At 46.6% G+C, this 60,948-nt stretch overlaps 2 protein-coding genes across 2 annotated transcripts; one reads left to right on the top strand and one right to left on the bottom strand.

Moving 5' to 3' along the window:
- The first annotated feature begins 352 nt into the window (after positions 1-352).
- Positions 353-24,041, top strand: APMAP (adipocyte plasma membrane associated protein). The gene is made up of 9 exons (XM_006278362.4): positions 353-478; positions 5,642-5,758; positions 10,846-10,961; positions 13,088-13,180; positions 15,168-15,284; positions 17,589-17,763; positions 19,253-19,387; positions 21,897-22,089; positions 23,034-24,041. Exons 1-9 carry the CDS (start codon positions 387-389, stop codon positions 23,241-23,243), a joined length of 1,248 nt encoding a protein of 415 aa, XP_006278424.2. The 5' UTR covers positions 353-386; the 3' UTR covers positions 23,244-24,041.
- A 6,437-nt stretch (positions 24,042-30,478) lies between these two features.
- On the bottom strand, positions 30,479-42,061 carry CST7 (cystatin F). Its single transcript, XM_006278361.4, has 4 exons — positions 41,939-42,061; positions 33,487-33,659; positions 32,606-32,722; positions 30,479-31,114 (listed from the first exon to the last, which is right to left on the bottom strand). Exons 1-4 carry the CDS (start codon positions 42,006-42,008, stop codon positions 31,037-31,039), a joined length of 438 nt encoding a protein of 145 aa, XP_006278423.1. The 5' UTR covers positions 42,009-42,061; the 3' UTR covers positions 30,479-31,036.
- Between the last annotated feature and the right edge of the window lie 18,887 nt (positions 42,062-60,948).

The raw sequence follows: 60,948 nt of genomic DNA, 5'->3' as shown, positions 1-60,948 counted from the left end.
CCCCTGCCGCCTGGCCATTGTCACCGCCCGGCGCCGGCCCCGCTAGGCCCCATGACTCTGTCACTTTAAGCAGGCTGCGTAACGCGCTTCAAGCTGCAGCGAGTTGGAACGTATGTGCGCGCAGGCAACGCAGAGCAGCGCAGCGCAGCGCCCAGAGCCGGGGCGGGCAGTAAGCTGCATCCCGCACTACGCGCCGGGCCCGGCCTCGGGAGAGCGGGCATTGCGTCATCACCCCGCGCCCAAGGCTGTTCATCGTCATCTGTGCGAGCCGGGCGGGGCTGGCGATTCCGGGGGGGAGAGGGAGGAAGCGGATTGGCGCGCGGCGGGGCGGGCGCGTTCGGAGGGGCGTGCCCTGCGGGCGGGGCGTGCCGGGCGCTGTAGGCAGCATGAATGAGGCCGAGGGGCTGCGGCAGCGCCGCCCGCTCCGCTCGCAGGTCGTCACTGAGGACACCGCGGCCCAGGCCGCCAAGGATGGCAGGTGGGTGGTGGGGTGCGGCCCCGGCCTCCTGTTGCCGCCTCCGCTTGGGAATTGCGGGTGTGTGAGGAGCAGGGAAATACGGTCACGGCTACTTCTGCAGCGGCAGCCTGGGGAGGGGGCACAAGGGGCCAGCTGCGCCTTCCAGGCTCCCTCGTGCCTGCCCCTCCGTTACTTCCTGCTCCAGCTTCCTGATTCGACCTTTCCTTTCTTTGAAAAGCAAGGTGCGTCTCATCTTGGGGGGTGTTTGTGTACAAGGAAAGGTGCAAGCCTCCCCCTCTCTCCTGCAACGGCCCTCTCCAACGCTAGCATTTTTGAATAGCCTGGAAAATTTGTGGCTGTGTGCTGCTCGCTCCCCAGGAGGGAGGATGACAGTTGTTACAGTGTTGCTGCCTGTTCCTTTCATAGTTTCATAGTTGGTAGGGTCGGAAGGGACCCGAGCAGATCATCAAGTCCGACCCCCTGCCATGGCAGGAAAGAGTACTGGGGTCAAACGACCCTGGCAAGATGTTCATCTAACCTCCTCTTAAAGACCCCCAGGGTAAGAGCCAGCACCACTTCTTTTGGAAGTTGGTTCCAGATCCTAGCCACCCTGACAGTGAAATAGCACTTCCTAATGTCTAGCCTGAAACTGCCCTCCGCTAGTTTATGTCCGTTGTTTCTTGTAACTCCCAGGATTGCTCAGGGGAACAGGGACTCTCCCAATGCCTGCTGGTCCCCCTTGACTGGTTTGTAGACTGCCACTAGATCCCCCCTCAGCCCTCTCTTGTGGAGGCTGAACAGGTTCAGGTCCCTTAGCCTCTGCTTGTAGGGCCTGCCCTGCTGACCCCTGATCATGTGGGTGGCCCTCCTCTGGGCCCTTTCCATGTTGTCCACATACCTCCTGAAGCGCGGCGCCCAGAACTGGACTCAGTACTCCAGCTGCAGCCTGATTAGTGTTGCACAGAGGGGGAGGATCACCTCTTTGGACCTGCTCGTGATGCATCTATGGATGCATGACAAGGTATGGTTGGCCTTCCTGACTGCATCCCCACTTTGTCGGCCCATGTTCATTGTGGCATCAATGATGACTCCAAAATCCTTTTCTGTCTCAACACTGGCGAGAAGGGAGTTCCCCAGCCTGTAGATGTGTCACTGGTTCTTCCTCCCCAGGTGCATTACCCGGCACTTGTCAGTGTTGAACCCCATCCTGTTTTCTTCGGCCCACCCCTCTAACCTGTCTAGATCTGCTTGCAGCCTGTTCCTTCCTACTAACATACCCACTTCACCCCACATCTTAGTGTCATCTGCGAACTTGAACAGGGTGCTTTCTACCCCCTCACCCAAGTCACTGATGAAGATGTTGAATAGTGTGGGCCCAAGGACCGAGCCCTGGGGAACCCCACTGCCCACATCCCTCCAGGTTGAATAAGACCCGTCCACCACCACCCTCTGGTCCTTTGTCCTCCTTTATCCCACAAGGTGATCATGGGGCTAAATTAGAGAACTTTCCTATCTGTTGACTCTTATGTGAAATCCTATGAAATATGAATTTTCATTTCTACTCAGGAGAACTCTTACAGTCTGTTCTCCAATGCCTGATGAAGGGTGTTTGTGCCCGAAAGCTTGCAATCATTGGCGACACGTAGGGGGTGCACGCAGGTGCATGTGCACCCCCTGATATCGGCTGTGCACCCCCTGGAAGCTCCAGCCGCGAAACTGGAAGTGCCGCTGGAAATGCACTTCTGGTTTTGCCACTGGCTCAGCAATTGGCAGCTGGGCGACACCTCCCTCGTAGGCAATCTGGTGCTCCCCCCAGACTCAGGAGGCACCAGTCGCCCGTTCTTGCAATTAAAGAAATGTTTTTGCAAATATCTTGTTGGTCTAATAAAAGATATCACTTCTGTCCATGAGCCCTGATTGCCCATTCCTCCTGAAGCATGTAAGTTTGTTGTTACCTAGTATGGAGATGGGAGTTAAAAGGAGTGACGCTGCAATGCTTTCAGCATCCTTTCTCTTTTGACTGTGTTCAGCACTACCCACTGCTGCATGATACAGCTAAGGCAAGTCGTAGCAGACCTTTGCAGCCACCTCTTTCCCCCTGATCTGTCTTCTGTGCTGCTGGGTGTCTCTGCTTCTTTTCAACCAAGATAAGCAGTATCTTGCTGTGCTGCTTGCTGGAGATCTTCGTCCTCCAGGTGAGCTTTAGCTGCTGCAGTTTGAGGAGCAGAAATATAGGCCTTACTAGGTTCTGCAGGTGGATGTGAAGTTTTCAGGTCATCTTTGCACCCCCTCTGTCTGTCAGTATTTCTATGCAATCAGAAAGCTTAGCTGGGGCCAGATATGTGAACTTTACTCTGGAAAGCAAGATTTAAATAAGGTTTAAGGTTTTGGCAACTGAGTTCCAACCCCCTCTCCTCTCTTTCTTTTCTTTGGGCTGTCTTTAGTGTCATGAAGAAGTTTGGGTTACAGTTCTTAGCTTGGAGTATTTTTCAAATAGTAGTTTTAGAAGACACTGAGCCTTCATTTTCTGCATCAGAGTCTTTTCACTCTCTGCATCTACAGAGGCAAAAGTGTCAGGAGGCGGCTGCTTTACATCACTGCCTTGCTTTTTTCTCCCAAGCTTTCAGTTCCAGTACTGTGGTTAAGGAGGCTGGGTTTGGTTTAGGTGCCCTGGGGAAGTTGGCATTGAAAGAGAGGGGGCTACATGTGGTGATGTCTGCAGGACAACTGGTACCTGAAGGACACAAGGCAAGCATTTGGTTGTGGTACTTCCTGAACCACTCTGTTCAGCTTGTATCATCAGTAGGGGTCTACTTAAATTGCGGTTTTGCGGATTTTGCGGAAATCGTGAAATCTAGATTATCTACAAAATCAACAACAAAAAAAACTTAATAAAAATAAGATGCTGGCTCCCCAGTGGGAGCCAGTGGTCCTTGCTGGCACTGCAGCCCAGCCTCACAGCCTGCCTGGGAAGGGAAGGCATTGGCTGGTGGGGTGGCATGAAGGGCAACAGTAAAGATAGAGTTACTTCACAGTTAGCGTGGCCAAGGTCTGGAACGGGCTCCCAAGGGAGGTGGTGCTCTCCCCTACCCTGGGGGTCTTCAAGAGGAGGTTAGATAACCATCTAGCTGGGGTCATCTAGACCCAGCACTCTTTCCTGCCTATGCAGGGGGTCGGACTCGATGATCTATTGAGGTCCCTTCCGGCTCTAACATCTATGAATCTATGAAAGATGGCTACTACTCCCTCATCCTTCCTCTGCCTGTCCCAGCACCTCTCTGCCAATTGGTGCTCCGGGGTGGGGCCACACGAAGGGCAGCCAGCAGTTTAGATGATGGCCATCCTCTCGTCCCTCCTTCCCCCAGGACCCCTCCACTAATCAGTCCTGAAGGGCAAGGCTGCCGGAGCATATCTGTATAATATCTGCAGAATTTGCTTTTTGTGCTGCGACCAACCCATGGAAATGTGTAAGTCTAACCACAACTTAAGTAGCCCTGTAATCATCAGAGATGGCTGCTGTAATGCCATTGAGCACATGGTGCAGCTGGTGTTGAGGACACTACCATAATATCCCAAATTACTGAGGGGCAGAAGGGAGCTGATGTTAGTGCCCAGGCCAGTGAAGGAGAGGAGTTGCCCCAGGAGCCTGGGGGTTCAGGTGAACTTCAGTACAGGAGTACTGAGAAACCATCATCCAGGGGGTTGGTCATCATGGATAGCACCTCGCCTGTCAAAGAACAACGAAGGACTGGTTCTTGCAGAATCCAGCCAAAGCAGTTGGCCCATCTGCTGCCATCTTGGAGTAGCCTTGTGCTAGGCAGTAGATATATATTTGGCATGGTTCAATACTGTTATGAGGAGTAGACTACTTAGCTGTCACCTTGGCATAACCCAGTATCCCGGAACACCTTGCTGTGTGCTCCACCATTCTGACTGACTGGGTACTGTACAGCATGTTCATAGGTTAGCCAGGGGCAGCTGTTCACATTAATAGTAATGGATATCTTCAGTTTATCAGGGGATTAGGCTTACTATACTGCTATGAAAGAAACTTGATGGGGTTCATGCTCTGAGACTTGCGGGTGCTCATATACCAGTGGGGGCCAACCAAGGCTACTTCTGTTTTAGATCCCTGTTGAAGAGACAGCATAGTTAATCTCAGTGGTTACCCTGAGGACTGGCATTATCAGTGTGTTTGTGTATAACTGCTTTGTAATCAGAGGCGTTTGTACACTGCATATTTCTCTCCTGTTTGATGGTGGCCCATCAAGGACAGTACCTTGGAAGGGGTCCAGGGATTTGTATATGCCACCACCAGGCACTGCTTTTAGTGGCTTCCTTGATGCTGCAAAGAGAATGGGTATTTGCCAATGACTGTTTTAGACCATGACTAGAAGCCTTAGTAGCTGCCTTTTCAGTTCAAGACGTGGTGTTCTAAACATCTATAGGTATTTTTTCCCCTCTATAAGCCCTGTCGTTGTATTTTGGACTTTGTACAGTCAAAGTGTGTGTGTGTGTAATAAATAAACATATCATTCATATTGAGAGAGGTTGTGGTATTTGGGGTGGACCTGTAGAAAAGGAAAAGTGTATTTTCCTTCTTGTCTAGAGCATGTGCATTTTCAAAATCAGTCCATTTCTGGATTTGAGGGACCTTGTCGTTGCTACATCAGAGGTACTATACTGGGAGTCCAGTGTAAGTTACTTGAAGCTGTGAACTTTTTCTTTGGACCTTTTGGAGAAGCCCCTTGGCTATTATCTTTGAAAACAATGAGTTCTGGCCAATTTCCAAGGATTCTTATGCTTGTGCTCTTTTTATTCAAGAGCAAAGAAGTCTTTGGCAAGCTATTAGCAGATGGAATGCCTTAATTCAGGGCTGTCCAACTTCTAAATGGCTGGGGGTTGCATCCTGCATGGGCTGTGGGCTCCCACAGGCTGTGCACCATTGCCACGATGTCTGTGAGACTCTGCTCAGTGTTCATCTTTACCTCCACAGTTTGATGCCAGCTATCAGTCAAAGTTTAGCTTTCTGGGGAGGGATGGTAAGAAATTGTTTTGTGTGTTTTTTGTTTGTTTGTTTGTTTGTTTTTTAAACACAATTTTATGCAATAAGAGGAAGCCTTAAAATATTGAGATTGTGTTTTAAATGTAATCCTAATTTTTGTGTGTGTGTATTTGTCGCAGTACATACAGCAGCAAGGTATTTCGTGTGACCTTCATGACATTGGCTGTGACCCTAATTATTCCCTTGCTTGGAGCAATTCTTCTGCTGGAGTGTCCAATAGACCCTCAACATCTAAGGTGAGCTGTGCTTCATATTTAAATGAATGTTGTTGAACTGTGATGTTTAGTACACACTTTTTAAAATGGTGAACACGGTTTAGTTTTGGAAAGTTATTCTAATTTGAAAGAGGACACCGGGGGGGGGGATCCTAGCTTCAGAATTTGCTGCTACTTTTTTGCCTGATGAATCTGTTGTTTCTCTGTCACCTGACCTCACTTTGTGTCTACACAGCTTGTCTGGGTCATCATTTGAAGGAGGTGTAAGACTGGCTTTCTCACCACTGTAGAAATCTACCTTCTAATGTTCAAGCTGTCAGTAGAATTTGCAGTTCAGTCCTTTATATCTTTGTCTCCAGTGTGGTAACCAAATGTAGTTCTGGCTGACTCTCCTCTGTAGGGTTCCCAAACAAGTGTGTAGGAGCTCCGTGTTGGGTAGGAAATGTCCTGGTGAATCAGCAGCCTGACAAGATGCGTCTTGTGTAAGGATGCTGGGAAAATGAAACACTGCCTTTTCCAATCACTGTGTGTAGTCAGGTTGCCTAGGGCTCCCAGCCTCTGGGAGGATGTGAGAAAACATACCTTTCATACCTTTTAGATATATGAATGCAAGGGGCTTTGTTTTGATCAGATAAATATTTAACAGGGTGGTGAAAGGGAAATGATAAATATTGCTCTTGCATTCACACAGATTGTTAACATGACATAGTAGTGTTGATTGCCTCTTGGTAATAAGCTATTACACATTTCTGCCAATATACAGAATTTAATGCTAAACTTCACGCTTTGTTTTGCAGCAGTAAAACATATTTAAATGCAGGTTTCTGAAGTACTGTTACAGAAATACAGCACTGTTTTTAAAATGCACTCTGCTGTGGAGTCCTAGTCAAACTCCAGCTTAGAGTAACTGCACTCAGCTTATGTTCTTCATTTCATTGACAGCTAGATAAATTAGTCTTTGCTTCTAAAGTCAGTGTTTTAATGTGTTTGTGCGCCCTTACCCAGCTTCCATATTCAGCTCCATTTTGCTGCTGGATGAATTGACGTTTAATGTGCAGTAGACTAATTCTACTGCAGATAAGTGCGTCATTGCAAAAACCATGCTGATGCACAGCAGAATTAGTCTACTGCACGTTAAGCATCACAAAAAGTCTACGTGCCTTTGCTACTGTGCATTTTATATAGTACCCCATATTAGAGATACTAAAATTAATGTGCTGTAGCAACAGTGCATTAATACACGTGTAGATGTGCCCTCAGTGTATGAAGTCATCTTAAACTATTTAAATTGCTCTTTTAAGGCAGGCAGCCTAAATAATGAAGGAACTTACAGATGTTTTGGTCCCTAGTTGAAGGATTTCTTATTCTCGTAAAGCACTGGAAAGTGAGATGTTCCAGTAGCCCTTCTATCCTTTTTTAAATTTTCTTGCTAAATTCATATGAAGTTCCTAAATTTTTAGTTCTCCAATTCATAAGAAGATCATCTGTGTATGTAGATCTCCTGGAGTACAGGCCCTGATTAGTGTGTTTTAAGCAACCCACACAAAGAAAACTGCACAAATTTCCCAGCAAGTGAGTTGCCTAGAAAATGAGACATGAAAAAAATTTTTATTGTACAAAGCCCGTAAGATGGTGTTAGTGTTTGGCATTTTCAAGGCAATATCCTTGATTCCACATTGAGGTTAGTCTTGCATAGACCTGTGGTTCTCAAACAAGGTATTGCAAGAGCCAGCCAGAAGTGTTGCAACACTAGCACCACTGCTGCTGTAGCAGGATGAAACCATCCTTTATGCCTTTGTTTTCTTGAGGCATGCTGGAGCTGAACTGAGAAGCAGCTGCAGCAGAAAGATGCACATGCTTGCATTACATTATACAGGCAGGTGCGCCATTTCTGCTGTAGCTCTTCTTGGTTTGGCAATGACGTGCCTCCTGAAAACAGTGTATGGGGCAGTTCTACCCAGTAGCCGTGGAATTTATCTCTAGGCTGCTGTTGCCATAAGGTGGAACTGCTCTGAGTGCCTCCATATTCTGGAAGCATGGTAGAGCACATGCTCTTGCCACAGCTGCTTCTTGATTTGGCTCTGCAGGAGGTGTTGGTGTAGTTCTGCCTGCCTGTGGTGGCAGTGGCCTGAATGAAATATAATTATAGTGATCAAATCAATTAATAATGTGCAATATAAACATTATGGTTATATTAATAGTAATATTCAAAATACTTATCCTAGTTTATAAATAGGCTCCTGCTAAATTTTGAAAAGTTTTGGAGGGGAACCTTGAGTCTAAAAGGTTGAAAACCACTGGTTCCTAGTTCATATAGATCATATAGGCACCTGCACACATCACGGAGTTTAATCCTCATTAAATTAAATAGGTTTATAAAGTTTAAATTTGTTTATTGTGGAGCATTGTATCAGTGTTTCCATGCACTAGATTTTCTAACTAATTAAGCCGTTCCTAGCTGGTGTTGCCTATAATGCCTATAACTTTATCGATTTGTGCCTGATTCAGATGAAAATTTCAGGGATAATAGTCCCTTTGGAGGGCATGAAGCCTGCCAAGTTTCAGGGAGATAGGTGCAGGGGTTTCGGGGATACTGCACCTTGAACTGTTCAAAGCAAAACTCGTATCACTGGCTGGCACTGACAGCCTGCTGTCATCCCGTGTGCAGATCTGGAGGCCCACGCCCCCTGGGAGGGCTGTGGGGCTGTGCCGGGCTCTTCTTGTGGGGTCACAGGCCCCCGGATCTGTGTGCAGGATGACAGCATGCTGCCACTGCCGGCTGGGGCCAATGCCAGCACCCGAGTCTGCCTGGTGCAGCCCGTTCCGGGCGCCAGGAAGAACCCAGTGCTGGCACTGGCCCCAGCTGGCAGTGGCAGCCTGCTGGCATCCCGCATGGAGATCTGGGGCCCATCTCCGCTGGGAAGGCTGCAAGGCTGTGCCAGACTCCTCCTGGGGGGTGTGGGCCTTTGGATCTGCATGCGGGAGGACAGGTTGCTGCCGCTGCTGGTTGGGGCCAGCACCAGTCTTCCCAGCACTTGGCACGGGCTGCGCCCAGTGCTGCTCCCAGCCAGCAGCGGCAGTCTCGTGTCATCTGTATCATCCGGGGACCCGCACCCCCCTGGGAAGAGCTGGGGGAAGCGATTGGGAAGCTGGGGAATCCAATTGGGAACTGGGGGAATGTTCAGGGACCTGAACATTCTTCTAGTACCCGGTTCGATTTCCCCAGCTCTCTGTTCACTTCCTCCCGTTCTCTGATCATTTCCTCAGCTCTTCCTGGAGGGGGTGTGGGCTCCCAGATCTGTGCACTGGGTTTCAGCAGGCTGCTGTTGCAGTTTCAGTTTCACCCCCGTGCACACCCTATGCATTGTCACTCTTTTGCACAGCCCTAGTTTTAATGTCTTGGTAGCACAAGATAGTTTTTTATATATATATATATATATATTCATCTAAGATAATGATAATTTATTTGTATTTTATACTGTATTCCTCTGGTCAGTTGTCATGTTCTCTGGAGCTTGCAAGCTGTGAATAAGCATTCAAGCTTTTCTGGCTTTTGGAACTGAAGCACAAGAAATTTCAACATGTTAATTATCTGTAGCTGTTGTACTGAGATGAACTGATTAGTGAAGGTGACCTTGATCTTGCAAACACAGTTGGATATGCATGCTTTACAGCAGGCACGTGAGTGATTCCACTGTAGTCAAATGGCTAAGAGTTTGCTGGGTCAGGGCTGCATGTCATACCTGACTGGTATTTACAGGGAGATAGCAACATTTCCACAAGGAACACTTTTGCCACAAGGGAGACCTTTTGCATGGAATGTATGAATGAACATGATGGGAATTTTACATGTTCTGTGTGCAGCTTTTTGGAATGTGTTTGCATTGTACACGTTGGTCAAGTTGAGGAATCTAGTTGTGCACTCCTTGCCTGTGAATCCTGAGAGACTGAACTTGCATTTGCTGGAGCATTTGTCCCAATAATTAAGGCTGTTTCAGGGGCAACAATTAGGATCTGATCCTGTTCTCTTTGAAATGAAAAGGGAATTTTTACGGTGAGCAGCCTTAGAACCTTAATTCTTAACATTAGTGCTTTGGTCACGCTGCTCACACTGTGGTTTAGCCAACGTGAACACAGGTGTTTATTCAGGTAAGTTCTTGCTTGTTTGAGTCTCATATGAAATTGTTTCATTTTTTACTTGGATGTTGCTGTATTTGTGTGAGACTCATTCTAGTTCTCTGTTCCAGTGCTTTCAGGTTGTCTAATGAACAAATGCAAGTTGTAACATGATATCAAATGTTACATACTTAAATACCCATAAAAATTGGCACAACATTTAATTCTCTCACGGGTTTCCCATTATATGGCAGTTGGAAAGGAATTGGTGTTTGTTTATTTTTAAAGACTTTCTTCCAGTTTTATGTAGTTGCAAAGTTTGGACCTGATCTAAAAATGACTACAAGCTTGTTGAGGACCAACTTGCAACTGTCAAGCTAGAGAAAATCATTGGGCCAGCACAAAGATTAACACACAAATTTAAGAAAAAAAACATAATTCTACAGTGCTGACATTGGAACATTTAGTTTAGCACAGTGGTCTTCAACCTTTTTTCATTTGTGGATCCCTTTGGAAATTTTGAATGGAGCTATGGGCCCCTTTGAATTGTGAGTGTGTGTATTCACATACTTTTGATTGATCATAGTAATTTTTCATGGACCCCCGGGAGTCTGCAGACCACAGGTTGAAAACCATTGGTCTAGCATGTTTCACAGGGAAGATGAAATGAGAATGCATCAGTGAGTTCCCGGTGATTCAGAGCTGATGTGGAAATCTTTGGTACTCTCTCATAATTGGAGCACATAAGGAGGAAAAAAACAAACAAAACTTTTCCTGTCTTACCAACAGCAGAGAGTGGTTGGGTGGTAAGTTGGGCAATATTGTAACTTGCTGACTAGATGGCAGGTGTGACTGCTGGTTTCCAGGCACAAGGCATGTTTCCAGAGATAACAAGTATAGCAGAAAAATTACTCAACTGGTTGCTCAAGAGTGTTTTACGCTTTTCACATATTCTGTGGGAAACTCATGAGATGTACATTTTGTTTCTGCAGCCTCAAAGAACCTCCCATTCTGACTGGTGTGCTGGAGCCAAATATTAAGTTACGACAAGCAGAAAGGTTGTTTGAGAATCAGATCATTGGACCAGAATCCATTGTTAATATTGGTGGTAAGCTCTTTTGAAACCATAGGAATTTATTGTGACTTTTTTTTTCTCATTAAGAGGCTAATTGAGAAATAGATCTTTCTTCTCCAAAACTGTGGAGACTTCTCTGGGCAGAATCCAGTTTCACTTTATGCACCCAAAAGTTAGTTTTTTCAGCCACTTCTGTATACTTTGCAATCCTACTTGCTGTGCAATGTGGGGCCTCTGATGTTTTAGTCCAAAGTATCCTAATGATCAGGGCACTTGCCCAGGAAGCAGCAGACTCATGGTCTAGGCCTCCTTCTTGCAGGCAGGATTTAAACCCACATTTCTCTGACTTCCCAGAACAGGACTAAGGCCACAAGTCACATACTATCCAGTCCCTTCTCCAGCCACCCTCATGAAACCTGACCATTTTTCATTTAATAGTTACTGAATAAAAAGGGTGGAGAGCAATAGGGAGGATTGTCACGTTGGAGCAAGGACCCAGGCTAGAAGTTGGTGTTCCATCCCTTCCAGAGCAGTATTTGTCTCTCTGAATTTGCTCTCTTCCTCTTTGTCTGGCTTATCACCCTTTCTATGTGGTCCAAGGGATTGGTTTCTAAGGGGGGGCTGGAATAGGGCTTGGATAATGCCTGACCTGTGGCCTGATGGCTAGAGCACTCTGGGAAGTCAGGGTGATGCTGTTCTTCCTTCTCCTGTGTCTAACAACCACGAGTCGTGGGTATAATTTTGTGACTGACACTTGCCCAGTGTAACTGTCATGAAGCTGTGTCCATCCCCAGCCAGAATGCAACCTGCTGCCCCTGTTCAGAGGCCATACAAACAATGAAGCATATATACAACATGTAGAATAGACTCACGCTGTAAGTACCTTGAGTGGCAGTTACACAGCTTAAAAGCAGCCATTTAGGACAGAATCCTATTTTACTGTATGTGCCTGTGTGTCTTAATGATTGTTCCTTGCTTCAGCATAGTGGCTCCTTATCAGGAGGGTTAGACTCGAGTGGAGCTATGGGCATCATGCCCATTTGCTGGGAGAATGCCTTTATGGAGAGGTGGATCTTACAATATGTCTGGATGGGGACAAAGTTTGGGCTTTAGTACTTAAATTTGTCCTTGAACATTTTAACACTGAAAGCAAATAGAGTTTGCCGGAGCTGGGGTGTTCTAGCTTAGACAGCTTCTCTAGAGCCTCCTTTAAAACAAAAATTGTTCAGTAACATGTTTCATTCACTTCTTGCTGTATTTCGTAATAAACTAATTAGGTATTTTAAATCCATACCTTTCTTTAACACGTTAAAGAAGCACCCAGCAATTCACAACAAATCTCCTTCATTTCCCAATATCTGCTATAGCTGCTTGACTCTACAGACTTTTTCTGTTGAAGTGTTGAGTTGCATAAGGCTGTTGTCTGTTTCCTTCTGCCTAGACCAGGTCTCTGTTTGTTTCTCTATGTGGTACTTGCATCCAGTTCAGACAACTTATAACTTCTTGTAACTCAACCATCTTCCATTTGCTGCTTTTAGACCTATAGAAATTTTCAGAGATAGGGTTAAGTTCATAACCTCATATTAAAACTAGTTTGTCCCATTGCTTTCACATCACTTGGCAAAAAAAGTTGGTTTAGCAACACTGACTTGGGGGAGCTCCAGCTGGATTAACACCCCTTAGATTTGAAGCAATCTTTCCACGGAATGGGTACAGCATAGGCAGTAGGAATATAACCAGCCCACTGTGCTTCAGGCCTGGAGGAATCAGCTCTAGCGAGAGAGGCTGTTAGCTCTGCCCTTCTTTACAAGTCTCAACAAGAGGAATGAGGGTGGCATATCTGTCTCAGTTGTGAGGAAATCTGGTTGTCGAAGTGAGATGCCATTAGATGGTGATAGATACCTGATAGATACCCTCTTGATACTCCATCCCTCTCCTTTTTAGAAGTCCAATTAATTATGTGAGTTATTTGCTCTGTCCCTTCCTCTGCAGCTAGGGTAGAAGAATAAATGGGAAGATGGCTATCTTCAACTGAATTTGCTTTTTAAATGCTTGGGTTTGCAGACTTGGTGCTCAGTGCCACCATTTGGCATTTATCACTTGTAAAAAAGCTCCTGTATATTTTGCAACCCTGCTAATTATATCCATTTTTTTTGCAGATGTGCTGTTTACTGGGACAGCTGATGGAAAGATTTTAAGAATTGAAGATGGGGAAATACAGACATTAGCACAACTTGGCCATGGTCCTTGCAGTAAGTAAATAATATTTCCTGAGCTCAGTATGCTTTTGCAAAGCCCTTGAAAAATCCTGGATTCAATTATGCAATGATCAGTAAGCTTGCATCTTGGTGCTCTCATGCAAGTGCTTCCTTCATATGTTTTGAAAGCACAGTGCCCATTTGCAGAAGCTGAACTTTAGAAGACAGCAATGCATCTGGTAAACAAAGACACAACATTTGGTGCTCAATATTTCCTTGGTTTGATATGCTAAATTGTAACTGCTTTATGCTTTGTGGAGTCCAGTGAAATACCAGTATATTAAACTCAACTTCAAAACAAAGCTAGCAGCAAGGTGCGTGTATGCACAACTTATCCTCTTTCTTGGTGCCATTGGGTGCTGCTAATGTGAGCAGAGTTGTTTTAAGAGCTAAAATTTTGTCTAAGAATTGGAGATGTGGGGACCTGTTTTACAGTACTGAGGCAGTGGCATCATGGTATATAGCAGTGGGGGCCAACTTTTTTGGCAGGTGTGTCAGGAGCTAAGACCTACACCCTCCCCAAGTGCCACTCTGATCACCTTCCACTGCCTAAGCGGCTGCTCTGCTTTTTTGTTCCCTGCCTGATCTACCACTGTTTCTTCATCCCTGTTGGCCACACACAGAGATTGCATGTTCCACGTGTGGCACACATGTCATGAGTTGGCTGCCCCTGGTATATGGGGTGTTGCTTGACAGGACTGTTGCTGTACACACGTGGTCTATTATACTTCTGTGGTGGTGGATGTAGCCAGTGACAGCCCAGATCACCTATGAAATACTAGGACTGAAGCTGTGCTTTTAACATGCACTTATTTTGAGTGTTTTGGGTAATATAATATCCTTGTGGTTGTTCATGTCCCTAAAATATGATTTATTAAAAGGCATTACAATGCTTTTTATAATAAATAGGGGAACACCTAGACAATGACAGTAAGTCCAGTCTGCCACTATATAGTACAAAACTAGGCTATACCTAGCTTTTTAAACAACTGTGTGGACCTAGGGGGAATGCTGTATATGTCGTCCCCTGTACACCCATCTTGCAATCTGTGTACAGATCAGGTAGTGGTGCCTTCCTGCTGCTTGAGGAACATGCTTTCTCATTTGAAATAAACTTTCACTTATGAAAGCTCATACCTCTCTGAACCAGTTAGTCTCAATGGGCATTACGTGTGTAAATAAAAAGCAAGGTGAAGTTGGTCCACAGGTAATTTTTCTTGAAAATTCAGTTTCCTGGATGTGAAATAGACCTAGTTAGGGGCCCATTGTGTGATTTATTTTATTTTATTTTTTTATATTAAAAGTGCTTTGTCATCTTTATTGGGCTAGGCATGTTACCTAAATGTACTAAGTGTTTACTTTCAATGCCTAATCAAAAGCATTGCTTTGAGTCCAGGTTTAAACCGTCCCCAAGTCAAGAAAGTTCAGAACAAAATTCCCTCTTTGTACTGTGTTCAGATTGGTGCTGGGGAGAAAATACAGCTTTAGTAAAAACAAGAGTCATTTTGCAGTATTGGGCATGAGGTGGCAAATGGAATTACAGCCTCTAAGCTGAATTCCTTTTAATTTGTTCCAGTCATTTTTATACCACTTATCATAGCACTTGAATGAGATCCTCTAATTATGTATTTTCTGATTACAACCACTAAAGATATGGCCACTTCTATTTAACTGTATTTAAACTGTCCTGAAGATCAGTATGCTTGGATAATCCTAATGGACTCTCTGGAAATACAGGGGGTTCCAGTGAAAAATCAGATATATTTTCTAGCAATCTATGACAACTTGGTTTTAATTAAAATAATAATTTAAAAAATTTAGTTAGCCTTATTTGGATAATTATATTTTTTGTTAGGTCAATCACTAGGGAACAGTGTAGCTCAATAGCTGGCTATATTGTCTTGTTGTACTGTGGTCTTTCCTAAATGCTTTTCTGTAAAGATAGTGTGCCTGTTACACAGCTCTAAAATTGTTTCCAAAGGAACGAGGGAAGATGAGCCCGACTGTGGGAGACCTCTTGGCATCAGAGTTGGGCCAAATAATACCCTTTTTGTGGCAGATGCATATAATGGAATATATGAAATCAATCCTGTCACAGGTAGGTTTTTTCATTTTCTTTTTTTGGAAAGCCCTATAAATTGTCTTTGTTAGGCAAAAAGGTAAGGGGGGCAACCTGAATTCTGTACTTGATTTTGCATGACTGAATGGGGATGATGGTACTGAACTCCTTTGTCAAGTACTTTGAAATCTGTGGATGAAAATGCTCTGGGAAAACTTAGATATAATTACTGCTTTGTGTCTTTGGGTTTCTACCCGCAAAAGGAGAGCTACTGATGCTTACTTAATAAAGACCATGTGGCCAGATGTAGAAATCTGGAATACAGTGTCCCACTGGGGACACATTTTTGTGGTAGGGGGTGAGCAACAACTGCATTAACCTCTGAAGCTGCTGCTCGCACGGTAAAAATCCAGGCTGGGGAAGCCAGGTGAATTTGATATCCCTGGTGTAGATCATAAGTGTTCTATATTTCTCCAGTCAAAAGCAAAATTGTCTTGTGATTCCCATTGTCCAATATTGAAGTACTAGCCAATTGCCTGTCAAGAATGATACGGGGTGGGGAGGGAGGAGGCTGGGATGGAGTGCTGCCACCTAACGCCCCATGCTGCTGCTTTTCCGCCTCTTGCAGGGAGTGGGGTGGGGGAGCCGAGGCCAGCAGCTCCCCCACCCTTTGTCTGGTCCTCGGTGCTGCTTCGGAATCATGGTGGCGCTCCCCCACGCTTGGAGCTCTCTGATTGATTGGCTGTTTCTGTCAGCCAATCAGAGTGCAAATAAAGTGTTGCGGACAGACAGACAGGCTTTTATACTATTAGAATTTCATGATGGATACTATGTTTGTCCTCATGCCCTATTCCTACCAAGGTTACAAAGTGCTGCTGTTTGTACTTTTACAATTAAGGACTGAAGATAAAGTGCAACCAAGGCACAGATCCTCAAAAGGTGTTTTACCAGCTTGCTGCCATGAAAAAAGATAGTACCCGAGTACATCTGAGTATATGGACCTAAGGAATGTGCTTAAGGATGCACAGAATCTGTGATCGAACAGAGAAGTGAACCTGGTTTTCCTGATTTGAATCAAACACCCTAGCAATTGGCAAAGCCTGTTAGCCGGATCCCTGAACCTTCTAGCGTAGGTTGGTGGGGTAGTAGTCCTCTTTGGGAGCCAGTAGTCCTTCTTGCCTGGATCCAGTTACAGGATTTGAGCCTTAGCTTATCCTTCAAATCAGAGTGTTTTAAAATCTTTCAGAAATGTCTTTCTTCACAACTTGAAGGGTTTTTCTGTCCCTCCCCCAGTACCTTGAAGAATTGCAGGGTACAAAATTTTGTTTTCCTCACCTATAGTTTTGATTATTGTGCCTTCTTCACTTTCATGGATTCAGAATTGTCCCACAAGGTTTGTTCTGGGCTCTGTATTTGCATGGAATGTCTCCATCTAAGAACAATTCTTTTCACTCTGGGGAAAGGGGGAAATGGCATGTCTCAAAATAGCACATGTACTAAAAATAAAATGTTTCAGGTTTAAGATATCCATGTCATCCCCTGCCAAGAGCTGTGAATGTTGGGAGCTTTTTGTCTCCCAAACTCAATGATCATGGAAACAAAAATAAAATAAAATAAAAAATCAAAATGCTTAATGGGTGGAGGGGAGAAAAACATCTGTTAAAAACACCCAAGGCTGATTTCCTGCTTCCTTCCGTTAAGGAAGGATATTTTAATATTTTAAATAAACATAAATATGTATCTGTATAAATAAGAACACATTATGAGTGTCAGCAGTGACTCCATACTTAAGGTTGTACTTAGCTTTTTTTTTTCTCTCAGAGTAGGGTTTGTATTTCTTTTGTTACACTTGCAAAAATGTTAATCACAACTAAAATCATCCTATGCTTTCATAAGCCAAAGATTTAATTTTCTGAACACCTCAGAGTTAATTTCTTTGAGTTTAGGGTTTTCAGGGGAGTTGAAAACTCTTTTTACTGAAACTTTAGAGTTGGCATTTGGTTCCTTGAATTCATAAATAACTTTGCTTCAAATGCATTTGGAGCCAAACAAAGCTAACTTGTTAAAAGCAAACACAATTGTCAACTTAATGTACCATTACTGTGTCTGTGGACATTGCAGAAATGAACTGCTGGATTGTTTGTTGAGTGCTGACACCATACATCTTACACATTGAAACTAAAGTATATCAAATAAAGCTGCTGTTTTGAGGCTGGAAATCGTACCAGGTCCATGTTACTACACCTGCACACTTAATCATTAGTATTTCAATTACTAGAAAGGCAGAGCGGGGAAAAAAACAGAGAGAGAAACAGAATAATTTCCTTTTTTTCTTCTTATCAGGTGAAGTGCAAATGCTTTTGTCGACTAAAGCACCGATTGAAGGTCAGAAATTGTCTTTTTTGAATGACCTGACATTGACTCGGGATGGAAGGAAGATCTACTTCACGGACTCAAGCAGTAAATGGCAAAGGAGGGATTTTCCTCTCCTGGTTATGGAAGGAAGAGATGATGGACGGCAAGTATCTATCCAGAGCACTTCATTTCCTGTAGGGCAGTGGATTTCAACCTTTTGAGATTTGAGGCATCCTTTGGAAAATGTCATCTTTTATTTCTTACTCATTTTTTGACTATGGAAAAAAAAATAGAGCAATTTTGGGGGGGCTAGGGGTGGTGGTGTTTGGGGTTTTTTTTTGGGGGGGGGGGGGTTTCTGTGACTCCTCCCATATCCCCCGGGCAAGAAAACTTGGAAAAACTACAGCTGGTCAGAATATTTTTAATACTATAGATCCTTAGCCTCGTCCAGACTAGCATGGCCGTGTGTTATACGGCACCGCAGACTTGTCTGTGGTGCCACACCCTGACATTCAGGTGTTCCCTGAGCTCCTACTTTGCAGTGCAGGGTGGGGGCGTGATTTTGACCCTGCACAGAAAAAAATGCGGGGCAGCGCATGTGGCAGCGGCGTGCACTGCCCAAAACGAGCCTGGTCTGCTGGAGCCATGCTTTGGCTGCTGGCCAGGCTCCCAGCTGCAGGAGTGATGTGGCTGGCCCCCAGGACCCCATGTAAGGCTGCTGGGGCAAGCACAGTTGCTGGCTCCAGCCTCCTTTATCCCACTCGGCGTAATCTGCTGTGCACCAGAGGGCATGTGGCACAGGCCTTTCCTGGGGCCAAGAAGCAACAAGGTGTGCTGCTGCTTCTTGTCCCTGGGGAAGCAAACGTTTGCACTCATGTAGACACGGCTGTTGGGTTTATCATGTGACTCAGGGTTGCACACCTGACTGTGCTGACGTTGTGTGGCACCCCTCGGCACCCTTGAAAGGATCTCAAGACACCATGGCGTGCCACAGCACTCTGGTTGAGAACCACCACTGTAGAGAAATCAAATTGAGAGGAATAGCAAGAACAGCTTACTGGTGTCTGAAACCTTTTGTTTGATATATATAAGGACTTAGCATATTTACTAGATGCCAAGACAAGTTATGTGGTGTCCCCCTACTTCCCTCCCTCCCTCCCTGGACATGGGGAAAACAAACCCTTATAGAATTGAGTATCAGACTGCTCCAGCTACGAGCATGTCTGGGCCAGGGACAGCATTAACGATATCCAGATTTATTTTTCCACTATTTGCTCCCTATATATGCAATATAGAAACAAATTCTTGCTTCCTTCTACATATAATATTCATATCTCCTATATCTTTCTGTCTCCTATGTCTATACACATATTCCGAAAGCATACCCAGTTCATGCTTTGAAAATTAAAAGAATTAGCATATTTCAGATGACTCTTCTCACAGAGGCTTGCTTGTCAGACAGCTGCTTTTATTTCTCCACCCCTCTCTTTAATCTACAAATAATCTTTGGTGTGCCCTGACAGCTTTACCTTTCCCATTCTTTGTATAAAAGCTGGAGGAACAAAAGAAAACTACTTGGCAAGGCAACATGTTTGCAAGTGAATCATTTTGCTTCACGTCACTCAAATACATGCACTGTGTTTTGTCCTTAGCTTGTTCGAATATGACACTGTGACCAAAGAAGTGAAAGTCTTAATGGTGGGGCTGAGGTTTCCCAATGGAGTAGAGCTCTCTCCGGCTGAAGACTTTGTGTTGGTGGCTGAACTGACACTGGCTAGAATAAGGAGGTGAGCATGACGCTGGATGGTACAGGACTCTGTGACCCAGTGCTTTTGTACTCAACTGATGGGTTTGAAAATGCAAGGAAATCTTGAGCCAAATGCTTCCATGATGAGCAGCTGAGTTTGGCTGGCAGGGCAGCACAAGGAGTAATCAGGGAAGATTTCAGCCTTACATGTTTGTCTGTATAGATATAAATAACTTCCATTACTGTGGTATGAGGAGTCTTCCCAAATTAAAATGTCTTATGAATGGACTGAACACTTTCTATGGCCTCAGAGCCTAAACCTACCCCCTTTTCTGAAGTTTGTTTTTTATAAGTAACTTGATACAATTGCACGGTGCCTTAGTTCAGGGCTGGCCAACCTGTGCTATACATGTCACAAGTAGCATGGATAGACAACCTCTCTGCATGGAGCAGACCAGGGACGGGGCAGGCAGCACAGGAGCAGGTACGGCAAGGAGCAGAAATTGGAGCAGGAGAGCAGGCAGGGAGCAGAAAGCAGAGCAGCAGATCAGATAGTTGAAGGATCTGAATGGCACTCCAGGAGGGGACTTAATTGGTGACAGGCCTGCCAAAAAGGTTGGTCACCACTACTTTAGTCTAGGTCTGCTTCCTGTGTTGGAAATGACTAACATTAGCCAGAACCTCTTCTGTCATAGGTCCCTTGATTGCCATGGATAACTTTGCTTATATCGTAATTGGATTTAACTAGTGTAGAGGCCTTGTCCACAACTTCTGGCATCATTAATCAGCACCATGACAATTAACTTGAGCTGTTTCAACCAAGTCTAATCAGTGGTGTCTGCCACGGTGGTCTACCTATGTTAGGGCTCAACACTGGGAAGTATGTAGCAAGGGGGAGGCTCAGTCTCTCAAATGATATTGCTGACTTGTTTTGGTACCAGATATATGCCATAAAGTTTTCTGCAGTTTATTAGCATGTGTCCCTAGCACTGCAGTAAGCTGGCTATACTGTGGTTTAGGGAAATGGTCCTCAATCTTTTGGCCCCTTGGGCCAGGTGAGTGGTGTGGGGCCCTGGGTCCCAACACTCTCCCCCCCTTCCCACCCCCTGAATGCTGGGAGAGGGTTGGCACAAGGAAGGTAGAAGAGGACAGTGCCAGGATTGGGTCCCAGGGGGCCAGAACTGCACCCTTCCAGCTGCTCACACCAGGGTTAGGTCCTGGGGCCTGGTGCTACCCCCGTCCAGTCCTGCACACTGGGCTTGGGCACTACCAACATGCAGGGCCTGGAGCAGAGATGGTTCAGAGATCCTGTAGCAGGGGAGGAGTATCACTGCTCCCTTACCACCAGATTTCAGGACCCATGAGGGGCCCTGCAGGACAGATGACACTGGGCCTCTGGACTGTATCTGGCCTGCAGGCTGGAGGTTGAGCAACTCTGACTTAAGGTGTAGCAGGCACATCATATCTCATAACTTCCCCAGCATGGTGCTAGGGAATGCTCTGAAGACATGCTCGAAGATATATCCTTGTTCTCCCCTACAGGACAGTCTTTGTTGTGTGTTTATTTAGTGTTAAGCATCAGAAAGGCTTATTTTGCATTGTATTTGTAATGCAGTGAGCACCAAGGTCAGAAATATCAAGATGCTGATGGAAAGAAGGAATGCAAAGTTTAAAAACTGTTGGATAGAGTTTTCATAGCTTTCACAACATTTATCCTGACTGCCAATTTAACCACAAGGTGGTTCTGTTTTATTTGCATAAGCAAGTAAAATAACAATAGATACTTCCTCATCTGCCTGTATTTCTTTAGATAGTAGAACTTAATTTGCATAAACCTTTCTTCTCAGATAGGGAAAAGTAAGAGGGGCTATGCCAGAATTTAGTCAGCGAAGTCATTGTCTTATGATTTTATTATTCTGTGGCTCACCACTACTTCTCCAGTTTCATGAACACAGGGTTGGTGTGACTAACTGTAGCATCATACATGTCTCTTTCCTTTTAATAGATCAGCTTGGTTGATTTAGTTAATCCCACAGTTCATACAAACAACGTGGGGCAAATTCTGTCCTATTGCATGAGTTAAAATAAAATAACTCCTTTGGCTTCTGTGGATTTACCTTTTTATGTCAACGATCAGTCCCAATGACAGAGAGCAGCTGGTATGGGAGCTGTATTTGTTGTCTGAAATCTTGGCATTTCAACTCAAGCAGGATGTTTAGTCTTCAGATACTTTGACATACCAGAACAGGGTCACAGGTGTAAGTAGGTTGAGTTGTACTTTGATCTACTTATTGTACAGGTTAGATAACATTTTCTAGAGTAATGACAATCTGCACAGTGCTGAATTTAAATGCTCTAGGATTTTGAACACTTCAAATATAAGTCTGTACATGTCCTCAGAAAGAGAAGAATGTGTTCGTCCCTCACCGTACTCCACCTTAGTGGAGTCCAGCATCCCTCTGTAGCAGACCTTGCTTTTTCAGTTATTTGGTCTTATGTCCATACAAAAATAAGCAGGCAATGTGATTCTGCTGCTGTGACTCTTTCAGGTATTACGTGTCCGGGCTTATGAAAGGTGGAGCAGATATGTTTGTAGAAAACATGCCTGGCTTTCCAGATAACATTCGCCGGAGCAGCTCTGGAGGATACTGGGTGGCCATGTCAGCTATCCGACCAAACCCTGGATTTTCTATGATGGATTTCTTATCTGAAAAGCCCTGGATTAAAAGAATTATATTTAAGGTAAAATTGGTTAAGGCAAACATTTACTTTTTTAAAGGTAATCTAAAATACCTGGGGTGTGTTGGTATTTTCAAGCTAAAAAAGAGCTAAGTGCTCTGCCAAGCCATATGTCATTAATTTGAGGCGTCCTCTGCATTTTCTAGTTACAACTAAGACTGGCTTGTACCAGTAGTTAGGAGCACAGTCTTTAAAAAAAAAATAGGATGTGTTGAAATTGGCTTTCCCTTTTCATCTGTAAATGCTTTTATTTTTGTGGAATCTATTTGTTAGCCTCAGTCATACTGTGTTTGCATTTGATTGCCTTTTTTTAACACAAGGTAAACAAAAGAGGAGGAGCAAAACATAACTTATTAAACATGACTTTTTATATACTTGGTCCCTGGACAGCTGAGCAAACCGAAAAAATGGTTATAGCTCAGAAGTTCAGTTGTCTCAGAAAGAATAAATCTTGATTAGCAATACACATTAGAATGGAGATGCATGCTTAGTGACTCTGTTGCTATGCTACATTATAACTTAAAAAAAAAGAAGACTTTTTCTGGTGTGAAGAATATCAGTGTCTGGTGCCCAGGTCACAAGTAAATGAGCAACATCATAGGGTGGAGCACATCCAAATATCAGCTGTTTGATGCCAAAGGCCAACATTCAGTCATTTCATGAAATTCTGTAAGGTCTTTAGTGCCTTCTGCATCAGTGTCACGATGAGAGAAAACTAAGGGCTCTGTCCTGGCATACATTTTCTGTCAATAGTGTTTTTTAAAGTTGCTGAGTCAGTTCTCTTAACGTGCCAAATCTACACAGCCAACTTTTACCTCAGATCCAAAGACCTGGTTTGCTTGCCACTGTGGTGTGATCTTTGGGGTAGTGATATTCATGGTTAAGCAGCTTTTTAACGTGAGACTTCCTCCATTTTTTTTTTTTGTCTTTCCTCACCTGTCTTTCAGCTGCTAAGTCAAGACACTGTGATCAAGTTTGTGCCCAGATATAGCCTTGTCATAGAACTGGGGGAAACAGGCTCCTACAAAAGAAGCTTTCATGATCCTAATGGGATGGTGGTGGCTTATGTTAGCGAAGCACATGAACACGATGGATACCTCTACTTGGGCTCCTTCCGATCTCCATTCATTTGCAGACTTAACCTTGAGCATGTTTAACTGCTGGTATGAAATAATATCCCGAAACATCCCAAGAGTGTGAAAGGAAAGCTGGAAGCAAATGGTCGTCCAAGGAAGAGCCGCGGGAGTAGATCCCTTTACATATGCCATAGCACCATTAAGTGCAACAGGGAAATCCCCAGCCGCTATGCTATAACAAAAAAAAAATGTATGTGTATGCATTGCTATAATTGTCCCCTTTTTCTCCGCTTGACTACTCTACTCTGTCTTGAAAGTGGCATGCATAAAATTAACATCTGTGGGGAGTAGAGGAGTAAGCAGATATGATCAAATGTTCTTGTTCATTGGAAACCATCGCTGCTCCCCTTCCATGTCTTAAGTAGGCATCCTCTGTCCAGTTGAATACAATGTCATTGCTATTCAGTTGAAAATACAACACTGGAAATGGGTAGTTACCTTAAATGAAGCAATGCTGTGGTTGAAGAGTGTGGCTTGCATGTAATTTTATTTCCAGTTTGGATCCTACCCTATAGGCATGGTTCAAAAAATGTTATGCATGTTCTCATGTCATGCCATGCTTCTGTGATAGCAGCAATAACTGCCAGGGCCTGACGAGAGCCTTGTTTGCCCAGTCAGGGTTCTTCAATTCTAGCCTATATAATGAACATATGAAACTGTACCTGACTGTTAATTGATGTACAGTAATTTTTCTGTGATAATGGTCCATTAATCAATCTCTCTCTCTCTCTCTCTCTCTCTGTAGTGTTGTAATTTGACAGTGATTGAATGTTACGTTTTATACAGCATTAAACAGAAGGCTGGTTCTAGTGGGTTTTAGATAGTGCTTTTAAATGACTGTTTATTATTTAGCCTGTGAGGATACCCATCGAGTGCCAGGCATTTCCCAATGCCAGTGGATGGTTGTGTGTGTTTGGTTGCTTATTGTTCTGATAGTGATAACATTACAGGCACAAGTGGTCTTTGCTTTTCACTCCAGCGTGACCTAGAAAGTTCCTCTTTAACTTAAAGTGGTAAAGAGAATGGGAGGGAAATAATGCCAAACATGTATTGATGACAATGTGGCCCAAATGACTAGATTCTGATCTGGGATTTGAGTGACCTAGGTTCTTTCTATCCCATATCTGCCACTGTCTTGCTGGGTGAATTGGCAGTAAAAAATGCTTGCATGTGGAAACCAAGACAATATCTGTAACATGGGGATAGTGTTACTGATCTTTTGTGAACACATTGAGATCCATGGCTGAAGAGCCGGATGGGACTAGATTTCAATTTACTTCCCTTTAAGTGCCAAGAGGCCTGGGGCTGGGCAAGTCTGCTCAGTTAGTCTTGCCTGCTGCATCTGGTAGGTATTGGACTGAAGAGAGAGAGCCCAGAAGTAGGGACTGACTGGGGAGGAGGACAACGCCAGTTGCTTATAGAATGAGTAGGAGACCTGGCTGGTCGGCAGCTGGCTGTAGACATTGGCCTGCGAGAAGCCCTGGTCTAGACTGTGTTGACCAGAGCCCAGGAACTGCAGGGGAAACAGCTGGAGAAGTTGCTACAGGGGCCAACCTGCAGAGAAGGGTAGACTTGCTGCAACATCCTGCATAGCCAAGAGAAAGGGAGAATGCGGCACCAGATCTGAATCCTTGATCCCCCTCCCCTTATGGCAGAAGGAGGATTGTGCTTGTGGACTGGACGAGAGATGCCGCTGCTCCAAAAAGGGTAACGGTCCCAGTATGACTGATGCCAGAGAGTCAAGTCATGATCTCAGGCCAGGGAGCACTGAGGAAGACACTGAGCTGGGAGTTCTGCAATATGAGGTTTCTCCAGGAGGAGGCACTTCAGAACAGCAAGTGCCACCAGTTCCAGGCACTGCCTGTCTCAAGGGTTCCCATGCTGAGACAGGGCTGGGAGGAAACTCTTGCTGGTACTTCTAATGTTCTCAACAAATGAGTTGAAGTAATGCACTGCAATAGCTTCTGTCTGCTCAGGAGTCTTAGTAGTGTGTTACACTGGCCATGAAAACACAGTGAAGTTTGCCCTTCAGTGATTCAGCTGTGGGGGGAGGAGGGAAGAAGCAACCTTTCCTAACATGAAACTCAAAAAGCTTGCTTGTTTGCTGTGTGTACGTGCTCCTGCATCTGGAATTCAGTTGGTCCCCTGGCCTAGGTAAAGGACAGTTGGCACACTTCGCCAAATAGGTGACCAACTGGCCAGTGCTGCCTTGCATAGCAAAGTAGATGAGGCAGGTGACCTGTCAAAAGCATTAATTAATCTAATGATATCATTCACCCAAGGAACCTTGTCTGCCTATGTCCTTAGACCAACACGGCTACAACCTACCCCTTAGCTAATTTGTAAAATTATAATTGTAGAATAGTAGAGAAGCAGGGCTGGAAGGGACCTCAGGCAGTCATCTAGTCCATCCCCCTGCTGAAAACTGGGATGATTTAGATGGGGACAATCCTGCCAAATATTTGTTTAACTTGTTTTTAAAAAAACTTTGTGAACAAGTCTCCCATGACTACCAAGCAGAGTGATCCAAAGCATCAAGAGCCTTAATTTGCCATAGCTAAAGCAGGGGGAGGAGGGCATTGTTAATGGTCAGCTGCTGCAAGGACAGGAAGTATGCCCAAGAAATCTAAGGAAGAAGATGTCACCTGTTACAGGGGAAGGCAAAACCCCCACATCCCATAGTCAGATTGGCATGGGCTAAAATTCCTTCCCGATGTCAAATGTGGCAGTTGGTCTGACTGAGTGGAGGAGCAAAGACCCCTAGCCAAGAACCAGTGGGCTTTTAAGTTGCAGCAGAATCAGCAGCACACTTCAGTCCAAATCCCCAGCCTTGCTTGCAGCCAACACCCAGTACTTCTGAGGAAAGCAAGATAATCCCCTGATGTCTGCAAGCACTGGAGGTGAGAAAACTTCCCTGACTGTGTAGCCTGGGGAAGGGCTATTGCATTTGGGCATTCAGCTACTGTAGGTGTGTACATGTGTATGCACTAGATTTTACACCTACTCTTGCCACCAAGAGCTAATCGCAGATGCAGGAGCAAATTTGTACCAAGAAAGTTTGACAGGTGGCCTGACTGGGAGTCTTTTAAGAGCATTTTAGTTTTTTTTTTATCTAGGATGGTGCAGATGGGGATGATCCTGCCTTGAGCAGGTGATCACACACAGTGGTCCCTTATCCAGCCCTGTTGTTAAGTTAATAGCATTTCAGCATTTCAGGTTGTTGCAATTTCACTGCTGGACACTAGAAATATGGTAACAACCTGGCTTCAGCAGCAGACATCTGTCATCACCTTGGCTTTCTTCCCTGCTTGCCCGATGGGAGGAGGGACAGCGGTGAAGAAGAAAATAACACAGTGGTCTCCTGCTTTGTAGTAGCAGAGCCAGAGCCATGTATATCATTTCTGTGTTACTCTGAAGGCCATGCTCTTCTCTGGCTCGGTCTTCTGAATTAAGGGACCTTACTGGTCCTGTTTGTTGTGTTGAAGCTGGGTGTCCCTTGGGAAGTTTTGTGGAAGCTTTTCCTAAGAGGTTAGAGGTGTTTCCCAAAGGAGCTGGAGGGAAGGGCCTGGATCCACAGGCAGTACTTGGAAAAGGTCAAAGGTTTCCAGATATGTGATGTAGCAAAGCCTAGGATGCCAGAGGAGACCTGCCACATCTGTTCCAGACTAAGACCACTTCCAGCCCACACCCTTCAGTTCAAGCCTATATATGGAGGCCTCTGTACTGTGCTGATGGATAACCAGGAGAGGGACATCCCTTTATTGGCCTTGGCAGAGACCAGGATTGAGGAGCCAGGGCCAGGACATACCTGAGGTTGCACTGGATTTTCAGGACCTCTTCAAAGAGATTCAAGAAGCTCCAGAGGACAACAATGGAGGAGGTACTAGGAAGCGGTGGCACCAGGTACGTGCGTTTTGACTGCTAGTTGTACCGTGGAGGGGCTGGACTAGGAGGTTTCTGTGCTAAGGGAAGTTGTTGACAGGTGGCCTGACAGCAATATTGAACTGAAGCAGGCAGAAACTTTCTTCAAGATGGCAAAAGTCTTCAACCTCATCCATCCCCTGCTTTGCAAATGCAACCTTATGTCTGACGTGTGGTGTCAGCAGTCGGTCTCTGCTCCCTGCCTTCCTGCACTGCTAGATGGCTTCCAGGGCTCTGCCTTCACTTGCCTATGGTGGGTTGCTTGGCCTCCTGTGATGGGGACCAGGGCTCCAACCTGGTCAGACAAATGCGGAACAAACATCTAGTAGAGAGAGGCCCAGGTTCACAAATTATAGTAGAGGCCCCATGGGCAACTGGTACCACTTAAGTCAGCGACTGGGGAGGGGGATCCCCCAGTGGCCAGTCATACTGACTGGGGGGAGGGGGTCCCCCTGTGGCCAATTTCACTCAACAAAAACCGTCCATGCCACTTCCGGAAGTCCTGTGGCCACTTCCAGAAGCAGCACGGCCACTTTTGGTGGCGGCCCCGCTCCCTGACCAGTGTTCCTGCCTGCCCCGCTGCCCGTCGCCTAAGTGGAGCACGGTCTGACGGGGTGCACCAGCGCTCTCAGGGGGTGCACGTGCACCCCCTACATGTTGCCACTGAGAGGCCCCATTATTGTTTTTTGAGGGAAGTGAGGCACCCTCGTACCTGTGGATGTGCAGAGCACTGCAGGCATTGATGCTGTTTTCAAACATCCCCCTCCATTTGCCAGTGAGATGTAAATGCAATACTGGATGCCCTTTCAGCACCTTCTAAACCATCCCGTGTTGTCAGATCCATGTGCCTCATGCCCAGGTGACATTTCTGCCCAGGCTGTCCCAGAGCTCTTCCTTCACTGCAAAGGAATGTGTGTTGTTTTGTGGTTGCTTCTAGCCCCAGTTGGAAGAGAGATTTCCCTCTGTTCCCACACCTTGTCTGTACTAGAGGTGTCTTGCCCCAAGTTAACTGACTGGTCCCTGGAATAGCATACACACATTTCTTCCAGACTACAACCAGCTGGGGGGAATCCAGACTAGCCTAGCAAGGATCTTTGCTAGCTTGCTCCTGCAGCATTATGGCTGAGGGCAAGAGAAACTTGGGGGCACCCAAACCCTAAGCCTCTGGGCTTGGGCCTGCACATAGGATGCCTGCCAAATGATTTGGAAACATCTGAAGCCCCAGGTAGAGGTGGAGGATATTTGCTGGCAGTAAGGCCCACTTACGGTTCTTGTCCAACTTATGGATTTGGAATTGATTTGGTTGATTTGGCTTGGAACACGAAAAAATTTCATGAAAAAAAATTATCTTTGCTTCTTGGAGTCGGCTGGCAAGCAATTAACCTTGATGCAAAGCTTTAATATAGAGGTGCCCCTTGGATTGGCATCTGACTCAGGCCTTGAGCAGAGACAGGCCCAGCAATGCTTGAGGCACTGTGTGATTAAGTAAGGTTAAGTAAACAGCCTGTAACAGCTGGAATTCATCATTGCTGAGGCTTGTACCTTCCTCTGGCTGCAAGGTAATACTAATGTGCTGCTCGGTGTTAAATGACTTAGGGCCTGTTCCTTTCTTGTTTTTGGCAACCACCCGATCTGCTTCAGAAGGCAGATGCTGTTCATCCAACATTATTTGCCAATGGCAACAAACGCTTTGTCCCCAGGGAGTCACAGCAGCTATAAACCATGGCTTTTTTCTCAGCCCAAACTGAGAGTTTGTTTACCTGCTGAGTGTAAAGGGCAGCAGGGGCAGGCTGGTCCCTTCATTAGATGATGTTTTCAGATATAACCTTGCATCATATTATGCTGTGCTGCATAGGAATTAGGCAATATCCTTTTAAAGAGTTTGGCAGTCTTCTGTTGCAGGACCCCCTGCTATCCTAGCAAAGCAGTAGCTGTGTTCTCAGGGTGCCCATTCATATTTAGTGCATGTGATAAACGTGGTAACTTGCTGTGTCCCTGCAGGTTCCTCATTCTTGTTGTGCAAAGTCCATAGAGGCACATTAGCCCTGAAGACAGTGTTTTGAATTAGGGAACTGCACAAATCTGTCATCTTGGCTTTTGCATTTATAAGGTTTTAAACAGCTCTCTCTCTCTCAGCATCTCCCTTCCTAATGCTGAGACCAGGATATAAAGCCTGGATGAGGTTGCTCAAAGTTGACTGAAGAAAGAGGTTGCTTTTTCTGTAGATCTATGCTTTATACAAAATCTATGCTTTATCTGCATGCCTGAGTCTGTGCCCCAAACAGAACTGACTTCCGTGTGAACAGAAGGAACACATTGCTACAGAGAAAAAACAGCACTGATTGCATTTGAAGCAGTTAAATGCCAGTCTGTTCTATCAGCATGCCTATCCACTGAAGGAGTTAGGGAAGCTTTACAAGGGGCATAGGTGGCCAAAGAGGACAATAGCCAGCTCGGGGCCTGTCTGTGCTGCAGACATAGTGGGTTTTGCTAAAGTCCTGCTCAAACACACCCTGCCCATTCCTGTCCCAATCCCAGAACTGGGCTGGTGAAGCTGATCAGGTGGTTGTCCACAGCCACTGCTGTCAAGCCTGGTGGAAATCTTGAGTGTAACCATGGGACATTTCCAGGTTTGGGGCAAACTCAGGAGCCTCCCTACCAGAACACACTGCTGCTGATGCTGCCATACTCTGAGAGCCCAAATCTCCCTGTGCAGAGTGATCTGGAGAGGAGTAAGGAGGTGGCAGCAGCCAGAGATCTGGGTCACAGCAAGGCATTGGCTGTGCATGAAGTTTGTGCCTGCTACCAAGATGTCGTCCTGCCACAGGTTGCTGAGGAGTAGGGACTGTTGCACTACACTTGTGGACATTCCTGCTGTGCTGTGGCTTGTCCTGGTCTTTAATTAGTCTAGTAGGTGGGGAGGGGGTGGGTCTTCCTGGGCTGGATGACAACTACAGACACGGCTAGAAGCCCAGGGTACAGATGAAGCTGTTTCTTCTACCATGAAGGGGAAAGAGCCATCCTATTGAAATCAGTGGGACTGAAGTGCTTAAATGCCTTTTTGCATGAATCCCTTGGAAAAAAATATTCTTTGCCACTCAAACTTGATGTGTCAGGTGCTGGGTCTGGGTCAATGACCGTTCATTGCTAGCATCAGATGTCAGCGATGAAAGGATGTTGTTTCTATTGAGAGCAGATCTGTGCTCTGAGACATGAGTTTCAGCTCTGCCTGATCACAAGTGTCACAACTGCATGTTAAATAGGGTAGTTTAATGCATAGGTTAATACAAAGCAACATGTCATCAAATTGAGTAAAGCAAAACTTGGCAAGTCTCTATGGAACAAGATTGACAATTTATTTTTTCTTGAAAGGGCAAGCAGTATAGGTGCAGATATATTATTGTTGGCCATGTACAAATATTGACTACTTTGTATCACTTGACATGCAGCACTTACAGTCTCAGATAGGTGGCCACACAGTCCTTTTGAACTGTATGCAATGCATGTATTTCAGTCAATGTACTTAAAAGCCATTTTATATTCTGAATAGTGAGCCTCAGCATACCCTCTATTTCAGTTTATTAAAATATTTATTACTGTCTGGCTTGTCTATTAACCTGAATTTTATTTATTTATTTATTTAATTTATTTATTTGAAGGATCATAGTCCCTGTTCAGTTTTATGTGAAATTTTTCAAGGATCTTCCTGGAAAAAAAAAATCAAATATGAAAATCATTGATTCATTGGAATGAAGTCTTTGCAACCATCATGTCCAGCAGGTCTCAATTTCCTGAGACTTCATGTGGGTTTCTGCAGCTGTCACAAAAGAAATGCTGATATCTTGGCTGTGAGGGTGCAATTAGTAGGTGCAATGGTCCCAGGGGAAGGTGAATCAGTGACAGAGAACAACTGGTACATGGACGTTTTGTACCCAGGGCACAATCCAAACCTCAAAATAGCATTTCAACATCTGCAAGCAGAAGGCAACGTGTTAGACTCCCCAAATCAGGGCCTGTGTCAGAATTTTTTTACTCTTATTTTACTGACTGGGGCCATGTGTTACAAGAGAAGAAGTGTGGGAACAGAAGGGAGGTGACCCTGCTCTGTCAGGAATATGCACCCTGTGGGGGCAGGTGTAGTCTCCCTCAGGTAAGGCTTTATAAAGCAGCCATTAGCCTGGCTCTACAGCTTCTAACCAGGAAGCCAGATGGTGCCAGATAGTGCGAGGGAGCAGTGAAGGTGAGGTAGGTAGGGTGACCACCTGTCCCTAATTGGGAAAGGCAATCCCAAAATGGGAACATCAAGTCCTGGCCTCAAGTTGCATGTCTCCAGGGCAGGATTTATCCCAGATTCCCAGTATTTTGCAGGGATCTGGGTTTTCCATTCACTGTAGGAACAGCAGGTGTCCCCTTGCAGGCTGGCAAGAGACTGCATGGAGCAGGATGCAGGTGGTACCACATGCATCTGAATGTACACATATGCCCGTGGCTGGGAATACAGCCCCAGGCAGCAGTGGTAGAGAGCAGCTCCACTCGCTGCCTGCAGGTAAGTCTGTGGGGAGGAGGGGTGGGGATGGCAGCTCCTTGCTGCTGTGTGCACTCTTGGGCAGGGAGGCATAGGGGGCATGTGCCTCCCCAGATGTGTGCAGGGCAGGGGAGGATGTGGGCTTGGGAGCTCTGTGCCAGCTATGCCACCATGGCAAGGCACCCCCTCCCTGCCCAGCAGCAGTGGTGGTGGCAGCAGCAGCAGCATGGAGTTGTGCTCCTTGATGCTGCCAAGTGGGTAGGGGGCACCTCACCATGGTGGTCCAGCCAGTGCAGGGCTCCTGGGGGGGGGCAGCAGGGTAGGGAGCCCTGAGCCTCAGGTGGGCATCCTTCATCCCCCTGTCCCCCCACCCCCACTCCATGGGCTCTGCTTGGTTCTGCTCTGTCTGTGCCAAGAGGGGAGTGGGGGGGGGGGGGGGGGGAAGCAGTCATGTGTCCTGCCTTCCAATTTGGAAAAGACCTAGAGGTCCTAGACCTAGAGGTAGGGAGGCAGCATTTTGCTCTGCTGGGGACTGGATGACTCTTCCCTCCAGCTGGATGGAAGTTTCAAAAGCACGGTGGGGGTCCAACTTTATTCTCACTGCAGCCAGTGAAAAACCTCAGCCTTTATTTCTATCAAACTGAATGCTAAAATAGCTGCTGTTTGTGATGGCTGCAATATAATGAAGTTACAACTAGACAGTTTGCCCCTCTCCTCTAAGTGATTTAAGGTGGATGAAAATGGACAAGCACCCACAGGCATAGCTCTGTTTTGTCTCAGAGTATCACTAGGTCTGCGAGCAGGAGTGAAGTGTTGTGAGAGCACAGAGCCCACGGAAGCCAGTGAGAGGTCTCCCATTGACTAACAGGTGTGGGTCAGATGCTGAAATTGCTGCTATGAAATAACCCGAAGAGGAAATCAGAGAAAAGGGAACCACCTGTTGCAGCTTTTTCTTCCTCTGAAAGTCACAGTTGTCCAAACTGGATTGGTTCCTTTTGTTACACACTGTCCGGGTGATGTCAACATTGAGCATGTACTTCAGCCCTCGAACAATCTAGAGAAAGTAATTTCCTGGTTAGTTAACAGGAGGGAGGAGAGATGGGTCATATGGAAGAGAAGGCTGTGGAACAGACTGGGCATAGATGACACCAACACCACAGTGTGTTTTAGGTGAGCCAAAAAAAGTTTATTGGGAAAGTGCACTCTCACTCAGTGAGAGCTTGGGTTACTGATTTGTGTAACAGCAGCACCTAGAGGCCTTAATGAAGGTTAGAGCTATACATTATGGCAAGTGCTGTACAAACTAACCCAAAAGCCCTGGCCCCCAAAGAGCTTAAAGCAATTAAAAGTAACTGCTTAGAAGAAAAATGTAATCATTGCACTGGTCTCCCTGGGGACTGGGATGAAATCAGACTTCTTTAAACCAGGCTGTATTACCCAGGGGTTAGAGAACACCACCTTAATCCTAAAGAGTCTTTTTACCCATTCAGTGTACTAATCCCAGCTATGAGACAATACTTTTCAGTTCCTTGCCCAGCAGGAAATCTTTTGTTTAAGAGTCAAATGATTCCAACTGCTGATGTGATTGGCAGAGTTCACTGGTGCACATCTCTTGCATTTACTAAGGGGCTGAATTCCTCACGGGAGTAAGTCAGTGTAGGTACAGTGGCTTCAGTAGAGCCATCCTGGTTTCCACCTACTGGGGAAAGACTAAGATTATGACAGCTTGCATGGGCAAGAGAAGAGAATTTATTCTTGCTGAATCAGGACTGTTTAGTATCTGACTTGCATAGGTGTGACAAATTAGGCTGTCCTTACCTGGACAAGGGCTTTGGTTATACGAGACTCTCTGAAGAGGAAGAAGTCATTTGAGCCATTGTTATATCGATAAACACCAAACCGAGCTGCCTTGCGAACTCCAGGGTCTTTGGTGTCTATGGGGACTGGAAAGCCTGGCCTTGTGGTTGACGGAGGCTTTTGCAGGTGGAGAACTGTAATGACACAGGCACACCCTGTTACCCACACTGCATAGGGGCAGAGACTAACCTATATTTCAAGGTGACGGCTGCTCAGAAAGGCAATCCCTGGCCTAGAATAAGCTTATCTTGAAAGTTGTGCAGCTGCTGTCCTGTGAGCATGTCCCTTTACAGAGGACTTGGGGTCACTGCTAAAAATATTCCTCTATGATTGGAAGCAAAAGGTTCAGTGTTACTATGAAATGTGGCTCCAAGAAGTTGCCCCCTGCCCCCCCACCCACCCACCCTAGTGTCTTTGAGCCAATTTCTCCCTTTGAGACTGGGGAGAAAAGAGAGCAAAAAGTATCATCCTTCCCTCATGAGTCTTCTCACATTGCCTTTGGTGGGGCCTGTCTCCCACTCTATGCATCCTATATGACAATACCCACCCAGTGTAGCCAGGTAGTATAAAACAGAGTTCCTGGCCTGCACTGCCCACAAAGGAAGCAACACCTCCATTTGATAGATAGGGAGCTGAAGCAGAGGCAAATCAAGTGACTTGCTAAAGGTTACACAGGGAGTCTGGCAGAGCTGGGAGCAGGACGCAAATCCTCTGAGCCCCACACTGCACAAGCCCATGCTTCTGCCTAGGCCACCTTGGGCTGTATCCACCATCCTGTTTCCCTGTCCATTTTGTCTCCCTGTATGAATATTTGTGGTCTGCTATCTTGTTTCGTAACCCTACTCGTGCTGGTATATGGTGAGGGAGGCAGGGACAGCACCACACAACTATGACTTGCAGTCTTGCAGGGATGAGATGCTTGGGTTGGCATGCTGCACCACAGCCTGCTCACACAAGAGCTGTGAGCTAGTGCCATAGTGGCAATGGCTAAGAAGTGTGTGGGAGGGAGGGAGGGAGGGAGGGAGGGTGACTCCAATCCCTTTTCCCTGTTCCTGCTCTTTCCTGTTGCCCCATCCCCTGCATTAATCTGGGACAAAGGACCCTACAGGTTGAGGTACAGAGAAGTAACTTAAACACTCAGCAGGCCACAGTGGTACTTCAGAGAGAAACCAACAGCACTGGATAAGGCAAAGAATGAACAGAAATGTGTTTTCAGATCAACTTAGCATCCGTTCTTGGAGAGGAGAGGCCTGCTTGGACAGGATGTTTTTAAACCAGGCCCTCCAGGTCACTTTAAATCTATGTCACTCACTATTTGGGGCGAGGGGACAGCATGGTCATAGGACATTCCACCCCTGCTGCACAGCTCGTTCCCGAAAAGACACTGCTGCTCCAGAGGCATATAGGTGAAACAGCATCCTGACCTGAGGTCTTGAAAGCATCTCAAACACCCTCTACTGTGCAAAGAGGAGGGAAATAACCTCAGTGCTAGGGAGCCTGATCCAGCAATGTGGGCTGGATCCTAGGGATTTCCTCTTCAGGAGATGGTTGAGCCAAGAATTGAGAGAGCCTCCGCAACCTCCCTTCCCTGGGAGTTGCCTTTGGCCCTGGCTTCAGTGATGCTCCATTCTACCTGGTCTAGTTTGCATGTTTCCTTTGTGTATAGGCACTGGAAGTAACAGGCTGAAAGTGGGGGCAGGGGGCAATAAATGCACATCTCCATTTTGACCATAACCTTAGTAATTATTACCAGAGCACATGTGTCAGTGCTGGTGTACCTGGAGAGTTGCTTTGGGTAATTAGAGCAAAACCTTGCCCAGAAGGAGAATTCATGAGACTGTTAGCTTCAGAAAGTGACATATTCAAGCTACAACTTTCTGTCTTGGAGGGGCAACATTGCAGCTGTTGTCAGAAAAGTGTCTAAGCTGACAAACTCCAATCTGATGAACTATCCCATTCCAATTTGTCTCTCTACACCCCAAACACTGAGATGCCCAATGACTCTGGTATCCCTGTAAATTCAATGAGATCATTCTGGTGGCTTATGAATTTGAAGGCATTTTGAATGCATACCACACATCATTCAAAGTGGACAGAAATATGGATGCAAGCAACTGTTGTACAAAATAAACTTCTGCCCAGAGTCCTTTCTGCCAGGTGTCATTTCTCCACCTGGATTATTTCTACTGCAGGATGAAAAAAAATGCAACACCTGTCAATTGTTTTCTAACACACCTAGGAAAATACACCTGAAACAGGAATTTCCAGAATAGATGGCTATTGTGAACCAGGGAAAGAAATGAAAGTGGCAGGTCTCTCAATTAGCATTAATTGTTATAATGCCGTTGCTTAAAGGCAGTGGTTCTCAATCATTTTAGATTCAGGGCTCCCTTCCACACCTTTTTTGAATTTGTCAGAACCCCAGTTGAGGACCACTCTTACACTGCCTCAGCTTACCTCAGTGGTTCTCAATTGGGGTGCTGCTGCTGCTGCAGTGCAGAGTAGAAAGGCCCTGCATGCCTTATGTACAGGCAGATAAGACTAAGGCAGGCAGAAGCACCTACCCTTGCTGCAGCCTTTCTGGTCTGGTCCCCCCCACTCATATCCTGAGTGATAACAGAGGTAGTCTGGGCAGTTTCACCAGGCTGCTGCAGTAGTGGCACTCATGTCTCAGTACTCCTGAAAGGGTCTCACGGGACCCTAGTTGAGAACCCCTGGCTTATGATGAAGCACACCATTCAGGAAGCTGCCCTTTTAATTTTCCTTCTCCCTGAGAGCCTGTGCCAATATACTGTAGAATATAAAAAAGTCTTTATATTTCTTCCAACACATTTTTCACACCTAACTCTCACCCCTAGCACCAAACCACAGAGCACAAGAAGTGTTATTAAAACAGTTTACAGCAAGAAAACAATTAGAGCATGTTGCTCAGAAGCACATGACAGTGTACACGGAAATGATCATCAACTAATTAAAAAACATCTCGCTGACAATGCTAGGGAACAGTGAAATTCTCCTTTGGGCTTGGCCGTGCAGATTCTCTTCCAATATCCTGCACACTCATGTTGCCTGCACAGACCTTCTTTGCTCAGGGATCCTGGCACCACAAGGTCCCTTGACTGCAGCTACAGTGGCTCAGCCCCTGATATCTGGCCAAGGGAGGATGAGTGGGGAGTTGGGGTAGAAATCTCAAGGGAACAACTAGTGCTAGAAGACAGAAGTATCTTATGTGGTTAATTCTCTGGTGAAATATAGGGCCCTATGGCCAGACCCAAGGAGGAGGCTTTAGAGACCCAAATTCCCTTGAAGCCCAAAGCTGCAATCCTGAAACCCCCTTCTCAGCCATCTCCTATTGCTGGTGGCATCTAAACTCTACAGTCATCTAAGTTTTGGCCCTGGAAGCTCCCCAGGGATTTAAAAGTCTGCTTCTGGATATGTCCAGAAGTGCCTCAGAGGTGCTCAGCACTAAGCTTATGCTTGGGTCTGACTGGGATCTGGAAACCAGGCATTCCTCTGTCTGAGCCCTTATCAGGCTTGGCTTGCTGAGTGGTGGCTGAGTCCTGACAGGACTGGGCTCTGCCCAAAATGCAGTTAGGCAGTTGGTTTCTCTTAAACGCAGCTGGCAAGAGGTATTGCCTTCATCTCGCTCCTCCCCTTGTGGTTAGAGTGCTCAGACAGTCCCATTTTCTCCACTTAGCCGGACAGGGTTTGATCCCACAGGGTACTTCCATGAGATACCCTGACTACCAGGTTACTAGCTTGTCCAGGTGGGGGCAGTGTCTACCCCTCCCCAGCTGTTGATGCTGGGCAACAAAGACCTCAATAACTGCAGGGCCAGAGACCACATGTAGAATAAGATGTGTGAGACTAGTCTTGCAGCTACTCACCTGGCACACCCAGCTTCACGGGCTCGTCAGTCATTTTCATTACAGAAAAACAGGTCGGGGGTGGCCCTCTCAGGCCATCTAAGTCAACCCTTAGCTCAAGGTAGGATCATCCCTGCCTGAGCCATGGCAGCCAAGTGTCCATCTAACCAGATCTTTAAAAACTTCTGAGGATGGAGATTCTACCACCTCTCTAGGTAGCCTGGTCCAAAGCTTTACTACCCTCAGAGTGAAAAAGCTTTTCCTAATCTTCAAACTGAATTTCCCTTGTTGCAATATAAGATCATTACTTTTTGGCCATGCCAGCACAGAGAATAATCTTTCTCCACCTTTATAACCACACTGCAGCTGGCAGGAGGGAATGGAGAGAAGCATTAGCAGCGTGGATGCAGTTCCCAGGTGCCCAGCCTCAGGGTAGGCAGAGGAAAACCCCCTTACTGCTGTTGCACCACTGAAGCCACCCAGCCTGCACTGGACTGGAGATGGGTTGCTCTGGTTTGCAGCTTATACCTGGTCTAACCATTAAAACAGCCTCCTCCCTTTCAAATATCAAGAAGGCAGGGCCCTGTCTGGGGCAGTACTGGAAAGGTGGTTAGCACTACCCATTGGTTACAGGAATTAGCTGTCTTCTGAGAAATTATTTATCAGCTTCTTGCTAAACCAGGCTCCCAGACCTTGATCTGATCTGTAATGGCAGCAGGTGCCCCATCTGCTGCAATGACATGCAAAGTTCTGCATGGAAAATCTGACCGTGTTGCTGGCTGATGTAGACACCAGCCCTCCTGTCAGGTGGGAGGGACGTGATGTTCTCTTTCTTCCATCTGCAACAGGGACCCTTTGTGGCTTAACGATCTCTGACACCTTTGAGTCACAGCTCTCACAACAGTGAGGAAACAGCTCTCTGTTCAGGGGAGGTATCAGATGAAGCACATGTGAAGGACTTTGGCTGAGCTGCATTTAAAGGGGAGGCCAGTAGCAGGAGGAGTCTCTGGGCGGGGACTCTAGTTGCTAATGGCTCAGACAGGATAGGACACATGATAGATGTAGAGGTGACCTTTGGAAAAAAAAAAAAGGCCCATGGAGAAAGCAGAGCATATCCTAATTTTAAAGAGGCTTTGACTAAAATCCTGCTGTGCCCATGATGCTGGGCAAGCAAGCCAGTTCTGATCTGGGAAAGTGACAGGAGCAGTCAGAGCTGGAAATACCCAGGGCCGCAGTGTGGGCTGAGCTATTTCTAGAGGCATAGACACCAGTTCTGGGGCATCTCAGAAAACCAGAGATGGTCTCTTGATGCTTGCTACACAAGGCACACAGCAGGAGTGGGGCCACAGGCAGAGTGCCACAGGGATGGGCATGTTGTCCTGTAATAATGGAAGGGTTTCCACCCGCTTCATTCCAGTGAATCAGAACCCATGAGGACAGACTTCTGAGACAAATACAGTGTGATCATTCTGGTAGACACATACTCCAGCATAAGATGAAACCACTCACATCCTAAAGTATGTGCAGTGTAGCAGCCAGAGCTGTTCTTCCCCTCCCATCTCACTGCCTCTCTGGCCAGCTCAGTTTTAACCTGATATGGATGCTGGCTCTCCACTGCCTTGTGCCATCACACAGACCTATTCCCTGCATGTGCTCTGGGCTGTGTGAGGCTGCAGATAACCTGGCTCCTGCGACCAACTGGGAAGTAATTCCATTGTTGCTAAAAGTGAAGTGAGAGGAGGACCAGCCGCAGGTGAGAGTGCTCAGTGGTTAGGGTACCAGGCTGAGAGTCAGGAGAGCTGGGTTCATGTCCCCTCTTATGCCCCAGGTTTCCCAGGGGATATTCAGGCCAGCACATGGGGTTAGTCACTCTGTGACTCTGCTTGCCCACAGGAGGAGGAATTTCCCTTCTTCCCTGGGGTGTTGCAACATCAAAGGTCTTGAGGCACAGTGCATATTCTGCAACAACAAGGGGCCTAGGAGGTGAGATGGGCTTGTGTTGCAGCTCATCAGAATTTAGCTCAGCAGCAGCAGCAGCCTCCCATCGGCACATGGCTGGGCTCTTTCTGTTGAGCCCTGCTGCTCCCATCTCCCTGCTATGGGGCACCATCAGCAGCATTTCACAGAAGGCTCACATCTTGTATGTCTGGCCAAAGAGCAGCCCCAGCCTCGCCACTCTTGGGCTGGTTCTAGTCAGGCCATACGTGGGACTGCTATCAGAGACACAAGACACTGTCTGGAGTTAGCAACTGGTTGGAGGTTCCAGACATGGCTTTTATCCTAACCATCCCTGAACAGAAGAACAAACCATACCCACAGATCACAGAGATAGAAGGAACATTGAAAGTCATGTGGTCCAACCCTCCTGCATAAAGACAGGTTGTGCTGTTCCTAACTCATTGCTGTCAAATGCTTATGCAGCCTCCTCTTGAAAACCTCTGGTAACGGAGATGCCACAACTCCCCTGGGCAGCTGATTCCCCTACCTCTCTGCTCTAACAGTGAGGAAGTGTTTTCCTAATACCTAATCTGAATTTACTTTGCTGCAGTTTGAAGCCATTGCTTCATGTCCTGTCTTTTGTGGCAAAGGAGAACAGTTGCTTTCCCTCTTCCTTGTGGCAATCTTTCAAGTATGTGAAAACTCCTATCATGTCTGCCTTTAATCTCTTTTTCTCCAAGCAAAATATGCCTGGTTCCCTCAGCCTCTCCTCACATGGCTGCATTGCAGTGCCTTTATTATTTTTGTCATGTGGTCATGTCACTCAGGGCATAGCTGGAGGCTGAGGGCAAATGAGGCACAGGGATCCCCAAAGCCCAGGCTCCACCACTTCACAAGTGGGTACCCTGACATTTCTGCCAGGCCAGGAAGTCTACATTTCAATTCCTACCTGCTGAAGATGCCAGTTTCCCCAGGGGTAGAAGCATGGCATAAGAATACAGATGTAGGCTCTCACCCCCTGCTCCAAGAAGGCCTGTTAAAGGACTGGGGTGGCAATCCAGCCAGGTGCAAAAGTGAGAAGCCAAGAGCTCTTGAGCTTCCACACTTCTTCTGCTAGCCATACCATATAGCCACTTGTTACGAAACAAGAGATCTGTGCCCTTGCAGAGCTGAGCTCACAGGGCCTGGAAGGCAGCAGGCAAGCAGGGTGCAGGTATCTTTGCAGGGTCTGAGCTGCCCAGAGGGTGCTCCGAGTTCTGCTCATGGCCCCTGAGAAACATAGAATAAGAGTGCAGCTATTTTCAGCTACCTCCCTCACAACCAGGCTCAGGCACAATATAAGCCCACACACTTCCTGGCAGCTATTAGGGGACCAATATGAGGCTCTGGCACAAAGTCAGGCCCTCAGATCCCAACACCTTGGACTTGGAGCCTGATAAAATTAAGATCCAGATAGTACAGCCAGGCCTAGGCTGCACTTTGTGGCAGGGGAGGGCTGGAAGATGAAAGATGGTCAAGGGTGTTTATACCCGAAAGCTTGCAGAGAACAATTTTTCCAACTATTTAGTTGATCTAATAAAAGATATCACATTTACCCAGAGAACTTTGTCTTCCTGTAACTTTACTGAGCATCACTCATGCACTGGTGATGGCAACAGAGATACTAGCACATGTGCCTATTCAATCTGTTCCTCCGGAGGGAAGTGCTGATCAGAGGCAGCTTTATTGTGGGTTTTTTTTCCTAAGAGATTCACTTTCAGAATCCCTTTCTAACTTCAAGGAATAAGACTTATCGTGTGAGTTTCTAAAGGCTGGAAGCCTTTACGTACAGGTTAGATAGGTACGTGGTTGGGATGGTTCAGACAGGGCTGATACTGCCTGGAGCAGGAGGTTGCTAGATGACCTCCTACGAACACATCTAGCTTTGCTATTCTACAATTCTAATTTTTATTTAGTTGCTTAACAAGAAACTGCGTTCTTTGCAGGCCTTCTTCAACCCCAAAAGGAAACCACAGCCAAAACAGAGAGCTATCGGTTAATCTAAAGCGAGTTCCCCCAAACCCTCAGTGACTCCATTTGCATTTTCTATGCATTTATTGCTAAGAATAAAACCTTCAGACAAAACACCCTCCTTTGAAGTTACCACTCCAAAGTATTAAGGCCAGCCATAATCAGGAGAGTTTCCTTGCTTAGACAAATGAGAAGTGAGCCCAGACAATGCTTCATTAACACCTGGTAATCACTCAGGTGGCAATCTGTACTTAGCAATCACATTGTTACACATTACCTTTCGATTTAACAAGCAAGGTCAGGCAGAACTTAGTCTCCGACAAATAAACTGAAGCCACAAGTAGACTTTAACATTCTTACACAGTTTCCCCAGACACCACTGTTTTCTAGAGGGAGAGAAATTGTTTTAATCAGCTCTAGATACATACGCCCATATAATTCACTTCCACTCAGACCATAGCTGTAAGAGGCCAGAGTTTAAAAAATGAAAGATGGGGTGTGCAGAGGATATTTGCACACCCCTCACATCTTTTCATGCTTACAAAAAAACAGCATAGGTTTAAGCTTCAAAATAGACTAAGGTGATTTTCTGATCTTACCATGACTGGACAAGGTGAAGTCCCACAGAGATAAGTAACAAGAGAGAGCAAAGCCCCAGGACCAGTTCATTGCTGCCTCCACCACTTTAGCAAGGGAGTGAAGAGCTCTTCAGTCAGAGAAGTTGCTTTTCACCCCACACTCAGGATGAGCTGTCAGTTCAAGAGCTCCCATTGGCTGAGGGAGGTAGAAACACCCAGAGAACAAAAAACCCACAGCTCTTATCCACTTTATCTCCCGTTGATGACTTGATGCTACAAACGCCAACTGTAAAAAACTTTTTCTGACAGATCAGTAGGGTTGCTTCACCAGGGGCAGGACGAGCTGATGCTCTGCATTGACTGGCACCAATATGCACTGGGTTTTCTGGAACGTCACAGGTGTGTTTGCCAAGAAAGCAGCTCTTCTAAAGCAGAAGATGTGAAGCTAGTGCAAAATTAACCACACTGCTCAGTTAAGACCAGATCTTACAGGAAAACAATTTGCTTTAGAAAAACACTGATGGGACAATATAGCTGGAACTCCCCCTAAGAGGGGAGCAGAAAAGCTTAACTCCTAATAAATCAGTGTTTAATCCTTCAGGGGGGTATTTGGCATGGTCAAGATGGGCTATTTTCCTGAGGGAGAAGTCAAAGCAAGACACAGGTAGTTCATGGTTCTCAGAGGAACCCACCCTTCATGCCAGATCCCTTAATGAAGGCCTGGAAAAGGAAAATTGTGAAGTGTTAGGAGTGGGGTGGGAGGATGGAGGACCTGACCTGGTGTCTTCTCAGGGACCCTTCATGGTGCTGAGATAGCAGTGGGAGGCCTTTAAGTTTAGCAGTGACAGTTAGGATGTGTCCATGTCTGGAAAGGATGTCTGCTATGTTCAAAGGAGGAGGCTTGGAGTAATGGGAAGATGGTTATCTTAGCTTTTATTGCTAGGATAATGCCATTATGGTTCTGTTCCTTATCTCAAAACTCAGTGTGCAAGGTAGCTCCCATCTTGAGAGGCAGCTCATGCTGGAGCCTACTCACAAATGATGACTTGCAGTATTTGGAAATTTGACAGCATTGTCAAATGCCACAGTTTGATCACAAACCATATGATGTTGGCATTTTCCTTAAATCCCCAGCTGCTGGAGTCAGGTGATTAATGACAGTCTTAGCTTGCATTAAAAAAAATAAAGAAATTAAATGTCTAACCCTTGTGGTCATGGAGGAAAACCTAAAATTATGAATACTGCAAAACAGTTATTATTTTGAAAACAAATGCTCTGTAGATCCATCCCATGATTTTGTAGAACCGGACACATGATTTTTGGATATGTCAGTTTGGGAACCCTGCCCAATCTGAGTGCATTCATAACCAATGAATTATTGAGTGATTGGGACACAAGCTCATCGGTTTGTGTTTCCTCCAGAGTGACGTTTTCCTTAGTGCCCAGGTCAAACTACTGGGTATAGTAGGCTGGGCATTAGTGACACACAATCAGCTGCAGGAAAATTGCAATCTTAAGAGTTTCCCCTTGAGCAAAGTCAAGTACAATGCTGGATAGAAAATCCTCCAACCATAAATGGTGTAAAAAAATAGTGATTCACACTGCTACCAGGTCCAGGAACTCAAATACTGTGAACCAAACTCCCCCAAATCATAAAAAACATCTCTCAAATGTCAGGCCTTCTGCACCCACCCCCAGCCCATCTGTGGCTATTTCAGCAACACCATCTCTCCCATGTTTTCACACTGTGTGCAGGGTGATGGGAGAGGGGGAGGGCAGAAGTTGAACCCTGGGGCAGGAGCTCTCTTCTGCTGGCTGCTCAATAGAGCAGACAACCTTTATCATATCAAGCCTTTTATTTCTAAACCAGCAACTATGGGCCTCAGTAGCCACACTCTCACCTACCATTCCCACCATTCTCCAGCATCCTATCCTCTCAGCTAGAGACAGACATTCATAGATTTCATAGACATTAAGGCTGGAAGGGACCTCCCAAGATCAACAGGTCCAGCCCAATGTTCTCTCCATGAGCACGTCGCTTTGGTCTGTGAGCGTGCTGCTTCAGCCCATTCCTGAATATACTCACATACAAATGTGCACATATATATATGCATAACGTATACTTGGCCAAAAGGATCTCAGGAAATCGGTTTCAATTCACTGACATTCTGTCCTGAAGCATACTGTGCTGTGGTTAATCTGCCAACCTGCCCTTTCTCATCTATAAGGTGCAGGTAACTTTTGCCCAGTTCTGATCTCTCCATGCTTCAGTGCTTCTGCTTGTCATTTGTAGGAACCAGGAAGGATTCTGCCCCCCTCCTTCCCCCATGGATGTTTTAGTGGTTTATGAGGGTTTCCTTTTCCCCCTTCCCTTCCATTCTTCTTCCTTCTGAAGTATCAGAGATTAACCACAGATAGAAATGGGAGTTTTAACCGTAGCAGCTACATGCACTTTACAGCATCTCAGGTATCTGGCTGGAGCAACGTATTCTTCCACTAAGGGTTAAACCAACCATTAATTTGGGGTTAGGAACAATTTTTTCCCCCCCAAGTCAAGCTGGCAAAGTCTTGTGGGGGTTATCTTCCTATGTAGCACAGGGACTTCCTGGGGTCATATGAGCATATGTTAACCTAATAACTTGTCTGCCGATACACAGGCAGGATTAGTTGTGTCCTTGCCTATACTGGGTTTTACCTGCAGCACACCAAATGGTATGTTTGCTTCTGTTTTCATAAAGTGTTCTGTGGTTATGATGTGTGAGGGGTTAGAGTAGCTCACTGGAAGGGGCTGGGGAGCAGAGCAGTTCCCTGGAGCTGGCGGAGCCCGCATGGTACCCAGCTCTGCCCCAGCCCTGCCCCCACCTCGTCTTGGGGAACAAGAAGGCACATAGCACTGGGCTCGGGGCGAAGCTCACCGGAGCGGAGAAGTGAGGAGCTTACCACTGGTAAGTATCCCGTGCTGGCTGTGGTGCCTCCGCCACACTCCAAATCAAATCACTGTCCTCTGAATCAGCCGAATCTAAATTTGAAGCAAATACTTGCCACTTCGCACAGGCCTAATAACTACACTGTTCCTAATTTAAGAAGTGCCTTACAGATTCCTCTGTGGTGTAGGGTGAGTTGAACCATGTAGGCCTGACTGTTCTCAGGTTTTTTACCCTGCTGTTAGGAAGCCACTACAAGTGCCCTGGGGTTAAGAACCTGGGAGAGAAACGAGGAACTGAGTCCTCTGCATTACTGATTGCATAATAAAAGCTCAGCTTATGTAAAACTGGATTTCAGAGAGTTCAAGAGTGGAAGGGCCAAAGTGAAGCAACTAACTATGCCACTATTTCAGGGAAAGGAGCCTGGTCATTAGATCAGCTTATGTGATCTCCTGCATGCAGCCCTTTGATCAGCAGCATGCAGATATCCTGTATTAAGACTAAATGCTTTAGTTAGGCTAGAGATTTCAGTCTTAAACAAAACAAAACAAAACACCAAAAAAACCCTGGCTTCTATGGGCAGTGAGCAGGAGAAACCAGCCAGCTTCTCACACTGGAGGCCTCCGCATTGGTATGGAGGTGGTTAAGTGAGAGGTCAGTCACATCCCCAGGATGAAGAGGAAGGTAAAACCCTTATATTTTCTGCCTGTCTGACTGGTGAGGACTGGAGCTGGGGGGAAGTGGATCCTTCAGCTTATTGATAGTTCAAAAAGAAATACCACCCCAGCTTGATTTGAAAATAAACACAAGTACATATATGTTGGGGGTCATTGGAAACATTTTTTTTCAATATTGAGCCTTTGACATTTTTTTAAATGTTTCTAAAGCTTTAAAATGTGTGTTCTAATTCAATGTATTGGGAATGTTTACACTCAAAGTCATTTCAAACCAACCAAACAAAGGGTTTGGCTTTGAAAGTGTTGACTTGCCTCTTCAAATATCCAGAAACTAAATTTTTTTCCAAAATGAAAATTTTTGCACAATGGGCACGCATTTATAAAGCTGGGCACTTTCTAGTTTTTACCAAAAAAAAAAAAAGTCCCTGCCCTGCTCACCACAGGTCTTCACCAGTAGGTGGGGCTGTAGGGGCCAAAGTAAAGCAAGTAACTATGCAGCTATTTCACAGAAAGGAACCTGGAAGTAATCGGTACATAATTACATGCAGTTGTAATAACAGTGGTTCCCAGTCCCTTGGTCTGGAGCACCCTGGCCTGAAACCCAGCAGCAGACTGGACTTCAAGCGTGTGAGGCAGCCTACTGACTTCAGTGGGACTATTTCTGTCCTTGCAAATTGGCATGTGTGTAAGTGCTACAGCTGGATCAAAACCAGGCTGCACCTTTCAAGACTGAGCTCAATATGATTGGGGCAAGGAAATAAGAAGGCCCCAACCCTCCGCGACTCTGGGCAGGGGTGAACCAGCCACAGCAGTCCTGGGGAAGGACGTTCGTGGAGGTCTGTGGGTGCTGGAGTCTGGCCATAGCCTGTAACTTGCAGACTGGCAGCTTAGGTGTGTGGGGTCCTCTGGGCCAGTAACTCCAAAGTGCTGAGTAGCTTCCTACGGAGCCTGAGCCCATCTGGCTAATCTCTCAATTTCTCCCTGCTGTGGAGCTGCCAATAGGCCACTGGAGGGAGCTAGAAGGTCACTCACCACACCAGACTTGAGTGGACAGGTTTGACAGCGAAGGGGGTACTTTGTGATGCTGTGAGCTTGGCTGTGCTTCCTGAAATTCGGTGCTGAGTGACTTGCCTGTGTGGGCTTTGCCTTGAGCCATGTCTTCTGGGCATTATCCTGACCCCCATCACTGTGCTGTCTGTTCACCTACATTGCCACATCAATTGCAGTTTCAAATGGGATGGAGGTTTCACAGTTTTATTCCCCTGATGTGGCTGGCTGTACAGAGCAGGCACTGCCCCCTGCTCTGCACTCCCCAAGGGGCTGGTGCAAGGGGCAGGCTACGCACTCCTGGTTCTTGTGCCATCAGAGCCCCAAGGAACAATGGAGCAGGGGTGGGGTGGAGAAAGCTGGTACCCATCTTCTCCTATGGCATCCCACCAAATTGCACAGTATTTAATGCAGCAGAGTCTTGATGGAGCCTGTGTGTGTATCTGCAAAAGCTGATTTATGCCCTGGTCACAGCCCCTTTCCTGTTTGACACAACACATGCTGATTTACCTTGAATCCAATACTTACTCTGCTTAATGACCCCTTGAGTACTATGCTGATTAAGTTTCTCCAATGCTTCCTTCCCAGGGAAACAATAATGGACTTGTTAGTGAGTGGTAGTGTTAATTTTGCTTGGTCGTAGTATGTGTGTGAAGTGGGGTAGGGAGGACCATACCTTCTTTCTCCTTTGTTAAATATTTGGCTTCTATGCAGTTACTTGAGGAAAGATGGGCTGGGGACTGGGAGCAAGGGGAAAGTTGGGGTGGAGGAATATGCTTTGGAATCAGCACATCTGAGTTTAGTTTCTTGCTCTGGCCAGTAGATAACATGGGGATGGGGGAACAAGCAGGGCAACCCAAGTTGCTGACTTAGAGGAGGTGCTGGAATGGCACCCTCCAGAAGTCTTTGCTTTGGCAAGGACACCATGGTGCCCAGTGGTAGGAACTGGGCAGGCTCAGCCCTACACCAAGTAGCACATCTAGGGTGGGTAAGTGGGGTACCAGGGGCGGCCCTTGGGGAGCCTGCACTATGGAGCTGCTGCAGCTGTCATGTGGCAAGCCTGTCCCTGACTCATAGCAGCTCGAGCCCACGCTGCGATAGCAGCAGTAGTAGCACAGGGGTAGGCAACCCCTGGCACGTTTGCCAGAGCATGGCACGTGAACACATTCTGCTTAGCATGTGCACCTCAGGGCAGATCCTTGTTGTGGCGGTACAGCCCAGACCCCTTGCCTGCCATCCGCTTCAAGGCATGTGTGCACCTGCTGCTGGCAACAAGCCAGGCTGGGGCTCAATGGACCCTGGTGCAGCTGCTTGCAGCCTCCCCAACACCTGCTGTGGGCAGCTTGGGCTCCATGGCAGGAAGGGGGCTGGGGCTGGACTGCTACAACAAGGATCAGGCCCCTCGCAGCTCCCTTGCCACATGCTTCTGGCATGTCAACATCTTACAAGTCAAGGTTGTGAGTGTTTTTGGCACTCTTCCCAAAAATGTTGCAGACCCTTGCAGCAGAGAGCTGGGGTTGTGTTGAACAGTATTCAGCTGCCCAGCTCTCCAGCAGTTGGCATAATATCCACCTCCACCTGCTTTGCCAAAGAAGCTTGCTGATCCTCTCTGGCTTTGGACCAGCCTCCCTGTGAGACCTCATTCAAGCCACGTAGGCCCAGAACCCACTGGGGGGGAGGTGGTGAAATGACTTTAAAAGCTTGACTCAGTTTCCCCATGCATGTCTCAGTGTCCCGGACGTGAAACAGCAGCGACATGTCTCATCCCTCGTTCTGTGTCTGTCTTATCTAATTCAATGGTGAGCTTTTTATAGCAGGTAGTGTCCCTGATGCCATGAAGGCACAACAAACCCTGCTTTCTGAGGGAGGCTGGGAAGACTCCAGTTATAGTATTACTGTGACCCCTTTTTGCCCAAGCTGTTAATTGGCAGTTCTTGCTCAGGTTCTTGCTGATTGATGCCTTGTTTTGGTCAGGAGTAGAAACTGAAGCTGGAGTCAGCTGTCTCATATACACCTTGCTTGCTTATAGAAAGAACATACAAAGAGCCCATTTCTGTGACCAAGAGAAGAACCTGACAACAGGAGACACATTCTCTGCTCACAGCTCCAAACCTCTTTCAGTCAGCACTCTGCACAGAAAAGCCTCTTAGCTTTCCACTGCTTCTCTGTCCTCTTTTCTGTTGCTTTTCTTTCACTTTTCTCTTATGCACACACAGATTGCATCTACATGTTCATTAATGGGCCATAGTTACTGCACATTAAGTTTAGTACTTGCATAAACAAGTACTAAATCAATGTGCAGTAACTTGCGCTACTGCGCAGTAGTGCCGGTGCATGGGTTTTTACAGAAGCTAACTGCACAGTAGTGTATCAGCATGGGTTTTGCCTGGCCTGCTGGTGTTATTAGGCTACAGTGCAGTTAGTGTCTCATGTAGCTGCAGTCAACTGCAGTTGAGCCCTGGAAAGCCCTTAGGCCTCAATGGCCTAGGCATTGTACAGCCTTGCAACCCTGGGAGTCTGGTTCTGCATTGTTCCAGCTGTAACTTATCAAAGTGGCATTTGTTTGCTCCTTCATTTATCCTGACTGGGAAGCAGCCCCCAGGCTGCAAAAAGTTGGTGTGGAGGGGTGACTGCTCAGACCCAGTGTGACAATACTACCAGTGCACTGGTGTGCAGCTGGAGCTGCACGTTTCTCCACCAGGTTTCTTGCAACTCTTACTGGTTCAATTGGCAGTAAGAAGCATGAACCTGAGGCTGGAATTTGGGCCTTGGCTTTCAAAGGAAATGGTGAGCTTTTTCACATTTCCATCTCAATCAGGAATGCACCACACAAGCATATTGTGTCTGACCTATGCGGACCCAATTGGTAAGGCCAATTTGAAACAGGGAGCCAGGTCCTTGTCTCATTTCAGTCCCTGCAATGCTTATTATTGCTAATTTGGCCCAGTTTAGCTAGGAATATTAGGTGCTAAAACCAATTCAAAACACTTCCTTTGACTAAATGCAGAGCAGACAGTGTGTGTCATGGAGTGAATGGCGCTCCATACTGTCACACACTGTGATAGGAGCAGAAATCCCAAATAGGAGATGGTGCTTCCCAGGATGACTATGAACTGAAAAAGAAAGGTGAAGAGATTATTTACACCAGGACAAACACTGCATCTGGTGTATGCAAACAGCTCTCCCTGACCTCCTCTTAATCACACTTGCGAGCCTCCTGCATTAGACGAGATTAAACACAGGTGAATTGCTTGACCCGTGGAAAGACTGTCTTGTTTGTTTTCCTGCGGATGATGGATATTTATTGTGAGCCCTACGAGACCAGAGCTGACTCCCCATCTTGCAAGGCAGTGTGAGAGGCTCTGCTCTCTGCATGTATTGGTACGTATTATTAGCTGCTGGGAGTCACAGCAGCAACTGATATTTTACTTACACACTCTCTCTCTCTCTGCAGGACTGAATCTGAGGCTGCAATTATTTTCATCTTTTCTGTTGAAGAAGCAAAACATACACTACATTAAGTCTCAATTGTCTTGCATTTTGCATGCAGGTAGTTTTTCAGCTTAAACTTTTTTGCTCTGAATGTCTGACTCAGATTCTCTGCTCACATAAATCAACACAGCTCCCTTCTCAGCTGGTGGTATAAATCCAGGATAACACCCCTAGGTACCAGTGGAGCTCCTCCAGATTTACACCTAGAGTAAGCAAGACCGGGATTGAGACCTGCCTACACAATCAACTCCTTTTGTCATTTGGATTTCTGGATGTCCCTATTGCATTAATGGAACAACGGGGACTACAAGAATAATACTTTTCATTAACATTTGCATGTGTTTGGCACCAGGAAGCAGCTAGAAAACACTGTGCTCTTTAAAAGTTTTAATTATGACACATTTACCAGTGTCAAGTTTGGGTTTTTCATCTTTTTTTTCTTAACAAAATTTCCAGGCCTTTCTGTGGTCCCTGGGGTAGCTTCTTTCAATGGGTATCTGTGCAATGGGGTGTGTTTGCATACCAATTTTAATTTAGCAGTTGCAGAGTTTTGGCTTGTGGGAGATGTAGTCATTTAAAACACTGGTTGCCAATCTTTTTTTTTGCTGTGACCCTAAATTGGCCACCAAAAGGACCTCCCAACCTGGTGCCACGGGGGCTGCTGAGAGTGGAGTGTGGCAGTGGCTTGGGGGTTGGGGAGCTGCCATTGCAAGTTGTGTCCTGCTGTGTGCTCCTTTGTGTGCGGCAAGCCCGCCTCTCCTGGGCCACGCACGTGAGTATGCATGTACGTGTGTGTGTGGGCCCTTCGCAACCCTACTGAGGACCCCCTGCGACCCTGATTTGGGTTGTGCACCAAAGTTGGGAACCAGTGATTTAAAACGTGCATCTATTAAGCATAGGGCTTAGAGTGGCTGTGTTTGCCTTCTCTATACATCAGAAGGGGACATGGTAGTCTGCTGTCTCCTTGTGAGGACAGGGGCCTTGATAACACTTCGGGGGACACCCATATACTATATTGTTTTGCTTATAACTCAACCTTTCCCCCTACCTCCAAAGAACCACAATTATACATGGCTTTTGAGCAGAGTCTTCCTATAACCAAGGCACCAGTAGACGTGACTTGTTTTATGTGGCATATTTGGGGCAGTAAAAATGGCAAGTCAGAAATGTTTTTGGTGCAGTTTAGATTTTAATATCTTTAATGCCTTTACTCCTTGGGGTCATTTCCTTGATTATTTATTTTTTCCCCGGGGGTTTCTTATCTGCAGTTACTGACATATTTTGGGGGAAAAGCTGTTTTTCTTCAAAAATGAGTGTGAAAAGGTGAGGTTGACTGAAACAGTGTGTCATTCTGTGCTGAGGAGAAAGAAGGTTTTTTTTCTCCCCAGCACAGGAAGAAAGAACAGTTTCTTCCTGACTTCTCTCAGGAGTGCCACAGCAGCTGTACTGCACCACAGAAGGCAAATCCTTTGGCTTGGTCTTCATGGCTAGGGACAGACATTCAAAAGGCCAGAGCCTGAAATTATTCAATCTTTGCAGGTTAGTCTAACCTGCCTAGGGTGAATTGGTTTGTAACTGGACAAACATGCTCTCTGGACTGAGGCAATGCAGGCACATGCCTGGAGCTGGGGGGTGCTAGAGCTGGCCCTCACCTGCAAGGAAGCTGCACTGGGGGGCTTGGCCAGTCTGGGCTGAACTGGCTAGAAAGGGGTTTAATTCCCCCCTCTCTATCCCACTGGCAGGAACCTGAGCGGGGTCTGCTGGGTGCTCCCCACTTACTGCTGTAGCAGAGGGGAACCATGGCCCTTGAGGCAGAGGTGGGGAGGGAGGAGACTTAGTCTCCACTCTACCCCCACTGGCAGCCACGTCTGCCTGCTCTCCCTGATGTGCTCCCTGCCCAGGAATAGGCCCCCTGCTATCCTCTCCTTTGGACAATGGAGCACGGCAGCACTGCAGGGGGCTTGCAGGGCTGTGGCCCTTTCGGGACCCTGGTGCTGCTACGCACAGCCCACTGCAGTTGTGCTGGCCCCGCAGTGCCCCTGCAAGCAAGGGGCTCGCGCTCCCCCACATTATGACTGGGGCTGCTGCCTCCAACAAGGGCCCTGTCCCACCCCACTTCAGCTGCAGGGAGGGGGCACGGCCAGGCAGGGCCCCCGGCGGGGGGGCGGGGAGCATGGTGGCGAGGGTGGGCAGACCTGGCTGCTAGCGGGGGTAAAGGGGAGACTAACTTTCCTCCCTGCTCCCTCTTCCTCAGGGGCCATGGTGCCCCCCTGCAGCAGCAACAGGGGAGTGCCTGGCAGACCCTGCTGGTGGGATAGAGAGGGGGGAATTAAACCCCTCCCTCGCCAGACCCCCACCCCTGCCTATCCCTGCTCTGGCTGGAGCAGAGAGCCCCACCCAGCCCAAAGAACATGCAGGGGTGCTGGGGGACTCTGATTTAACCTAAACCAGCAAGGGGTCTGGGACAGATGTTGCATAAACTGGTTTGGCCAAATCAGTTAAGTCTGATACTACATTCAGCCAGGTTTATCTCAAACTGGTTTCAGCCATTTTGACACTTGTTTATGTGCCCTGAATGCCTGTTCTGTTACAGGTTTAAACCAGTTTCTGATCACTTAAACTGGTTTATGTGCAATGTCTGTCCCTAGCCCATTGGGTTAAAGTGTGTGGGGCTCTTTTAACCTCTAGAGACTTAACACAACCTCAGAATGGAGACACAACATGGGTAGTTTTTACATCCATGTAGCTATGTTGAGGTCAACCTTATGGTACCCACTTAAAAGACCCCGGTACCTTTTAGTTGTGAGGTGGTGGTTCCAGCCTGTGTGCACATATGTAGGGAGAGTGGGGCCTCTGAGCATTTTCCCATTCTGTCTCTGTCCCTTTCTGTGCAGTTCCAAGATGCAGAAATTCATTCACTCCTGACCCTTTTAATATATTTGCATCTACAGTTCCACTAGTCCCCAAACCAGAATGTAAATGTATAATAATGTCCCAAGAATCAGTTTGCATCTGCCTCCAGAAGTTGTGTTGAAGAGCAAATATATCTATTTTTGAGATATTACTCAAAGGGAAATATGTTACCAAGATGCACTTCTTGTTTATGTAGTCACATCTAGGTTTGCTGGTTCCTAGAATGTAAAATCAAGGCAGAATAAGTAAGACATCAGTATGTTTGGGATCAGATATAAAGCACTTGGTTTGTAGGAGCTCTGCAGAGCTCATTAATAACTTTCTCAGCTATCCTGTCCCTCCTGAAGGTTATTTTAGATGCAAATTAGCAACTTGCATTGACTTCCATTTGGCAATAGCAATTTAATTGGTGTTTAAGGGCTGCCAGACTTTGGGGAAGACGCACAGGGGACCTGGATTCTGGCCCCAGCTCTGCCACTGACCTGTTGGGTGACCTTGGGCAAGTCACTTACCTTCCTTTTGCTAGCGTTTAACCATCCACTCTTTGGCTGTTGTCTATTCCTGTTGCGAGCTCTTCAGGACAGGGACTGTCACCGACTATGAGGATGTCTAATGTCCAGCACAGCAGGGATCCTGCCCCCTGCTGGAGGCTCTAAGGTCCTGTTGACACTAAGCCTACACCATGCCCACCTGGGTCTGCAGTTATACTCCAAACATCTCTCTATGGCTGTTCTGCAAGTGTCCCTCTGTGCTCATTTCTGAGCCCTCAGTGTGTGGTGGGCCTGAGATCAGGTGCTTGGAATAAGCCTGGGGAAGCCTCATTGATGAATATCTAGGTCTGGACTGCACCCACAGATGCAGGTACAGGTTCCTGCTTGCTAGGACCTGCTGCTGTCCCTGTACAGACAATCCCTCAGTGTTATTCTGCTACAAATAATGATAATAATTCAGATTACCCTCATGGGGGGGGGGGAGGGGGGGCGCAGAGGTTAAGTAACGCACCTGAAGATGGACAGGAGGCGTATGGCAAGAAGTGGAATGCAAATTGGGTCTGATCTGTGTACAGCATACAGTTTGCTGCCACACACCATCTCTCTGCTTAGGGTGGGAACACTGGGATGGGACTCTGTTTGGAATAGACCTCCAGTCCAAACCATGGTGCCACACTCTCAAGCACATCACTATGGAACCAGTGAGTACATCTTTGTGGGGCCGGTCCTTAGCCTGAACTGCCAGGCAAGAGCAGCTACTGGGAATATTCTACCCCAACTATGTTTCTACATCAGCCTTGGCCCTTGGTTCCCCACCAGGCCAATCACATTGACAGGAGTCCTTCCCACTGACTTCCAACTGAGATGAGTTGCTCTGTGAAGGCTTTTATTCAGAGTCAAGTGTACTCTCCCCAAATTCAATCATATCAGATCCTCAGGTATTTGAATTCTGGCCTATTAGCTTTAAGTACTTGTAACTCATTTCCCATCTTTTCCAAGGGCTTTTTCTGCATCAGCAGAAGCTGCCTGTTCAGTAGCTGAAGCTCAGATTCCTTTGCAAGTGAATGAATGAACAAAAGCCCCACAGTTCAGCAAGTTCACGTCCTGTTCAATTAACCAGTCTGGCACAATGGGCCCAACATGGGCTTTGTTGTTGGGAGGTCTTGAAGCTGAATATAATAAGGCAGAATGCAAATGTGTGCAAGTCAGCACAGATCCTTCAGCATGAATGCAAACAAACAGAGAATGAGCTGGATCAAGATAAACTTATTTTAATGAATTGCCACCTACACTTCCCAAGACAACACTGGAAGTCATGTGAAGAAGCCCTGTGTGTTTTAGTATATTGCTGAAAACTGGTTTATACAGTGTCAGAGTAGAATGCGCTGCAAGACCTGTGACCTCACCCAGGCTTTTTGATACTGTTGGTTATTTGTAGAGTGATAGTGCTAGCACTCCCTGATCCTGGATAAGAGCCATTAAACTAGTTAGTATTTACTTGGATACCTGTGACATCCCGGCCTGGCTTCATAGGCAGGTTGTGCATTGGCCTACCTGATCCTGGAAGCTGCTGGCTGGGGTGCTGAATGGTTTCCATAGATAGTCCCTCATGCACCACAATGCTTTGCTGTGCTGGGGTTGGCCCCAGAGACAGCTGCTCCAAGTTATACCCCAAGGTCCTGTTGCTGTTTGCATGGGGGCTGTTTTCCTAGTGAGCCTGGTCCTGCAGTCTTTACTTGCATGAGAAGTTCTGTCACCATTAAGCTCCTAAGTCTGGGTAGGTTTAGAGCTGCAGTTGTGCCAGTCTGTGTTGCCAGGATCAGGAGAATGCTGTGATTTTTCCCAGCTCCCCCACAGCTGCAGTCTGTGCACCTGCTACCCCCTGCCCCTGCTGGATGCTGCAGCCAAACTTCATAGGTAGGTAATGCACTCAAAGTGGGGCTGTCAGGCCTGTGCTGTGAGAGGCAGAATACATGAAATGCCAGCATGACACTCACTATTTAGCTGGCAATATTGTTCTTAGGGCTTAGAGGAAGAGATCTTCCTTTCTAGGAACAAAGAGAGTGAGTTACACAGAGTGAAAAGAAAAGAGAAATCATTTGAAGCCAAGAGTGTTAAAGTAGGAGAACAAGGCATCAGTTCAAGGGCTTCTTCAGTGCCACATGGGACAGGAAGCTAATATGTTCCATAAAAGCCCCACACTTTGGACCTGGCTTAATTATACTCTGGATGGGAGTTGTACCAGCGATGTCAGTGGGGGAATGTTATTACTGGGCAATGAGGCAGTGCTAAGTGGCCAGCGAGGGTGGCCTTTTCTGTGCTCTGTGCTGTACAAATATGTAGTAGATGACAGCCTCTGCCTCAAAGAGTTTGCATAATAAAAAGATGAGATGTAGCAGGTGGGGGAGACCAAGAAGTGGGGAAACAGGGTAACAGGATGGGGGAGGAGCATGATTCTTAGCCCATCTAGAGAAGCAGTTGCAATTACCTTCCTGGAAAAGCTGGGTTAATGTTGAGTGCATTTGAAATCCCTGCCTGAGGATTTCCTTTGCTGGGGACAGCTCCTTGGTTAGAACTGGCCTGCCAAGCATGTGTGTGGGTCTGTGCAAAGGCTGTTTAACTCATTGCCTTTGTGTTCAGCTGCCTTTCTTTTGTGTGGGGGTTGGGACCACTCACTTTGCTGTTGGAGCTGCCTAAAAGCTGCTCTAGTTTACACTGGGTTGCAACAGGTACAGGGAGCCTAACACACAAATGAGGTTTAGCATCTGTCCCTGCCTCTGTTCCCCTAGCCATGTTTCCTTTCCCTGGCTCTTTCCCAGCATCAGAGAGCTAGCGTGCTATATTTAGGTGCCTAAACTCCCATGTAGGTGCATCCTGTCACTGGGTGCTCCCTCCTAGGTTGGCTTTAGAAGCAGGTGATGCTGGTGGTTTAGCACAGTGCAGCTGCAGTGGACTGGGAGCAGGGGATGTCTAGAGACAGCAGCGCCAGACCAATGATTCAGGGAGAGCAGCTCAGCACCATTGTGTTGATGCCACTGCAGTACCACCGCTTTGCCTAGGCTGAGGATCTGGCCAGGTGCTTCCATCTGGGATACTCCAAATGAGCAACTACTTGCTGTTGCTGAACATATGCAGTGAGGAAGGGGGCCCACACCTGGTATCCATAATGCAGGGATGGCCACAACGCATGAAGCACAGGGAATTCTCTGAGCCCACATGAGCCCTCCCATCTGCTGCTCCTCCTGTTAGCAGTTTAATGAAGGAAAGCAGCCAACTACCTCATTTTCTGACAAATAGAGTGGCTTTCTAGCTACCTCCTTTCCAGAGAAACAGGCTGGATGGCTCTCAAAAAATTTGCTGGGAGTCCTTTGTGTGACACGTTTGCCTTGTAAAAGTCAGGAGGCTGAAAGTTCACTGTCATCCACAACCTCATCTGTCACTCTGTGTCATTGCGGAGAGATCTGGGCTGCAGCGTAATTTTAATGTGAAGTTTGAGCTTAGTAGTCTGATAACAAGAACCAGGATGGCACAGAAGTTAAGATTGTACTCTGGCACTTGTGTGACTGGGGCTCACATCATAGTTTTATAGTGCTTAGGGTCAGAAGGGACCTAAACAGATCATCAGGTCTGACCCCCTGCTAGCCAGTCACTAAGCTTCCTTGTACCTCATTTTTGAGGGCCAGTGGTCACTGGCTGGTGAGATCTGCTTGGTGTCCCCCCATGGGGCACTTTTTATAAACCTCTGACCCTCATTCCTCTCCTTATTCCTTTAGTTGTCCCAAAAACTCTGTTGTTCACACTTAATAGCCCCCTCTAAAAACAGGAAGCTAACTGTTTCTGTGTGGGTCAAGGTCCATGATTCTTTGTGAACCAAATTGGCCTTGTGCTTCAGTTTCCCTACCTGTCAAATGGGGCTGATATCAATCCTTTAGTCATTCATTGAGTGAATTGGCCACAAAAACACTGAGCTTTCTGGTCCTGATAGTTCACAGGCTGTCTGGGCTGGTGGCTTGGGGAGGAAGTGAGGAAAGGAGAGGAGGGGAGAGCTTTACTAATTAGGGTCCTAGTGCTACATTATTCAGTTTAAGATCGAAGCAAAAACAAATATAACTTTACTGGAATATGCACTAATTTCTTAGATTATGTATAAAGTTAAAAAAAACACAAAGTAGGCAAAACATAGTCAAAATATATGGTTTCATTTGTCCTGTAGTCATTACAGTTAAAAGTTCTCGTATTCAGATTTATAAAACACAGTCTAGTCTTCTTGAATATCTTGACAGTGCCTCCAATACTGCAGTGTTAGTCATTTCTACACCTGAATTAATATTAGTACATTTGAGATTTTTAGCTAGCTGCCCAGTCTGCAGGGCTGTGAAACAGAAGAAAGAGATAACCAGGAATGGCTAACAGACAGCAACATTTCAGGAGAGAGGATAGTCTGAATAGTGGAACATTGAGACCATTAAAAAGGGTTGTTAATACCCCTGAAGTGAAGAGAGATTAACAGGAATCAGGTAGTTATAATGAGTCAGGAAGTCAATCGACTCCCTCAGCACTGCCTGAATAGAAAGGCCACTGCATCTCCCAAGCAGTTGGTTTTAAAGTTTGGGTGGAGCGTGAATTAAAGAATGGGGTTGCACCTACACCACTGCACCCCCCCACCCCCACTTGATCTGCCTCTCTGGTCACCCTACATTTAACTTGCCTGGCTGACCCGACCCATGATTTTGGTTTGCTCAGGCTTGGTTTGCCCAGGCTTGGCAACACAGGACATTCTAGAGGGTTAGCACTTACTGGGAGAAGATGTCTTCTAACTCCTGACTGCCTGGAAGTGAGGAACAAGCAAGGCCTCCTTGAGATTAGACAAGGTAAAGCAGCCTCCTGCCAAGAATCTGAACCCGAATCATGTACTACAAGGAACATGGTTGCAGCCAAGGTAGGAGGCAGCATGGCACCCTGCTGTCTCTTTCGAAGAAATGATGCTGAGCATTTCTACCTCGTTTCCCTGTCCCTCCCAGCAATTCAATCTGTAGTTGCAAAGGCGCAGGTAACACCAGGCTCATGAAACAGTTGAAATCCATCTCTAAAGGAGCATTCCTCCATCGGTTCTCTGCAGGGAAGCTCAAGGAATCAGTCTGATATTAAATATCTTTCATGGAATCATCAATACCCAAGCCGTGCTCCCCTGTCTTTGTGGGGAGCGAGTAAATTTTCCTGCATTTGGTTCTCTTCCTTTAATGACGACTAATCAGTTTACCCCCAGAATACAGACAGCTGCCTCAAAATTTCACACAGTCACAATAGGGAGAAGTCTACATAGAGATAAAAAGTAGATCTCACAGGTGTGGCAAAAATATTCACTTTGTACTTGTGCTGCTCTGTCAGTACAAGGAAGGCATAGAGTTTAGAACGTTTTCCTTTGTTGACAGAGGTGACAGTGGAGTTCCCTTTGATACCAGGGCCCAGAGAAAAGCTTCAAGGAGTTTATCTAGAGACCAAAGACACCATTCTTCAAAGCAGGTAGCTCACCACAAGATGACAAGTGCAAAGATGTACCTGCTTTTTAAACTGTCTGGTAAACAATGTATTTTAACAAGAGAAAGCAAATCTTTAGGAAAGGTTAGGAATATAAATCCTATGAGGAACACTGGAAGCTAGGAGTTGTGGAAGGGATACAAAACCACATGTTTCAGGGCATTAAGTAACCTGTAACTAGGTGCATCTACACAAGAAACTTTATTATGTAGTAGGCTAATCTACTGTGTAGTAAAGCATCACTGTCTACATGTGCACACATTTATTGTGCAGTAAATTAGGCTAGTGCACAGTTAGCCAGTACCTGTAAATACAGGTACTAGAGTAACTGGGCTTGTCTACATGAGACGGTTACTGCACATTAGCCTAATAAAACTGCACAGTAGCGTGGAGGTTAAAAACTGTGCTAATAGCCAACTGCAGTGTTATTAAGCTAATGTGTAGTAAACATCACAAAATAACTGTATGCTGGTGGTACTGTGCCGTACTCTAGTTACTGTACATTCAGTTAGTACCTCATTCAGGATGTACTATACTAAGCTAAATGCACAGTAATTAGGGTGCATTAATGAACATGTAGATGTGCTCACTGTGCAGTAGTTACTGTGCAGTAACACTTGTGTAGATGCTGACTGGGAGCAAATTTGCTTCAGGTCAGCTTAGACAGCAGGGGGGCACAGGGGACAGGGAGCTTTCTGTCCCCTGTTCTGGTGCTGTTCTGCTCCTGGCTCCTCCCTGGAGCTGGGAGCCATTCAGCACCAGGACTGGGGAGCTCTCTGCCCCTTGTTCTGGCTCCTGAATCCCAGCATGGAACTGGTAGCTCAGGACTGTGAGTGGAGGCAGGGAACCCGGCCCAGGGGGTGAGCAAGGGCTGAAAAACCAGGCTGTGCCCACCCCCAAATGCAGCCAGCACTGCACCAAGCAGGGCAGCTATTGGTGAGCCTTGTACTGCCCCCCCCCAACCCAGCAGGAGGCTTGCCAGCAGCTGCTCCAGACCTGGGAGAGCTCCCAGTGAACCTCTGCTGGGCAGGAGTTTTACTGGCAGCTGTGTGACCTGATGGGCATGAGGCAAAGAGAGCTCTGTCCCCTTCAGGGGCAGCTGTCTCCCAGCCCAGTGCACATTAAGTCCCTTCCAAATGTTCATGGGGTCAGGAGACAACTGCTGCCCTGTGTCCATTAGGACCAGCCCTGTGTCCCTTGCCAGCCCTCAGCTAGCAACCAGGGGAGCCTGGAGCTCCCCATGGCTGCTGGTGTGTGTGTGTGTGTGGGGGGGGGGGGGTAGAGCAGGATGGGAACAAATCTGCTTCCAACAGGGAGCATGTGTAGATGTGCTTCCAGGGAAGGCTTACTGTGCAGTATTTTACTGTGCATAAGCCTACTGCGAATTAATAGCATGTGTGGATGCTCACAGAGTGGTCAGGGAGGATCTCTGTTGCAGGGGAGAGTAGTGTTGCTAAGGAGAAGCAACCAGGACACCAGGTGTCAAATTTGGGATGGGGGGTTCCCCAAAATAGCAGCAGCTGCTGTTGCTGTTGGTGGTGCTGATGGTGGTGACCTAGTCACAGCTGTTGTCTGGTGCGCTGTTGCTGCCTAGGTGGCAGAACTGCCCAGCTATGCCTCTGTGTCCTGTGGCTACTGTTGGAGTAAGGACAGCGATCTAGATGGGCCATGAATGAGTCTGGCCCCTCTGGAAATTCATGTAGTTTGGACCAGTCAAGGATTTTCTGTTAACCCCCCCCCCCCCCCTAATTTTGTAGGTGGCAAGTGTCATTTTTATAAAATCAGCACCTTTGGGTTTTGCTGATTTTTCTCCCTAGGTATTTTTATACCAGGAAGATAACCAACATGGACCACTGGGGAAGAAATTGCAGTAACCTCTGCATCTGCTTGAACAGTGGCTGGCCTGGCTGCTGTTCTGGTTGTGCTGTGTGTAGTGAGAACGGGGCTGT

Source organism: Alligator mississippiensis, chromosome 1 (genome assembly GCF_030867095.1).
Source record: "Alligator mississippiensis isolate rAllMis1 chromosome 1, rAllMis1, whole genome shotgun sequence".
NCBI classification, from domain to species: domain Eukaryota; kingdom Metazoa; phylum Chordata; order Crocodylia; family Alligatoridae; genus Alligator; species Alligator mississippiensis.
This window is presented reverse-complemented; position numbering and strand designations above follow the sequence as displayed.

Excerpts from the sequence above, each read along its gene's own strand:
- APMAP (XM_006278362.4), top strand. The coding sequence starts at position 387 with ATGAATGAGGCCGAGGGGCTGCGGCAGCGCCGCCCGCTCCGCTCGCAG. Across the intron at positions 5,759-10,845 it reads ATAGACCCTCAACATCTAAG|CCTCAAAGAACCTCCCATTC; the intron begins GTGAGCTGTGCT and ends TTGTTTCTGCAG. Across the intron at positions 17,764-19,252 it reads GAAGGAAGAGATGATGGACG|CTTGTTCGAATATGACACTG; the intron begins GCAAGTATCTAT and ends TTTTGTCCTTAG.
- CST7 (XM_006278361.4), bottom strand. The coding sequence starts at position 42,008 with ATGAACTGGTCCTGGGGCTTTGCTCTCTCTTGTTACTTATCTCTGTGG. Across the intron at positions 33,660-41,938 it reads CTTCACCTTGTCCAGTCATG|TTCTCCACCTGCAAAAGCCT; the intron begins GTAAGATCAGAA and ends GTGTCATTACAG. Across the intron at positions 32,723-33,486 it reads TAACCAAAGCCCTTGTCCAG|ATTGTTCGAGGGCTGAAGTA; the intron begins GTAAGGACAGCC and ends TACTTTCTCTAG.